Below are 68,172 nucleotides of genomic sequence, written 5' to 3'. Positions count from 1 at the left end.
CGGCAAGTCACCAGCAGACCAGGACTAGCCTGGCTTCCTCGGTGCCTCCTGACTTACAGGTTGGGGGCTGACACTGTAATACCCACCTATGGAGGGGTTCACAGTCCTGCCTTTGAGGTCAGGAAGGCATGGTGGATCCTGGCCAGGATGTCGCCAGTGGGGAACACAGGCAAGTGGCTTGGAAACCTGGATCTCTCCCCCAACAGCAGAGCCCCTCGCAAGGTTCTGGGTGGGCTGCATGGGGGCCACCCGGCCCCAGTGTGGTGGGCGCGGGCCTGGCGCACAGGGCTGCTCAGTTAGTTCTTTTCCTGCTGCTGCGGCCGCTGCTCAAGGTGCAGATGGGGCTCCAGGAGTACTGGCTCATTCTTGCTCCGAAACCACGTGGGTGGGGCGAGGGGCGATGCTGGGATGGGAAAGGCGGCTTCAGGGAGACCTCTCCCCTTCACTCCCCACCCTGCAGGCAGCCACTATTATCCAGGTCTCCCGAGTTTGCCTGGCTGTAGGCACTACCTGCAAAACTAGAGAGAGTGCAGGCACCTGATCCCCAGCCCTGCACATTTCCATCCAGTGGATCTGGGTGGGGGCCAGGAGTCTGTATTTGCAAAGCATTCTTGGGCGGGGGCAGTCCCAGGGGCTCGCAGGTTTGGGAGACACTGGCCACCCCCATATTTATGGCTTTTGTAATGGGGACAGTCGTGTATGCTGGAGTGGGCGGGGCCTGGCTCTGGTGGCCCAGACTGTGTGGGGGAGTGCCCCCCCCCCCCCGGCTCAGGGTGGTGGGGGACAAGTGACTAGAGAGGGACAGGGTGAGGACAAGGGAGCGCTGGCCTGGCAGAGTCGCAGAGCAGCGGCGGAAGCAGCAGCAGCAAGAGCACCAGGCTGCAGCAACCCTGTAGCCACACAGGTGATGCGCTCCAGGTCTCACACTGGGCAGACACAGGTGAGTGTGAAGAAGGAGTGGGAGGGGGAGCAGATAGTCCTCTGGGTTCGGAAGTTCTTCTGCCAGAGCCCATGGGACTGATTTGGGGCGAGAGCATCAGAGTCAGGGGACCTCCGATGGCGCCAGACTCCCCCCGCGACCCCAGTGCTGGAAGAGCCAACATGCAGAGCCCAGGAGGTCGGGGAGCCTTATATAATGGGGGGTTCTCTGACTTCCCCTGCCTGGGCTGAGCCCTGAAGCTCCCTGCAGATCCCTGAGGAGCATCATCCAGATTCCGTGAGCCTACTGTCACTGTCACCAGAAGGCCTGCCCAGCCACAGGCTGTGTCCTTGCGCCTGTGGTGGTCAGGTCAGGCCATGTAGCAAGGACACAGATGGGTGGCGTAAACAATACAAGTTTAGGGTCTCGCAGTCTGGAGGCTAGAAGTCCAAGACCAAGGTGTCCGCAGGGCTGGTTTCTCCTGAGGCCTAGCTCCTTGACATGCAGACAGCTGTCCCCTCCCCATGTCCTCATGGGGTCATCTCTGTTTGTGTGTCTGTGTCCTAGCCTCCGTACTGGGACACCAGTCATGGTGCATTAGGCCCCACCCTAGTGACCTTTGCTTCACTTAATCCCCTTTTCAAAGACCCCCTCTGCAAACACAGTCACATTCTGAGGCGCTTAGGACTTCGATGTGGGGGGACACAGCTCAGCCCATGACAAGGCCTAAACAAGACCTGCAGTGACCACAAGGCCATCGGCATCTGACAACAGCTTGGTTGTGGCTGTAACCAGACCCGACAGGACCCTGACACCCAGCTCCTGGTGCGATGGCGTGCCAGGCTGTGCAAAGGAAAAGGCGCCCTCCAAGGACCCGGGGGGAGCAGGAAGCTCGGAGACTCTCAGTTCCCCAAGTCTCAGGCCTTGGCCCCGTGCAGAGATCGTTTTTACCACCCACACAGGGCACCCCACATTTTCTCCAGACAAGCATTAACTGGCAGGAGTGGGGGGCCTTCCTGTTGAAGGGGGGGTACATGGGGTGAGAGGGAGCCTCCTTCCTCCTTCAGACAGGGGCCACACGCAGAGTGGTGAAAAAGACACAAGAAGTGTGTGTGTGTGTGTGTGCGCGCGCGCATGTGTGTGCCAGCACATGCACACAGCTTCACTGTGTGTTGAACAGCGATCACTTTGGAAATTTTTTTCTCATGTGTTCTGCCTTCCAGGCGTCCCCTTTCTCCCGGGAGGAGTGTGGGCGCCAGCCACCCTGAGGGCTGTCTGCTGGGCTCCGTCAGCGTCCCCCATGCCCCCGCCTCCAGTCCCCAGGAGGGGGCCCTTCCCGCGGCCTGACCACACTGGCGGTGCCCATCCAGCCAGTGTCTGCTGGCTTCCACACCTGGAGGCCACCTCTGGCTGCCCACCTCACCCTCTCTGTGGTTGCTGTGCAGGTGTCAGGGCCTCCCCACCCCACCCAGGCTGCAGGCCCCCAGCCTCATCTCCTCCCCACCTTGGGGTGCCTGGGCAAACAGTGAGAAGGACTCCGGCTCCTGGCGGCGGAGGCTCAGCTCTGGTCTCCACAAGCACCTGAAGACCCCTGAGCCTATTTCACGGAGGGGGAGGCAGCGTAGGGGGTGCCTCCCACACAGGGAGCCAGGGCATGGTGTCACATAGAGGTGGGCACGCTCTGACCACGCTGGAATGCCGAGTCTCATCCCTCAGGATGGGGCAAGAGCCTTACAGGGCACTCCCGAGGGCATCTGGAGAGAAGGCCCGCAGAGGGTGGCTGGGCCCAGGAGGTTGAGACCCTGCCTGTCAACTGGTTCCTGGTTCCCGAGAGAGCTGGAGAAGGGGGCCTGGCGTTCTCCCTTCCACTTCCCCGGCCCCTTCCCTCATCCCCGCTGGTGCTGAGAAGCCTCTCCCTCCTGTGAAGCTGGGTCGAGGGACCAATCCAGTCACTTAGAGACGGAGCAGGACCAGGCGGCCCCCTGTGCCTTCTCCACCACTCTCCATGCTGCCCCCAGGGAGAGAGCAGGGCCACCAGACAGCAAGTTGCTTGTGTCACCTGCTCTTTATTGACTGCCACGTCATGGGCTGCAAGGTCACGGGTGGCCAGACGCCCCAAGAGCATAGAAGAGACAGGAAGGAGGAGGGAGGGTGGTCTGAGGGAAGCAGGCTGCTGAGGGCCTGAGCGCATGGGGCCTCCGGTGGATGGACCTCAGGGCCCCGGGAGTGGTGGGCAGGCACGCGGCTCGGTCCTGGCACAGGTTCCCACTGCCATGGGTCAGAGGCACTGAGTGGAGAGTCACTCAGAGATGACTCAGCAGTGGTGTTCTCCTTCTGCCCTTTCAGCCAGCCAGACAGGCCTGTGTCCCCCGAGAGGGCGGGGCTGCTGTCTAAAACAGGTGGGACAGCTGTCACTCCCACCAAGTGGCTGGTGTTGGGGTCCAGATCACCCCGAGGTCATGGCATCTCAGGCCAAGGCCCCAAGCTCTCCAAGCTACTCTCGCAAACCCTCCTTCCCTCGGAGAAGAGGAAAAGAAAACAAAAAGAGGAAAGAGAAGGAAGACAAACGCCCACTTTCTAGGGTACCCCAATGGATGGGAATGGGGGCAGCAGCAGGCGGGGCCGAGGCTGAGGCCGAGCTTAGGAGGAGGGTGCAGAGCTGGGCTTCTCCTCCCTGGACACGGGGATGGCTCGCTCGCTGTGACCGCCGTCCAAGCCAGACGGCACCTTGGGGCCAGAGAAGGTCAGCATGCCGTCGGCGGACAGGGAGCAGGAGAGAGCCGACTGGTCCACGTTGGAAGGCAGGCGGTAGCGGCGGTGGAACTCGCGAGAGATATAGCCATGGTCGTCCTGGGTGGGGTGGGGGGAAGCACCATCAGAGATGCCGACCCAGTGGAGAAGGGCCTCCTGGACAGCACGAGGCTCTCCCAGGGCAGGTGGCACGGGCAGGGCTGGGCTCCTGCTGAGGGTCAACTGTGAGCCTCCCACACAGAAGTCCTGGCCTGCCAGGGGCCCATCGCTGCCATGGAGTCAGCTCTTCAGGCCGGCACTCGGCATTTCCTGGGGTCCTTCCTCATCCCACCCCATCATGCTGGTGATCAGGACGGAGCCAGGGACAGTCCCAGACATTCACCCAGCTGCTGGGGGCTCAGGAGTGACCCCCCATCCCTGCGAGGCAGCTATGCTTAGGTGGACGTGGAGAAGCTCCTGGGGCTGGAGTCCTAGCGTCCCCCTCTCACCGGGTTCGAGGGCACAGGGAGGGCTGTGAGCTCACCTGCCTCTCGTTGTGCTTGCCGTGGATCTCCACGAAGTCCTCCTGCACCTTCACCGTGAGGTCCTCGGGAGAGAAGTGCTTCACATCCAGGAAGATGACGAACTTGTCCCGGTCAGACCGGACCTGAAACCCAACCGCCACTCATGTGGGTCTGCCTGGGGCCGAGGCTCGGGGAGGGAGCTTGCTCTGGTCCCTGCCCGGCGGGCCAGAGGGCCCTTGGGGAGTGGCCGGTGGCTCCATCCCAGTTATCAGAACAGAAACTGCAGGTCAGAGCTCCAGCTCTCCTGACGCTCTCCCAGGGGACCAGAGTCCCAAGGAGTCCTGACTAGGGACTGTGTGGCTACTCAGCTGACAACCAGAAACTGGGGGTTCGAGGCGCTGGTGTCTGTGGATGCCTGCCTGGTTACGGCTGGGCAGCTGTTGCGGGTTGGCTGGCCGGCTGGCTGGTTGGATAAGGCTGGCTGGCCAGCTGGGTGGACCTGGCACTAGGACTAAGGCCGCTGCCCAGGCATCCCCTCGTCTCTCCATCAACAGCGGGGGGCCCTGTCCTTTCACATTGACTGGTCCCACCTCACAGCCCACAAGGTGGCGCCCACGGCACTCTCACGCACCCTGTGCCTCACTCACTGGGGTTTGTTTGGGCTCTTTGAGCCCCCAGAGTGGGTTGGTGTGGTGTCAGCTCCGGGCGGGCCTGTGTTTAGACTGTGGGTGAGAGAAGCCAGCACCTCCAGCACTCTGGACCTGGGGTCAATCTCGGCTCAGGGAGGGAAGGCCCACGGCTCTCGTGGCCTCCCCTTGGGCCTGGCCTTGGGCACCTGAGCAGATGTGGGATGAGCCCACTCTCTACATCTCTGCTGGCCACAGAAGGCTTCAGGGAGGAGGAGACCCTTGGCTCGGGACCTTGGGCAGCTCACTCCCCACCCAGGCTCCCTGCTGAAAGGGGAGCGGGACAGCTGCTGAACACACAGCTCACATCTGCCGTGGAACTTGCCTTGGTGGGGTTGCTCTTGGGGCCTCCAGCCTGTGGTTGGTGCATTACAAACCACATATGGCTCATGAGCTGATGGAGGAAAAGACAGCAGTCGGGTTCAGGCGGGCTCCCCTCCCGCCCCCTCCCCGGAGGCACCGGGGGCTCTGCTGTGGTGGGGGCTCTGCTGTGGGGGCCCCACCCAGCCTCTGCGTGTTGGGAGGAATTGGGTTAGGGAAGAGGAAAGTGGCCCTGCGGCTGTCACCATCCACTCCATGAAACAAGACGAGGACTCAGGAGCTTGGCGCCCCCTGCGCCAGGGCCGGCCTCAGAAACCCCGGCTGCTCCTCCAGCCACGCCCCGGCCCCAGCCCGGACTGGCCGGCCCTACCTCGGAGACGCCGGAGTCCAGCGCGGTGCGGAAGAGGGACTGGCGGTAGTAGGGGCTGATGGTGGACGACAGGAAGGGCAGCAGGTCGTACTCAAAGAGGCCCTCGCCGAAAAACTGGTCGAACAGCCGGCTGGGGTAGAAGGGGCCCAGCGCGCGTTTGAACCAGGGGTGCTGGATGGCGATGTCCATGTTGAGCGTCGGCACTGCGGGGACCCGGGCGTCAGGGACTCGGGCAGGGGCCTCTGGGCAGCGGAGTGGGGAGCCGGGGACCGGGCTCTCACTATATATGCTGGGGACACAATGCAGGCATTAGGGGGATCTGTCTGGAAAGCGTGAGCTCATGCGGGAGGCTGTCCACTCAGCAGAAATGTGGCCCTGGCTGGGCGCCCACCACTCCCAGCCCTGGGCCCTGCCCAGCATGAATCGCTGGACGCCAGGGGACGGCACCCCCTGGGAGAGCCCCTCAGTGCAGCTCTCTAGGGGGCAGCGAAGACTCATCTCCTGTTACTGGGCGGGGGACCGCTGTCTGCTAAGTGGTCCTGCATGACCCCATGGCCACCCCACCTGTGGGTGCTCATACTCCTGCGTCACAGACGAGGAAACTAAGGCACAGAGGCTAGACCAGCGGCACCCAAGCCCCACAGCCATCAGGCGAGGGCACATCGTCATTCAAACCAGAATCGCCTCCACTACTTCTTCCTGCTAACAACAATTCTGCGTGCTTGCAAAAACCTCAGGAAAGACAGGAAACTCCCAGCAGCAAAAAGCCCCTGTCGTCTGGCACCGGGGCCTGCGTGCACCCAGACAGGCAGGCGCGCTCACGTCTACAGACACGGGGCCCGCCCCCAGGCTCCCCGCCACGCGTCACCCCCCGCTGTTGACCCTGCCAGCGTGTCCCCTCCTGGGCATGGCGTCCCGTCAACCAGGCACCCGTCATGCCAGCGCCTCGTCCCTGCTGTCACTGCTCTGGGCCTGGCTCCTGTCAGCTTCTCTCTCTGTGGTCCTGCCCACCTATTGCTCAGGATGGTCCCCGGAAGGCACCTGCCACTAGTCAGTTTTAAGGCTTTTGATGTTTTCAGTAGCTTGACCTCTGGGGAGCATCATGCTAATGTACAGCCTCCCGAGGGGAAGGAAAGAGCGGAACTTCTCTTCACTAGCTTCGTGATGGCCAGACCAGACGGCGAGAAGTTGCTTGTTCATCCTTGTGCCTCCCCTGTTCCAGCCACGTCTGTGCCACAGCTGCACCCTTGAAGCACCAGGGGTCCTTTCAAACTCGTCTCTCACCGCGGCCTGGCCCAGAAAGAGCGGACTTACCCGGGATTCAAGCGGGACTGTGCCCAAAACATCGAAGACGGAATCGGCGTTTACAGTGGGATTTCAGAGCATCCCTGGCAAGTCTCCTGTCTAGGCAGCCACGCCCCGTACCAAACCCTTCCTCCTGCACTTCCAAGCACCAGCCTGGTGGTGGAGGGCCCTGAAACACCTGGAAATGCCATCTTTGCCCTGGAAGTCTATTATTTCAGGGAGTCGTTCCCCAGGGTGCCAGGCAACAAGGGCCAAGTCAGGGTGCAGATAGTCAGTGCAGCAGGTGTGAGGCCACCTCCCCTGGCCCAGGCCCGTGATGGGCCACGCTGACGGTGACCCGGAGGGTCACACTATGTGGCAGGTAAGTCCCAACGTCCTCCACTTCACAAACCAGGAAAGTGGGGCGAGGCAGTTTAACCCCAATGCCCAGGCCCCGTGGCCTGGAGGAGAAGAGGGGCTTTCAGTGCAGAGCCCCCACCCAGTCTGGGGTCAGCGTGGCAGGAAGTCAGGGGTACGGACAGGGTGGTGGACAGCCCCACACAGAGCCCTCCTGGGCACAGGGAAGTGGAAGGAAGGGGCACTAGCGTCCAGCTGGCTGGGTCTTCTGTGGAGAGGGTCCCGCAGGGCCGGGCAGGTAGCCAATGTCAGGCAGAGCCGTCCCAGAGCTGAGACAGAGGACAGCTCAGTAGTGCCGATCCTGTCTTTACATAAAGTTCTGATATTTTGTCCATTGTGCATTTTTCACATTCATTTTGATGTTTTCGAACATTGCATGAAGAGGTGATTTGTGCCGATGACAGGTTTTCCATGTCCCCTGATGTCTGGCCCTGAGGGGAGACCTCACTCCCCTCGCCCTACAACCAACCCCTCTGTGTCATCGTTCAAACAGGCTGGGACTGCCGGCGGGGATCAAGTCTGAGGTGCCAAGCTCGTCCTGGGGGCTCCACAGCTCCAGGTGGCCGAGGGTCCGCAGAGGTCCTGCAGGCCCCCGGAGTTGCCCCGGCCCCCACTCCCAGCCCTGACACCCACCTCCAGGCAGGGAGCCACGTGTGCGGCAGGCCAGCAGGAGCAGAGGCCTCCGTGGGGCCCGGTGGTGCCAGCTGCACAGTTGGCTGAGCACAGCCTGCAGAGTGAGCTGGCACTGAGGCAGCGGGGATGAGGGGCAATGGGGGACATGCCGTTTCTGACACGTGTGTGTGGGTTCATTCTCACCTCGAACCCCTCCACCACCACCTTGGCTCAGCCCAACAAGACCCTCGGCTCTGGGCCTGGGCTCCTCCTTGGACTCACGCTGGAGATGCCACTTCAGAACCAGGACCTGTCAAAGGTGGAAGAAGGAGCTTGGCCACATGCTAAGGGGGTGCAGTGTCTGTGAAGATTTTAAACAGTCATAAAACCAACTCGAGGTCCATGTATTTTTTCATTACCCCCAGGTGCTGTCGGCTCTAAACTACCCCTCCAAACTACCCCTCCTCTCTTATTAGTCTAAGTTCCAAGGAATCGACACACAGGCAATATAAGCAATTCTCCCTGTTCTCGGTAGCTACTGCGCTCTACGAAGTTGCTGTGGACTGAATTAGGAAATACTGAGCCGTTAGGCTCCTGCGAGCCACTGGTCACAACCGTTTTGTCAACCGATCAATAGATGACCTTGTGTGTTTCCGTTCAAAGGCACCTGATTTAACAGATGTCGTTGATTCATTAACATTGAACTCATAGCCAACGGCACATTACTCGTGCCTGAAGGAAGCTTCTCTGACACAGGCGTTTCCTCCTGGGGCACTCACAGCCGTCGGTCTGGTGCCAAGGATGCGAGGGGCCCTTCCACACTACGTTGGGGGCCGTTGGAAGCGCTGGAGCCCCCACCAGCACACACACAGACGTGCACCCTGGGAATCACACTTGCGCACAGGGCGGCCAGAGGCGGAGGGCGGCCTTTTCCAGCTCAGCTGCATGTGCCTGTGGGGTGTTGGGGACTCGGGTCGCCCGTCTCTGCCACTGTGGTCAATGAATGATCGCAAAAGGGCCAAGTAATGCTTTGGGGATCACAAGACATTGTAGAGAGCAGGTGTTAAGGACTGAATTGTGGCCCCCAAAATTCATGTTGTCATCCTGACCCCCTGTACCCCAGGACGCAACTGTACTTGGAGATAGGCCCCATCGGGAAGTGGGACTGGGCGCCTCTGAGCTGTGCCTTCCTCCCTGGGGACTGTGTGAGCACGCCACCCTTGGCCCCATGTCCCACCTCCACTCACCACCTCTGGCCTCTCTCCACAGCTCCCCAACCCCAGCTTCCTGGAGAGTGGCCATCCCCTCCACCTGTGCGCCAGATGGAGGCTCCAGAGAGAGTGTAGCTGGCCCCCACCAGCCCCTCCCTGACCCCCTGGCCACCTTGGCCTGAGAGGCAGGTAAGCTGTCCTGAGGTGGAGAGAGGCCTGCAAAGCCAGGTGCATCCAGCCAAGAGGCGCTCGGGCCCCCATACGTCAGAGGGACCGGCTGCTTTCGTGGACCCTGTGTCCCGGGGACTCGGGCCATCACAGCATGTGAGCCTGAGACAGAGAGGGGAGGGCTCCCCCCAAGAGGCTCAACAAGCTGAGGGGTGAAGGGGACTTGTGCTTGAGTGTGGGCTCAGGGACCTGGGTGGAGGGCGACTTGCTGAAGGGACCAGGGGAGCAGAGGACAAGTGTGGGGTGCCATGGCTGTCAGGACAGGTCCCCTGGCTGTGTGTGTGTGTGTAAGTGTGTGTGTGTAGGTGGGAAGGCTGATGCGCCTGTGTGTCCCTGCGTGTGGTGTGTCTCTGTGTGCGGTGTGTGTTTGGGGAGCATGAGCCACAGACCCCGAGATCATCTTTCTGCACTATCTAAGCAAATCAGGACCGGTCAGGAATTTTTGTCAAACCCTTGCAAAGCCCTCCGCAGGCAGGAAATGCTGCTTAAGGACGACCCGCCCAGACGTGCTGTCCCCTCTCTCATTGTTTCCGGCTGCCGGCTTAAGCCTGCCCTCAGCAATTTGGCATTCTGCTGCCCCGGAGCTGACCGGGTCCTCCTCACACAAAGGCCAGCATTTGCTTTGTCTGCAGGATTCCTGTAATGCCGGCACTCTGCCAGCCCGGCACAAAGCCAGCACCCCGATCCTCCGCTCCGGGGCCCAGCGGGACTTGCCCGCATATCCGCACTGTGTATGCGACGGGCATTGCTGTGGGTCAGCGGGAATGAGGCCGCAGAGGTCCTCAGCCGGAATCTCTGTGAGGTCGGCACACTGCCCGGACAGCCCACCACCAGCCCGACCACAGTCCTCGGGAAGGAGCGAGGGGCCAGCCGTGCCTCACCAGCCCCTTCCAGGACGATCGTTTAGCCTAATTTAGCCACCTTTCTATCGATCTGCCCATCTATGATCTACCTATCATCTGTCTCTTTATCACTTACCTATTCAACTGCCATCTACCTACCTGTCTTTCTAGCATCTAACCTTCTTTGCTGAGAAACTCAGTCTTTGTTTGTAAGGCCTTCAGCTGATTGGATGCGGCCCACCCACATTCCGATGAGCGATCTGCTTTACATGTTACTCTCAGCTCCGGACACCTTCGCGGCAGCAGGTGTCTGACACACAGCCAGGCCCCACCGCCCAATCGAGTTGGCACACAACATTAACCATCACTCCTGGAGGCACCTTCTTGCTGTTCTCAAAGCCACGGGGAAGTGAGCGCCGGAGCCGAGGGCAGATCCCCCTGCATTACCGCAGCAAATGAGTCACAACGGCCGTGCAAAGCGGAAACAGGCGGTTTACAGAGTCAGCATCGATCTGCGCCAGCTGGGGAAATGGTACGGAGACTCGAGTGTGAGGACCAGGAACACAAGTGGCCGTTGGCGTCTGGAACCGACCTGGCCCTCATGGCCAGGCCATGTGGGCCGCCTTTGGGACATAACCTCCCAGACACCAAGCCCAGACAAGGCAGCTCTAGACTGTGATGGAATGAGGTGAAGCGGGGCCACTGGTAATTGTGTCCAAGCCCAGAAGCAAGGTCGTCGTGCACCGCCAAATCCCAACCACCTCCTCTCTCACTAAGGATGAGTAAGACTTCTGCTTCACCCAGGCAGAGACTCGCCTGGCTTCTGACCGCCTCCAGTGCAGCACCAACCCCGCTGCCTTCGACCCACCTCACGTCACAGGTGCCCAATACCTGTGATGACGGATTCTTTCTCACACCCTCTCACTGAGATGCCCCCGGCTCCCCTTGACAAGGAGCCACAGACCCAACCTGTTCACCTTCAGGTGTGTCCCTGCGGTCCCTGGGGAGGGCCTTCTCAGTGGTCAGTGAGAAGTAACTAAACACCAAGTGAGCTTGAGCCAATCCCATGCTGCTCTCTGGGGACCTTTGTCAAATGGGACTCAGCCTTTGTCCTCAGATCCCAGAGAAGTGGGGGTGCCGGGGACTCCAATAGCCCCCAGTCAGGCCCTGCAGCCATGACTCCCCCAAAACTCCTCTGCACACGGCTAAGTTCCGCAGTCTGTCCTTGGGCCCTTCCTGGTGGGGCCCCTGTGCAGGCAACTAGCTGGCCACGCCCCCTTCTCCATTGGGCTTCTTGAACCCAGTGCCCTGCTCCTCCCCCCACCTCACAGCCATGCTCCTCAGGCACGCACAGCACAGCACTCCAGCCCCACCCCTCCGCCTTGAGCCATGGATGCCTGTCCTCGAACCCACAGCAAAGCATGGAGTAGGCAGAGGGGCGTGGCCATCCCCACCCCTGCAGGGCTCCCCACAGCACAGAGCTTGGCCCCACTGCTACCCGAGCACCCAGGTGGCTTTCCGAAATTAGCAAGGGGGGGCTCCAGGTGGGGTGGTGGCTCAGCTGCGTGCCCTGTGGGTGGGCAGCACACCTGTGGGGCTCTGGCTGACAGTAATGGGGGCCAGGGGCCACCAGGCAGGCAGGCAAGGTGACGAGGTGCCCTAGCTGAGGGTGGGAGAGAGAGGTGCAGCTGCAGTGATGTCATGCCAACATGCAAACCTGCCTGAAGACCTACACTGGGCGCTGGTTCACTTGACTGCCAGGGAGTCCTAGGAAGGGGGAGTGGAGAAGCCCATTCATCCTGGGGCGAGATGGAGCATGACTGCCTGGGACCCACGAAGGAGGTGGTATGGTGGGTGGGCGAGCTGCCTGGGGGGATGGGGCTGGGTGCCAGGGCAGAAGGGTCGTCCCTCAAAGCACAGCCCTGGAGCCCCACTGGGTAGGACCCTCGGTGCCCTCACCGTAGCCCAATCTCTTGGCCGATCAGCCCGACTCAGCTCTGCACCAGCATCCCTCCTGCTGGCCCCCTCCCAGCACCTCCCAACACTGAAAAACTGGGTGCCCTGGACACAGCCCTGCACTTGTATTGTGGGGACAGCCTGCACAGGCAGGGAAACCCACACAGGGACCCCACTGACAGGCAGAGGAAGGGCCTGGACCCGCCTCTCCCGCAGCCTCCCTGCAAGGCCACAGCCCCCAGCAGACACCTCCACCACGTAGCTCTGAGCTGGAGCCTGTCTCTGCACCCGGGGCAGCTGGCCAGGCCCAGAGCCAAAAGCTGCTGTACCAAAGCCGGGCGGGGCAGGTGGCGAGGCCATCAACAGACTAGCATAAGGAGACATGTGCTCAGCAGCAGGGCCACTGAGAACTGAAATGTGCCATCATCTGTTTAAAAGAAACTACAAGTAGCAACCTTTGGGCCCTGTCTCCCTGGGGCCAGTACCCGGTGCCCCAGGAGAGGCCGTGGGCAAAGAACAGGCTCTGGACTGGACGTGGTAAGGAATCCCCGGGTCCCCAGGTCGGTTTCCATCTCCCATACTTGCTCTCGATCCAAAATCTGGACAGCAAATCCTTCAGGAAACGCCGAGATTTTTTTTCCATTTGAGAATCACTTGCATGGTGGCAGAAGTGGAGAACTGGCCAGCACCATCTCTGCCCAAAAGTGGGACAATTGTGCCCCCTAGTGTCTACCGCCCAGCAAGCAGACGCTTCTGCTTCCAGTTGCTTTGACTGTTTCGTCAAAGATGCAGCCCCAAGTGCAGCAAAAGTGTGAAGTTTGCTAAGTCCAACTCACCCCAACACCATAGCCCGCAGATCTGGCTTGTCTGGAACCAGCTGTCAACAGCTGTCCCCCAAAAGGGATCTAACAACACGAGCTCACTGGACTACAGGAGCACCCTCTGTTCGAGGCAGAGATTCCACCTGTGGACGCGTGTCCTGCAAACCTAGGGCCACGCGGGTGTGGGGTCGTAGTGCCTGGGCTCGCTCAGGGCAGCCGTGCGTGGGACCGCAGAAAACAGGCACTAGCTGAAGGGGCGCCGAAGAGGGCACGGTACCAACTCCCACGGCGTGGAACATTCTGCTGTGGTCTAGATGAGGAGCAAGCGTGCACACCCGTGTTCGTGGCAGCATGGCTCACAGCAGCCACCATGGGGGCAGCCCCAATGTCCATCCACAGATGAGCAGGTGAGAAAGACATGGAACACCTCTCAGCTTCGAAAAGGAAGGGCACACGGCACCGAGGGAGGGGACCTGGAGGGCGTGGCGCTGGGTGAAGAGAGCCAGGCGTGAAAGGACAGATTCTGTGTGGTTCCTGTGAGAGCAGGTCCCTGGAGTCTGGGAGACAGAAAGTAGACGGTGGCGCCAGGGGCTGGGGAGGGGGTGGAGGAGTGTTTAGTGGGGACAGGGTTTCGTTTTGGGAGGATGAGAAAGGTCTGGAGAGGGACGGTGGTGATGGTTGGACACAGTGTGGATGGGCTTAATGCCGCGGATCGGGGCACTGGAAAGGGTTAAAGTGGTAAATAGTATGATGTGCATCTTTAACACAATTTTGAAAATGAGGCCTCTTCTAATGAAGTATGTCGAAGCTGTTACCAAAAAGTCAGGTGGAAAACGACGTGTATTGTACGCTAACGTTCACGCCAACACAGGAAATACGCATATAGCTGCTTGTAGCGGCAAGGACCGACGACCTGCACAGACAGGCGGCCTCCAGGACCCGCAGGGAGCTGGCTGCTCTAGGTGAGGGCAGGGAGGGGCCTGGGCACAGCAAGCGGGGGCTTCTCAGCTTGGCATTTTGAAACATGAGGATGTATTGCCACACAGAAAGTCATTAATTCCAGTAAACATGCCAGAGCAAAAACGCAGAGCACGTTGTGGGAAACTGTGTGTGCGCTGACCGCCTTCACTCTGCTGGAAGCAAAAGTGCCCCAAGGGTCCCAGGCCGCGAGCCCCCTATGGGTTTAATTACGTGGTCTGATTGACTAGACCTGCTCATGAAAGAAAACGCCAATTCAGTTCCTCTCGTTAAAACCAGGTTGGCTGGTTCCCCTTGAGAGAGAGCTTACCGAAACCAGTCACGTGTCGCTAGATCTGAAGTGGCAGGGCCCGGGCTGGTGCGGCTCAGGTGGCTGGACGTCGTCCCATAAACAGGGAGGTCTCCAGTTCAATGCCCAGTCAGGGCCCACGCCTAGGTCGTGGGTTCAGTCCCTGGTCGTGCCACATGCAAGAGGCAACCAATCGATGTTTCTGTCCCTCTCTTTCTCCCTCCCCCTGCCCCTCTCTCTAGAATCAATCACCATGTCCTCGGGTGGCGTGACCATCCCTGGGGAGTGAGATGACGGCTTTTCTCAGACCACGGCAGTGTGTTCTGTGTCACACAATCACAGAATTAGGGTCTGAGGAGGGACCTCGGGAGTCAACAAGTCCAGGGCAGGCCAGGAAACCAAGGCGCAGATGGAGGAAGCGACTTTTTCAGAAGTGCCCCTTCTCGCTCTCAAATGCCCAGGCCTGGGCTCGGGACTTCATTGACTCAATCATCCAGTCCCGACAAAACCCTAAGAGGTAGGTACAGATACTGTCTCCGCTTCACCAGTGGGGACACTCACCTGAGCGACTGACCGTCTAGTCCAAGGTCGTAAAGTCTTTCTATGGAGGAGTCAGGATTAAGCCCAGGGTCAGGTGCAGGGGTGGGGGTGGGGGGTGTCCAGAGACAAGAACAAGCCCCAAGCAGATGCTCGTTTGATTCTTCTCGCAGACGCCCAGCCCACTAGCCTCACCGGGTGAGAAAGGGCAGCAGGACACATGCCGCGGCCCGCATCCCACTGTTTAGCGCTGCCACTCAGGCCCAAGCCTCTTTCTTTCATACCCTTGCCCGCCACATACAACCCACCAGCAAGGCCTGGCACCTCCATCCCCCAAAGTTCCCCGAATTATCCAGCTCACCCCACCTCCAAGCCTCCACCCTGGTCCAAACTGCATCACCTGCCAGGGTTGGCTCCCCAACCCGTCTCCCCCTGCTGCCTCACCCCCAACACTCCAGCATTACTTAAAAAAAAAAAAAACGGCTTTATTGAGATATGATCCACGCACCATAAAGTTCACTCTTTCAGAGTATACAATTTAGCTATTTCAAGCGTAGTCACAGAATTGTATATCTGTCTCCACTATAACTTCCAGAACATTTCCATCAACCCGAACAGAGACCTCACACCCATCAGCAGTCACTCACCCTCCTCCCCTCCCCCCAGCCCTGCGCCCTGCTAGTCCCCTTCCTGTCTCCCCGGATTTGCCAGTTCTGAACACTTCATAGACACGGAATCACACAACACGCGGTCCTTGGCGTCCGGCCTCTGTCACTCAGCCTCGTGTTTGCAAGGTCCCTCCGTGCCGTGGCGTGCATCAGAGCTCCCTCCTTCTTGTGGCTTCTCCGTTCATCTGTTGCTGGACTTTGGGCCCTTCCCACCTTTGGCTACTGTGAGTGAGTCTGCTGTGAGTATCCATATACAAGTTTATGTGAGATTGGATGTCATTCTAAACTCAGTAGGTGTCACTGACACATTCCACTTCAGAAACGCAATCAGCCCTGGCCGGTGTGGCTCAGCTGGCAGCAGCATCGACCCGTAAACCAAAGTCGCAGGTTCGATCCTCGGGCAGGTCACATGCCTATGTTTTAGGGTCAGTCCTCAGTCGGGACGCATGTGAGAGGCAACCAAACGATGTTTCTCTCTCTCCTCTACCCCTCTCTAAAATCAATAAACATGTCTGTGGGTGAGGATTAAAAATTTTTTAATTTTTTTTAAAAACATAAATCAGGTGTCAATTCCCATCTTGTTCGAACTCCCCAGTGGCACCTACTGATCTCAGAACAACAGTCGATCTCGCTGCTGCAGGCCTTGGACCGGCGGGGGCACCTGTGCACACTCAGCCGGCCTCACCTGGCCCTCTGCTCCATCCTTGCATCCAGCTCACACCTACCCCTGCTCCCTCCCCCCGCCACACTCTGCCCCTCCAGACTGTGAAGTCCCTGTCCCCTCCACCTGGATGGCCCGCTCCCCACTCTACATCTGTGACGTCTCAGTGAGAATACCATGACCCTCAGTGTCCTTCCCTGGTCCTCAGCGGGTCCCCAGTGGTGCGGGCCACCAGCTCTCAGGAATCTGTAACACCTGGTCCACCTCTGCTGCGTCCACTTCCCAAAGTGTCCGCCTCCGGCTCTGGCCCACTGATATGCACTGTGGCTTTACCCCCTTGACAATCCGGAGAGGTGGCTATGGGGCAGTTGGGGCCAAGGACCCAGGACTAGATGCCAGGCCCTGGGTAGACTGCCATCCTCAGTGGAACTAGGGTTCACCTCTGTCTGAGAAGCCTCCCAGGGCAAAGATTTGTGTCAGTTATCCATGGTCACAGTCAATGCTGCATCACATCCCCCCCAAACAACCACCCTTCCATCAGCTCATGATTCTGGGGACCGGCCATGGACGCTGGCCCAGCTGGGGCTTGTCCCCTCTCAGCTGGGCGCCGATGCTGCCCCCGGAAGGAACACAGTGCTCTTGTAGGTCCCATCTCAGCTAACTGAAAGCTCCAGACCCCTCCTCCGTCAGAGAAATCTCGCATCAAGTTCTCTGTATCTCTCTACACACCCCCATTCCTATCCCCAGGTTGGCTCCCCATTTTCCCTCATCCAGGGGGCTGGTGGTAATATGAAGGCTGCTACGTGACCACCACTCCCCAGGAACAGCCAGTGATCTAAGGCAGGGGTTCCCAACTTCTGGGCCACGGACGGGTACCGGTCCGGGCCTGTTTAGCAGCCGGGCTGCACAGCAGGACATGAGCTTGAATGTAATGCGCTTGAATCACCCCGAAACCATCCCCTCACCCCTGTCCGTGGAAAAACTGTCTTCCACGAAACCGGTCCCTGGTGCCAAAAGGGTGCGGACCGCTGGTCTAAGGGGTCTCAGGGAGGCTGCACTTGAAGACGCTGGAAAAGGGGACGATTCACGTCCCCGGTGGGACAGGGCAGGATGGCTCGTGATTTCTTCATGCTACTCAGAATGGTGCACAATTTAAAACTTATGAATTGTTTCCTTCTGGAACTTTCCATTTGATATTTTTGAATCGTTATTGGCTACAGGTAACTGAAGCCACAGAAAGCAAAGCCACAGGTAAGGGAGGACGACTGTACTTTTCAAAAGACATTCAGAAGGGAACATGTGGAGCAGCTGTGCGGAAATAACACCTTAGTTTTCTTCCCATCCGGGCTATCTACAGCGGATTCCTGAAAGGGTTTGTCAGACCAGGCAAAAACCATTTCTGGGGTTACCAGCATATGTTCGTTTGCATAATAGGGCACAGGGACATGCCATATGCCAGTCGCACCTGTGACTTCTGGTCACGGCCAGGCTCGTCCTGACTCAGCCTGTGCTCCGTATTCCGAAACCCTGCCTGCACACTCCTCAGTCACTCCGATGCCTTTCTAGAAATGGAGCGCAGGGCCGGCTGCCTCGTCAGCGCTGGAGACTGGTTCCCACTAAGGTTTTCACCTATCTGATCTGAACGAACCCAACAGTACAGTCTTCACATATTTTCTGATGGGAAGTTTTTCCTCTGCTTGTATTCAGATTCTTTTACAACACAACACTTCCTAAATTTCCACAGTCAATCTTCCAAATATTCATGCTCCCCTTCAAGGATCAGTCCTTCCTGCTGCATCCGAGCTGTTTCACGACCTGCAAACCACTGCTTCGCGTCTGTTGGCATCTTGGCTGCCAGCTTCGTTCGATCCACCCCTGGTCAACATCTCCTTCTCCGGCCGGCCTCACGCAGTGTTTTCCACTTTCCAGCGGTTCTTGGTCATCACAGATACTGTACAACTTCAACTGCTTGTCCTCTGGCTTCCTAAGTCATGTGTCACGGTGGTTCCCAAATCCACCGACTTTCCATATCAACAAGGACAGCGTTTTTGTTTCTCTCGCACAGCAAGGGAAACGATGGGGCGTCTTTAACTCTTTACGATGCATGCACAGGGCAATAGAACCCAAAGTCACAAAAGGACAAACAAATTTAAGATGCGCGCTTTGTCGGCAGCCAGTAGAGGCGCCTGACCATGGGGAGCACTAGGGCCCTGCAGCAGCTCAGGCCAGGCCTGATTTTGCAGCAGCTTAAATCTTGGCACCCAATTCATAGGGGAAAAAAAAAAAAAAAAAAGACTTTCAGTTTTCAGAATTTTTGCATTTCAGAATTGCAGATAAGGGACTGTGGGTCTTTTCTACCAGGAAATCGAGCAAAAGATAGAACCGGGGCCTTCAAAGAGCCCACAGTCTAGTAAGAGAGAGATGGCAACATCCAATCAGACACAGTTCAGCGATGAAAGTAGCTATTGTTTAGTGAGCACCTACTAAGTGCCAAGCTCTGTACCACTGTCCACGTAGGTGTTCCTGAACCCATGAATAAATGGAAGGTAAGTCCAGAGGCGTTCATAGCCAAATGCTATGGACTGAATGTTTACCTCCTCCCAAAATCCATTTGTTAAATTCTCACCCCCAGTGTAGTGGTATTGGAGGTGCGGCCTTTGGGAGGTGAGTAGGTCATGAGGGCAGAGGCCTCATGAATGAGGTTAGTGCCTTTGTAACGGAGACCCCCGATGGTTCCTTAGCCTCCTCTTCTTCCACGTGGGGTCTCAGAGAGAAGCCGGCCTCCTGGGAACCAGGGAGCAGGCCCCCACCAGAGTTCGAGTCTGCCGGTGCCTTGATCGGGGACTTCAGCCTCCAGGACTGTGAGAAATAAACGTCTGATGTCTGAGCCCCGAGCCCGTGGTGTTTTGTTAGTGCAGCCTGAGCTAGGACCGCCGCCTAGGCGCTGCTGCAGTGAGGCAGCGCGCCCAGCGTGGCCGGGAAGAGAGCGAGTGCAGAGAGGCCAAGGGACTGGAACGCACGTGAGAGGATGGGAGTCGGAAACCCAGAAGCAGCCCACGGGAGCCTAAGGAGCAGAGGATTGACGTCCACTCAGCTGAGGCAGGACGTCCTCGTTCTACGTCTGTTGTCAGTTGATAAGCAGTCAGCAGCCCAGCTGCGGAGGGGCCCCACGGGGGACTTGCTGATAAGAACAAGTGGAGAAGCAACCATGGCAAGGGGACATGGAGACTGCAAATGGGGAAGTTTCGGGTTGGGCGAGGAGACTCTCCACTAACCTAAACACTCTCCTAAGAGCCTCGGGGCACCCCTCCGGTCTTGGTGGGGCATTCCTCCTGGACAGGAGCCCCTTTGAAAGAGATCGGCCTGCCTACCAACACTGACGTCTGTGTTCCCTAGCAACGTGCTTTGCCAACAGGGCACCGAGACTTTCGCACTGGCAGCTGGAAATCAGCCCTTTGGTCGTTCGCCTCCTGGCATAAAAAGGTACATGTCACATGAAGTTTGGACTTTATTCCTTCGTCTCCCCTTGCCTGGAACGATAGTCCAATCAATCTGTCACTTGTTCGGAGTACGTCATTGCTTCAGAGTCACTTCTTCATTTTGCTCGATAAGAGACAGTGCCCTGCGTGCTATTGGCTTGTGACATTCCCACAGGGAGCCTGTGCTAACTAAATTGCTGGCTAAAAAACAGACTCGGTTTCTGAGCATGACTTGTACAGCCTCCCAAAACAAAACCAAAACCAAACGGAGCTCTTAACTACCAGGCACCATCCAGGACCCTCGAGGGCCCAGGGCAGCCTGCTACCCTTGGAGGCTAAGATCCCTTTGGGAACCTGACAAAATACGGACTGTATTTTCCCCCAGAAAAACACATACTAAAATCTTGTATGCATGTGCAGGGGCCCACATACTTATGTATGTTAATCTATACTTATTAATGAGCGAGTCCCAGATATGCCACTTGCCTGGGCCTCTCCCCTGGACTTTAGATGCCTCAATCCGGTAGCCATATGTGGCCACTTAAGTTTAAGTCTAAATTAATTAAAATATAACTTAAACTTCAGTACCTTCCTCACACTAGCCACATTTCAAGTGCTCAAGAGCCATGTGGGTCTGTGGCCATCATATCACAGAGCAGCACAGGTACAGAGTATATCTGTCATCACAGAACATTCTATCAGACAGAGATATGCAGGGTGGGCAAAAGGAGGTTTACCGTTGTATGCAAAACACAATTTATTTTTGTACTATTGCTGTATTTTTGCATCACAACTGCAAATCTAACCCTAACCCTAACCCTAACCCTAACCCTAACCCTAACCCCACCCCATGTACAAAGGGTTGCTGGTCATTTCTACTGGAAATCCTGGCAGGCCATTCACATCCATGCCGTATTAGTCAGCACAGCTACAGTGACGACCCTGAAATTTACCTGGCTTACAAACAAGTATCTTCCCAGCTCCCTTGCCTGCCGGGCTGATTCGGGCCGCAGCCTGTCTGCTCCGGCCTGCTCCCTGCACTTCTCATTCAGGCCTGGACTGCAGGGGAGCAGACACTCGGGACCTGCTATTTCAGAAGTGGCTCACATTGTGTTCCCTCGAATTCCACAGGCAAAGCAAGGTGTAGGGCCAACCCCAAGCAGTGGATGGGTGATGACATGTCCTCTCTCCGTGGGGACCCAGGAGCAGGAAGTTAAGGTTGTGAAACAATAACACGTTCTCGCATTGCACTGAGGCCGGAACTACACCCAGATCAGTTCCTCCTCAGCCATTTCCTGCCTTAGTAGGCGCTGACTCCCTCCCTTGGCCGCTCAAGCAGCAGTCTAGAAGCACAGGCCATGACCTTGCCAGTACACTCACCGCCCTCCCAGGAACACGGAGGCAGCAACAGTGAGGTCCCACTCAGTTAGGTGGGCGGGGGGCAGTAGCAACATGGAGTCCCAGGTGTCGCTGGGGGAATGAAGGGGGTCAGGATGCAAGCAGCAGGACTGTACCCCAGACCAGTGCAGTGGGGTGATCTCAGACTCAGTGCCGCAGCCCTCACGGTGATTTCCTTCTGAGGGGACCAAAGTTTTGCCACCTGAAGCTGCATTTGGGGGATATTGATTTTAAGCCATTTATTAAGAAACAAGACTCAGAGGGAGGCTTTTGCCCTCCCCACTTTTCCTGCCCAAGAGATTCAGAGAAACCTGCTTCAGGAAAAGGATATTAGGATGCTGCCTTGGTCTGGTTTGAATTAAATGTGGTAAATAAGAAGGCTTCAGGGAGGTGCCTATTAGCTAGATGCCCCGTGTACCATTGTTTCTCGGGTGCCTCTCAAGGATTTTCCTGCCCTGTGTGTCCCTGCTCTTCAACTCCTGGTAAATCACCCATTCTCCTTTCTGAAATCTAATACCATAGCCGGGTCCACCCTCCTTTCTCCTTTGTCCAAAAAATGCCTTACATGCCCAATGTTGCCTCACTGTCTTTGGAATTTTCGTGCCTATGTGAATTCCCCATGCTCATGGGTATTAAACTTTGATTTTTCTCTTGTTAATCTGTCCGTTAATTTGGTTATTAGCCTAACCTATCAGAACTTTAAAGGTGGGAGGAAAAGTGTTAATATTTTTCTAGACCCCACAATTTTAAAACCCTTTTAACAGAAATACATTCCTTCACAGTGCTGGAGACCTGAAGTCTGAGATCAAGAGTCTCCGGATTGGATCAAGGTGTCTCTTTGGCTTGTTGGATTCCTCATGTTGTCCTGTAGTCCTAATCTCGTCTCAAAATGACACCAATCCGATTTGATTAGGACCCACTCTAACAGCCTCATTTAAACCAAATCACCTCTGTAAAGACCTGCTTCCAACTATAGTCACAGTCTGAGGTGCTAGGAGTCAGGGCTTCAACATCTGGATGGGGGCGGGGGGGACACGGTCACAGTAGTCATCACCGTAGTTCGTGGTGGTCCGTTTGTGTCCGTAGCCTGCCTCCGGTACTCAGCGCTACACCTGCCGCGCTCGCCCCGACAGGCCCAGTCATTTCTCACCAACAAAGCTGTTCCTCTAATCGCCACCTCCTCTCCGGTCTTGTTCCCCTCAAATCCAAGCAGGACTCTAGTGATGTCCCCCCCAAGATTCGTCCCCTGATTGTTCGATCACACACTAAGTACTGCCAGGAAGAGACTCTCCAGATCACCTTAAAATAGGGGCATTATCCCGGATCTTCCAGGTGGGCCCAGCCTAGGAACTGGAGCCGTTAAAAGGGCCGAGCCCCCGCGCGCGCTCCTCCCAAGACCAGCGGGGGCAGCCAGGGGCACCCCTTCTCCATTCCTTGCCTACGAGGGCAGTGGAGGAGGGGTCTTCACCGAGGAAAGGTTCGAAAGGCCGTGCGGGTCACGCTGGGAAGGTGCGGCGAGGGAGGCACACCTACGCCTCTCCTATCTCCGCGGACCCAGCCCCAGGCGACTGCGTGGAGAAGCCCCTCGCCCACCGCCTTCTTCTCCCGGCCGTGATTTGCACATTAGGCGTCCCGAGGCCGCGGTTAGGGTTGGGGGCGCGGGGGTCGGAACACGCCGGCAGGAGGCGCCAGCGAGCAACACGCGAGGTCTGGGGCTGAGAAGATAGTGCCTCCCGCGCGCCCCAAGCTCCGCCCAGGCGCAGGCAGCGTATCACCCGATTGGGCAGCGCCCCCATGGGGGCGGGGCGAGCGTCGTCGCGTCCGGGTGACGTCTCCCGCGGGCGTCGTGCAGGGTCGGCCGTGTCGGCAGCGGTGTCGGCTCCTGCGGGTGGGAAATGGCGGAGTATTTGGCCTCCATCTTCGGGACCGAGAAAGACAAGTGAGTAATACCCGCCCGCTCGGGCTCCGGGCTGGGGAGGCGGGCGGGCACGGTGGCGGGCCCTGGGCGGTGGTGGGCGGCCCGGGCGGGTGGGGGAGGGGCGCGTCGGTCTTTCCGGCCTCGGGAACCGCGCGCCGCCGCCGCCTCGTGGACGCTCGGGCGGGTGGGCCGGCTGTGGGAGCGCGGGCTGGCAGCGGCCTTCCGCCCGGGCGGCGCGGCCTTCCCCGCGCGGCGCTTCTCTGCGGCCCGCCTCTGCGGCCCGCTGGGCTGCGCGGCTTTCGGAAGCCGTGTCGAGTTGTGCTGAAGTTGTCAGTGCTGAACAATTCCCCCCAACTTTCAGTCTCTAACGTGTCGGGAGAGCCCTACTACGCATCTCGCCTGCGTTTATCGTCAGATAACGTAGGGTCCTAATTGTTGAGGTTTTAAAATGCTTGAAGACGCAATTCCAATATAAGAAAAAAGGTGGGGTGTTAACCCCCCCTTTTTTTAAGGTTGAATGCCTTCTGTAATCGTTAAGTTAAAAGTTAAAAATTCTGACTCTTAAGTGCCACCTTTGTACGTACTGAAATTTAGACATGGTCCATCTTCAGACGTTCAGAGAATAATTCTTATTTTTAAAACTTAAAGACTAAATGTCTGGTATAATCTACTCTTTTGATAAGTAATTACTATTTGGGATTTTTCAGAGCTATATAAGGCTTATGCAAATGTATGATTTTAATGGTAAACCTCTAAGTTTGTCCTAGATAATGTTTTAATACCACTTTTTTCACACTGTTTAAACTTTCTATTTTCCAGGATACAGCTTGTAAAAATGTCTTCTTTTACACATGATAGAATCCTCTTGTGTTGTTTGGGTTATATTTTTTCCTAACAAAAAAATCACAAGACAGGATCATCGTTTGTAGTCACTTGGGTGTCAACCCAAATACAATCTCTGGAGACTCAAAGATGGATAAAATTTGGATGTTGTTCTCCAAGAGGGGGCACATGCATGTAAAGGATAATTAAAGTAAAAGGCATCAAAAAGTGTTAAATGCTGTGGAAGAGATGTGCACCCTGAATGCTTTGGGCTCACAGAGGAGTAACATGGGGAACTTGCCTTTAAACGTAATTGATTGAATGGACCAGCCCTGCTGGAAAAAGGCTTCTGTGAGTGGAGGATAAGAACATGCATCATTAATTTCACTCTTTGGCTTACATTAGTATGGGCCATGACTTATATCTGATGCTTTTTATTTCCTCCTTGGGGTTTTAAAAAAACCCATCAGGTGGTATCTTCACTATTACTCCCCAAAACTCTTACTACACCGTTTTATTGCAATAACCACCTCTCTGAGCTTCGTTGTAAAAGCCATGGTTTTAATTCAGGAAACTTGGTTGATTAATCTAAGTTATTCCTGTTCTCATTGCAGAGAGATAGGGTGGGGTAGTTAAACTGGACATCAACAAATGAAAGCCGTCTCTGGAAGTGTAGGGACAAGGACTGTTCTGATTGTGGGATGGTTGGATGTTGGTGGTTCGGACAGGGTTTTGCCCATTCTGAGATATTTTTTTTTTAATAAGCTCTTCATTTTTAGGGGACTCTGAAGATAAAAGGTTATATCCTCCAGTTAGGTAATCTAAAGTAAGACCTACACGGTTAGTTTGCAAACATGTGTAGTAGTGCGGTCATTTTCCTCCCCTGGTAAGTTCAGGCCTTCCCCACTTTATTGCTACCTAATAACAAATCAGGGGCTAGTCAGTCTTCATGGTCCCTCAGAGTTCATTGAGGTCCTTCTGTCTTTACTCTGGGTTGGCTGTCTAACCTTCTCACCTCTGCAAATCTATATTTGAATGGGATTCATCTAGTAAGACTCCATGGTTCACCACAGATCTAAGCCACATGGCACTGCTGTCACTGGCTGGATTGCTAGTTGGGATTTGATCTGGGTCATCCAATGTTTGACCAGCATTAATGGGGGGGGGGGCTTTGCAGTAGAGACAGAGGTGCAGGTTGGGTTCCCTGGTAGTTTGTTTTTAATATATTGAAACCAGAAGGATTATTTACTTCAGACCTGTTTGTGGAAATTTCCTATTGGTCTGGTTTCGTGGTGAGAGACCCTGGACTTTGTTTTCTGTTTTATTTAGATAGTGATTGCATTGAATGAGCACTGTGCGTGATGCACACCTACGTGACAGCTGATTCTCGGAACAGTGCTGGGTTGGCATTTTCCTTACTTTACAGATGGCCCCTGAGACCCTGGGAGGGGGGTGACTTTCCCGAGCCCGGGCCGCTAGTGGCAGAGCAGGATCTGGACCCTCACTATGCTGCGTTGGTGTCTGCAGGAGAAATCGTGATCATGGAGGACTAAAGAGCAGATACATTTTAAGTTCAATTTAGTTTTAGACTAATACTTCACTTATAAGAAAACAATAGAGCAGAAGAAGTCAAAAGTGGAGGGATTTGAATAAGGAGGAATTGGGTGTGAGTGCTCTTCACTGAAACAGTTCACAGAGGGGCAGATGCGAAGCTAAGGAGTCCTAAGATATTGCTAGGAAGGGGGAGGGGTATCTGCTGCCAATCGAAAAACAATGTGCCTGTATTTTTGCGAAACCGTTTGGTAGCATGAATCATGTCGATGACATATTTTCATGTTTGGTGTCTTCCCAGCAAAATAATTCATTCTTATTTTCCCTTACAGAGTCAACTGTTCATTTTATTTCAAAATTGGAGCATGTCGTCATGGAGACAGATGCTCTCGGTTGCACAATAAACCGACCTTTAGCCAGGTTTGTTTTTATTTTTTCTGTATTTTCTTTTTTCAAATAAATTATCAAAACTTGATGTACTTTACAGAGCCAGTTAATGATGTCCGTATATAAGTGGGGCCTTTATTTGTCTGGTTGGTTTATTTTCCATTTGTGTTCATAATGAGTATCATTGAGGACGAGGCTGGTGAGCCACCCCAGTGGAAGGTCTGAGAGCACCACTCACTGTCTTTACCGCTAGAGGAACCTGCTGAAACAGAGTTCTAGTGTGTGTGTGTTGACAGTGATTGGTCCTTGCTGCCTTGCCACCCTCCCTGCCCTCTCACAGACATGGGCCCCGGGGCAGCCATGCCAGCCTTGACTTAGCCTCTTCCGGGCATGGGAGACCCAGAGCGGGCCTTCTGCTCTTCGCTCTCCAAGCCGTAGAGGTGAACAGAGCTACCCTCTAGGAGAGGCAGGGTGACTGCCAGCAGACCCATTGTGCCCTGCACTCAGGCCTCGGGCCCTGCAGGGTGTGTCCCCCACTTCAGACCACTAGTCAAGGAGACAGCAAGTTGCATCACAGTGTAGAAACATTAAAGAAGAAACTCAACATTGGAAGGTGGGCATTCCCAGCACTTATTTGTAGCCAGTCTGTTCACTAAATTGAGAGATGCTTGTTACCTTGGGTTTAGGTCCGCTCTGATTTGGTTTAGTCAAGAATTATGATTTTTTGATATTTTTGGTTAATTGAAGAAGAGGCAAGAGTTTGTACCCTGTAAGTGCTCACTGATGTAATAAAGGGAGAGAGCACCTCTAATCTAACAGAAAACTTATGCCCATGTGTGCTAGAACATTGGGAATTTGAAGAATGTGTACTGCAGTCTTTGTAGACTGAGGGCTGTTGAGCTCCTTCTGACCACCCACGAAGTCTGAACGTACAGCCTCTGAACCGTTGGGTAACTGTGGTGTCTACCCCTGGAAGCTGCCAGACTCGGCTTGGAGCTCACATCTGTCTCTTCACATGTTGAAGTGTTTAGGGAAGGCAGCCAGTTGGTGTAAGAAAGAGACATTAGTATTTTCTAATTTAAGCCCGTAGGAAACCCCACAGTTTAATTTGTTTTTTAAAGGGGCGGGGGGTGGCTTCCTTTCCCCCATTATTCTTGATTACCAAATGGTTAGTATAATACAAATCTATGTTTTAATAGCTTTGAACATGTCTCAATTTTCAGAATATTGAAAAATTTGCTTTAAATTTTCTGTTCTAATTTTTAAGTGCTTTGGTATATAACTAAATCTCGCCACTAAACTAATGGCCATAGATTGGGCACTTACCAAGCATCTTCAGTGTCCACTGAGTTCTTTGATTTTGGAGGGTTACTTACAGATGCATTAAGTGTTGGGCTGAAAGAGAAATTGCCCCATTACAGTTTTCTTTTCCCAGAGACACCTGGTTTGTTTTCTTTCTTAATCATTGATTACCTGAAATGTCAATGTCAAGTCAGTTTGAGCCCTTGGGATCAACACAAGGCAATGGTGCCATTGAAGTTTGTGGGGTTGGTTGTATGTGTTAACTTGAACGTCTCGTTTTGATTTGGTTGGTTGATGTTGGGTAACCTTAACCACCCCCGATTTCAATGAAACTGCATTGCCCTCTTTAGGTGACAGTTCTTTCACTAAACAGCCAGCACTGCCAGGTTGCCTGGGCAAAACCTAAAAGGCATTTATCTGGTGAATAATTGGGCTCAGTATAGCTTTCTGTCAGAGTTGTCATGGGTTAATTCCCGTTGGAAACACTAAGTCAGCTTTGGGACACGTCCGAGGCCCGAGATGAGTCGACTCAGGGCAGTGCTCCACGGCTCGGGGAGATGCCAGGCCCTGCGTGGAGGGTCTACCTGCTGCGCGTGTGCAGCTGGCTGTAGGGAGTCCTCTGCGGTGGTTTCCCCAGCAGCAGCAGCAGCAGACCTTTGGTGGGGGTGTTTACACACCCCTCCCCTTTCAAGGTAGCTAGGACTAGAACTGGTTGGTTCTGTGAGACCACTTAAATAACTGCTTTGGATACATGTTGCTGAAACTGAACGTTTGTTTTTCTAAATCGTGTGTTATATTGGTTCAGCTTGTAAATACCTAGCATAATTCAGTGTGGGTTTCTTTTTAAGCTTCTTACAGTGATGTGGACATTAAGATTCGTGTAATATATTAGTCTACTAACTTAAACATGGTTTGTTTTTTCAGACAACTTGATTTTAAGAAGAACGGTACAATGTAAGGTTTCAAGTCTGCCTGATCCAGTTTAAAGCAGAAGGGCTAAAAGGATTTTTTTCCCTTAAAAGAAGGATCGGAAAAGAGCAAATGTTTTAAACTATTGTATTATGTAAACAGAGATCCTACCAAGAACATGTAAATCTGATAGGTGTCCGTGAGAGTTAGGAAGCCCATTTGGTGTGCCTGTTTCCTACGAGACCAGAGGACTGGGTAGACTGCATATAGTTGGATTATGCATTTGGTTCGTTGGTTGTTTTTAAGAATTTTGTATGGGGAATATGATTATAATGTAAATTTTTCAACATCTTAGTGTCTCCAGCTTAAAGTATAGGAAAATGCTAATGTTCATTTCTCGTGCATTAAAACACTTCCAATGTGGGACCACTCAAAGTGACGAGTACAGTGTCTTCTTGGTTGCTGGCTGACTTGGGCTAAGTCACTGCTCAAACTCTGTTTTCATAATATGATGGTTTGGGTGTTCTCTCACGAAGACAATTGTCTGACTTGTGGGAAGCAAAGAAGCATTGAGCCATTTGCAAGCAAGTTGTCTCTTTGCAATTGTCTAATATATGCACAGCAGCCAGTAGAATTCCCCTTTTTATTTTTTTTTCCCCGCAGACCATCTTGATTCAAAACATCTATCGTAATCCCCAAAACAGTGCACAGACGGCTGACGGCTCACACTGTAAGTCCCACAGTTGGAGAAATTTTTTTAAAACAATGGTGTTAAAGAGCCCACTCTTAATTGAGACATAATGTTGGCTTCTGAGCTGCTGACATAGAGCTGTTGCAAACAGGACAAGGTGGTGGAAGTCCTTGGTGTGTACAGCAAGAACTTGATACTTGACTGCGTTCAAGAGGCTGTCCTAGGGAAGGTCGCTGGCCAAGTCCCTTCCCTTGATTGACATTTGTTAACGAGGGGGGTCTGTCTGTGCGACATTTGAACATTATCAGCCGGTCATTGGTCTTTACAGTGACTGAACCCCTGGCATTTATTAAGTTCTTTCTGTAAAGTTAATACTCTTAGGAATATTTAGGAATCATTAAGGTAAGTTGCCCAATAAGCGTGGGTTTTATTTCAACATTATGATTTTTCCTCTAGGCAATGGAGATTTCATGATACGTAATTATTGCATTTCTCCAATACAGTAATTATGTCATCAGTTCATATGGGCACTTTTTCTTTCTCAGTTGTCCATTAAAAGTTTCTCTAAGAATGTTCTGATAGTAGCTCGCCGAGTTACTTGCACTCTTACTTGGCTTGGAAGGTTGAAACGGAGAGTGTGTACGCGCTGTGCATGGAAATGCAATACTGGCGTATCATGGGATCTCTGTCACTGCAGTGCTAGGGCGCTCCGAGACCGCCATCAGCTAAGAAAGCATCTCTGCCTCGAAAGAAATAACTTGCTTTTTTTCAGCACTGAGTCTTGACTGAAACGATCACCACAGGAAACCGGTTAAGTGTTTACATTTAATTTTCCATAATATAAAGTTGTTGCGTTTTGTATTTCAGACCATTGCCCTCTTGAACATTTACCGTAACCCTCAAAACTCTTCCCAGTCTGCTGACGGTTTGCGCTGTAAGTTCATACAAGTTCCTTCCCTGGTTCCCTGGGCTTGCGTGTCAGAGCTCAGCGTCCACTCCACCTGGTCTGCCGCTCTAGTGTCAAGGACCGCCTCCACTGGAAGTGCTGGGGGCTTTTGTCCCGCCGACCCCACGGAAGCCTTGGTTAGCGATCTGAGCCCCTGCCCACTGACCTGAGAAGGAGAGTGATGGCTGCAAAGAGCACCCTTTACAGCTGCTTGGAGCTGCTGCTCCTGCTCCCTTTACCTTGACCATCATCCCCGGGAGAATAGCCGTGGAGTTAAATGTGGAGTTGAGTTCTTCCCTCTGAGAGCAACAGTCCTTGAAAGTTTCTCTCACTTAAAAAAAAAATTATCCTGGAATTACATTTCAGATTTTATTTCTTCTTGGACTTTTTTCCCCTTAAACTCCATTCTGGAGCTCATGCTTTAATTGTGAGAACGTTGTGCTGAGAATGTTTCCCAAGTGAGAGTCCTCCGAGTTTCCCTCAGCACCAGCCCTGTGCTCGTTCAGTCTTGAGCCAGAGTACTTTATGTAGCTGCCTCCAACCTCAGGAATTAATTCACTGCATTTGGAAAATACGGGGTGCTTGGTGGGGAAATCGATCTAAACTGGGCATTTAGTAGACATTGTTTCTTCTTGTATTGGTAAACATTTAAATTATAAATGTTGTATTTACCGAGGGGTGGAGAACAAGATACTAGTATCATTGGATAGCCCAAAAAGAAAACTGAAATTGAAATGAAACTGTCAGGCTGTAGAGTCAACATAGTCATCTGTGGATAAATTGGGATGAACATTCTGGACTTCTGTTACAACCGAGGGGTTTGAGCTACAGGGCGGGTGCTTCTCATTCACCAGTTGGTTTGAAAGCTGTAAACATTAACAGGAGATGCTGTCAAAGGTGACCGGGTAGCACAGACCTAAATCCAGTGCAGCCTTGGCCCAGAGCCCCTCCGTTTACGGGTGACCTGCACTGGGGGGAAGGTCCCAGCAGCCACCACCTCCTCTTCCCAGCCGCACACTGGAGGTCTCCCAGTAACACGCAGGAGCGCCCGGGTCTGCAGGGTGGGTTTTCCTGCCCAAACACTAAACGCTTTTAGTTGCTAATAACGCTGCCCTGATAGTGGAGAAGTCTTTCCGCAAATCTGATGGCAACAGATTGACTTGGTAGCCCTTGGGTTAAAGTGCCTGGTTTTTGTTTGGTTCCTTTGTTTTTTAAGAAGTAAGCTCGATTAGATGGAGGAAAATGTTTATATATGGACTTAATTAAAATAAACTGAATGAAAAGTAGATAACGGAGTAACAACAATTCATAATTCTTTGCCCTGCTTGTTTACCTGGGGACTGGGGGTTCTTTATTGGCAAAAGAGTGTCGCGTTAGTGTTCTGGTGTCTCTATTTGAGATTCGTAGCACGCTCGTTCTGTGTGCGCTACAAAATAAGTTTAGCTACTATACAAATGTTCTAGTTCTGGGTCCAGACTGTACAAATCAAATGTAATTCTGACTGCAATTTAAAGAGAAAATCAGTTTAAGTTGATAAACCTGAAATATTTAGCATCAGACCCTTCCAATAAAATTTCAACCATTGGGTTCATCAGTTTTCCTGAAAGTAATGATTCTTTCGAATATACCCTTTCGTCCGTAGAAGCATGAGTTTTCTGTGCTTGTGTTAAACTTAATCGTGAGTCCCAGTTTAAGAATGTTTCTGTAAGAAAACTGGGTGTTTTCAGATTGTATTACTTAAAGTATATTGAGGTCTGTAAATTATTTTTTATCTGGTTAGTTTTTAATCGCTCATCTCTGCCTTTCAATTCATTTTGATTGACCCAAAAATTTTAGGTAGAGTATAGAAGATAAAATATGCCCACTTTCAAGCATTTTCAAGCACACCTGTCCAGAAGTTGACGGAATACAACATTCCGTGCTCTGTAGAACAGAACAGGAGTGTCCCAACAGCTGGTGTTAGAACCCCCCCAGACTGCCCACACCTTGAGCACGTAGAGACCGTTTCCTTCTGTTCTCCCTTTTCTCAGTGTGGAAGGGCGTGAATTTAAACACTCTGACCTGCCCTTTGGAATGGGCTCGTCTGCCTAACTATGGTTGGAGCTTGGCCTCTACTCAGGGAGGAGACGTATTCCTGACAGCCTTCCGGTGGGACGGGCTGTCAAGGGTAGTTGCTGCCTGTGTTCAGTGGGTTTGGGTTCTAAGGTGAGTTGGATTCCATAAATACAAGAAAACTAACATGCAGGGAGGCTAAGTATTAGGAGGCAGATTTAAGTCACTCTCAGAATCAAAAGATTGAAGTTCTTATCCTTAAAGGTAAAAAGGTTTTCAAGACAGGGAACTGCTGAAAGGCAGCAGTCGGGACAGAGCCCTGCACCACAGCTCAGAGACCCTCGATGAGTCTCGCCAGGTGGGGTCGCCCGTCCAGGAGGAGCCTGGCCCCTCAGGTAGCAATTGAAGCCTCAGCTGGCCTGGCCCAGGCACCTCTCGGCCTTCCTAGGCTCCCGATCCAGCTGTTGGGAAAGCGGTATTGCCACGCCAGCTTTGTGACTTCCCGGGTTTAGGCTAAGAGAACTCTAAAATTGGGTAAAAGATGGTAACGGAGATAGAATATAAATCTGCAAAATACACCCACAGAATGGACATGATTTCACTTAATGCCTGTGAGTTAACAGAGAAGGAAAAAATGAGGAAAATAGAAAATAAAAATGCTTTCTTCAACAAAGTATTGTGACTTTCCCTTTACTCAAAGGACATTCAAAATACTGTAAATAAACTTGGTAACTACTCTACTGGGTGTTTATGGTCACTCGGGTTTTAATCGCATTAGGAAGAATTTCATAGCGTTCTGTGTGTCTGACGACCTGTGAAAAGAAATGAGTCGGGAACATAAGCTTTTACTCATTTACCCTGATTCATTTCAGCTTTCATGTTAACCTAATAAAGGGGGAAATGTGATTACTCAGCCTCTATTTTTTAAATCTTAAAGACATTTTTCAAAAATTTTTTGAGGGTCAACTTTTTCCTCCTACTTTCTGAAAATGCCCTTTGATGCTGATTAAAACTTGTGGTTTTAATGGCCAGTGCGGAGACTGTCATGGGCATTGGGAAGTCTCAGCACGCGGTGGCATTTTTAACGGCTGGCTGTGTGGCGCAGTCCCGCCCGTGCTCCCGTAGAGCGCGGCACTGGCGGGCGCTCTCTAGATACCCCAGTGCGTGTCACTGTAGCAGGCTGATGTAAGCTCAAGTTCCCTTGGGCCCAGTCCCTGCTCTAACCAGCAAGATTTCTGTTGTTTGCAGGTGCTGTGAGTGATGTTGAGATGCAGGAACACTATGATGAGTTTTTTGAGGTAAGATACTGGCTCTTGGCATCAGTCTGGAGGGAATTTAAACTTTTTTCCATTACTGGAAATACTTGCACATGAGTGTGTTGAGTTGGTGTTTCATCTGTAACATATGGTGACTGGTACACACCGTTGTTCCTGCAGGAGGTTTTTACGGAAATGGAGGAGAAGTACGGGGAGGTGGAGGAGATGAACGTCTGCGATAACCTCGGGGACCACCTCGTTGGAAACGTGTATGTGAAGGTAGGCGGGGCGTGACGTGTGGGAGTGTCATCTCTCGGGGCTGCGCCTATTTCAGCCATTAGCCTTGGGGTTCTGAGCACTCGGTACTGTGGGTGGGGCGCATGCCCGTGCAGGTGCCGGTCCGTTCAGGGGCGAGCACCTCCATAGCTGTTCGAGGCTGTTTGAGTGGGGGGGAGTTGGTTGGTGTGTTTGGTTTCCTTTTCCTTTTTTTTAAATGAAACTTTAATTGTCTACAGAATCATTACATTTGCTCATTTAACCAACTGAATTGGAAAACCAAGACCACATATTTGGCATGATCTTGGACCGTCACAAGAGTAAATAATCTCATTGTGAATAGAAGGTTGTCTGCTACATTATTCCACCTTAACTACTTGACCTGTGTGAGCTCACGACAAGTACTTGAACCAGTAATTGAAAATGTGTTATTAAAGTGTGGTGGCAAGCATTTTTGTTTGGTCTTTTCAGTTTCGCCGTGAAGAAGACGCAGAGAAGGCTGTGATTGACTTGAACAACCGCTGGTTCAACGGGCAACCCATCCACGCCGAGCTCTCCCCGGTGACCGACTTCCGGGAAGCCTGCTGCCGCCAGTATGAAATGGGGTAGGTGTGGACAGCCTGCCTGCTGGGGAGGTAGAGGCCGGGCTTGCATACGCGGTGTGCATGTGGGCTCTGACGGTCTCTGGTTCCCTCCCCCAGAGAGTGTACACGAGGTGGCTTCTGCAACTTCATGCACCTGAAGCCCATTTCCAGAGAGCTGCGGCGGGAGCTGTACGGACGCCGGCGCAAGAAGTGAGTGTGGTCCAGGTGGCCCTGGTGTCACTTAGCTTTGGGGTTTGTGTGTGGGTGGCGGTTTTCTCCCTTCTGTCCTTTTTTTTTTTTTTTTTTTTTTTAATAAGTAAAGCTTGGCTAAATGCCATTTCTGTTCCACGTCTTAGAACGCAGTGCACACTTTAAAATAATAGAACGTGCTCTTTGAAGGGTGCTCTGCGTGCGGACCCCCTATTTGTGGTCGAGCCTCGGTGGCTGAGGAAGCGGTCAGAGGGAAACAGCCGAAGTTCCTGCACGTGTCTGCTGGGATGTCCTGGGTGTTGTGGGCCTGGCAGCTTTCTTGGTACTGCCCCTGCAGACCACAGGCAGAAGTGAGCACAGTCCTGTTGGCCCGGTCCTGGTCTTTAAATGCAGGCGGTCACGTGACAAAGCAGAGGACCCAGGTGTCAGAGGGCACACAGAGACGCTTTCCCTGTACAGACTGAGTTTGCACCTGTCCCATTAAACCCGTGTTGGGAAGTGCAGGTGTGTCCGTGACTCTGTCCCCTTGTCAGCAAAAGTAGCACAGGCGAAAAGAGCCCTGCCCAGAGATCAGCCCAACGGACCCTTTGCCTCGGTTCTGAGACGCTCTTTTCCCGGACACTTTAACACCTGAAATTAGGGCTCAGAGTCGCGGCTTGCAGTTAAGTGGGCAGCATTCTTCTTATCTGTGAACGTCTTCAATTTGATAGGGTGTGGTATTTGGAAGTGTTAGTCACTATGGCTTTATGTTGCGTGTTCAGGTGCCAAGGTTTTGTTTCTTTTCCTTGTTTGCAGGCATCGATCGAGGTCCCGGTCCCGGGAGCGTCGTTCTCGGTCTAGAGACCGTGGTCGTGGCGGAGGCGGCGGAGGCGGCGGGGGACGGGAGCGTGACAGGAGGCGGTCAAGAGATCGGGAGCGATCCGGGCGATTCTGAGCCAGGCCATTTTTACCGTATGTCTGCTAGGAAGTGCTGTAGTTGATTGACCAGCCCAGTTCATAATGGGAATTTTTTTTTTAAAAAAAACAATTAAAAAAAACAAAGATGGGTTTCTGAATAAAATTTGTAGTGATACAGTATTCTTGGTTTAACTTTTTCTTGTGGAAAGTCCACTTTAAATCTTCTCCCTTTGCAAACCCACTCATCACCAGCCCTTGAAGTGAAGATTAATATCCGTCAGTCACTTTGGGTAGAAATGAAAGCATGGGGGGAGCGGATCTTTTGGAGTTTTTTTTTTTTTTTTTTAACTTAGGTTCTGAAATAAAACACCTACCAGTTGAGATAAAATTCACATAGGAAAAAGTCAAACCTCTTTCTCGTTATCTACATACTAACAGGTAATCCAGAGTTGCTCTTCTGAGACTGAGTAGACTGGTACGGGAACCTGTGAGGTCCCTTTACTTACTACTTGTAAATAGGTGCTCAGATGTAATTCTCTGTAGACTGCACTGGTGTTTGTAGGGAAGCTAAGCTGGGGTGAAATGCAGTCAGCGTTACCTTCTTCTTTATTCATGAGTTTCCTGGAGTTGCTTTGAGAGCCCCCATGCGCCCCTAAAGCGTGGGCGTGCACAAAACGTGGCACATTTCTGTATCCTCACACTGCCGGGTTTGGTGGGCTCGGAAGCCCGGTGGTGCAGATCTGTCCTCCTCCCAGATGTTGGCATGCGTGTATGTGTGTGTGTGCACGCGTGCCAGAAGTGAGCAAAGGGGATAAATGCCTTGTTAGCACCTGGAATAGTCCAGCTGGCACTTAAGGACTGAAGTAAGGCCTGTCACCTTGAGAAATGGGTTTGGAAGTGACTGCATTGACTGGGCCCTGGAGTTTGGGTTCCCTTGCTGGTCCACACGGACAGTGGGACTTGAGCAGACTTGGAGCAAAGCAGGAATGAAAAGAACCTCATGGGGTCAGGTTCTTCATCCCAGTTATCCATGTGGCCTTGTGACAAAGAAGAAGAAACAGCCTTGGAAATAGCAAGTCCATGGACTGGGCTGTGGCCATGCTGGTAACAGGAGATGCAGGGAAGTCGTTTCGGCAACAATGATTAAAGATGTATTAACTATGTAACTAAAAGTGTCCACACAGCGAAGTGTCCCCTCACACTGGTTGGAATGACTGTCACCAACCAACCAAACAAGTGTTGACAATGTGGAAGAGAGGGAACCCTCATGCACTGTTCATGGGATTGCCAAATAATGTAGAGGTTCCTCAAAAATGTTGAAAATAGAGATGCCATTGGACCCAGCAGTAAGTCACTCCTGAGTGTCTGTCCAGAGAAAGCGAAAACGTTAATTCGAAGGCATGTACGCGCTCCTGTGCTCATGCAGCCTGGCTTACAGCAGCCGGGATGCGGGAGGAGCGCACACCTAGGCGTCCGTGTCCAGAGGGATGGCAAAGACACGTGTACACAGTGGGGGATGGGCCAGCCGCAAAGAAGAATGGCATCTTCCCATTTGTGACGACATGGATGGACCTAGAGGGCATTGTGCCGAGTGAAAGGTGCCAGAGAAAGACAAATGCTGTGTGGTCTCACTCACGTGTGGGATCTAATAAGACCTGAATAAACACAACCATAGGTACATTGGGTTGGCCAAAAAGTTCCTTTGGTTTTTTCCGTAAGGTGGCTCTGGTAGCACTGAGTTGTCTTTAACTTCATCTGAAACAAATTTGTTAGTGTGACAGCTGTCATATCAGCATGCATTTAAAATAACCAAAGTTGGTGAATTTTTTGTAGCTATTTTAATATTGAAGATGGAAAGAAATAGGCACCATTTTTGGCATATGCTTTATCATTTCAAAAAAGGTGAAAATGCAACTGAAACAAAAGACTTGTGCAGTGTGTAGAGAAGGTGTTGTCACTGATCAAGTGTGTAAACAGTGGTTTGCAAAGTCTCATGCTGGAGACTTCTCACTGGATGGTGGTGCTCCATGGTCGGGTAGGCCAGTTGAAGTTTATAGCGATCCAATTGAGACATTAATCGAGAACAATCAATGTTACACCACACAGGAGAGAGCCGGCATACTTCAAAATATCCAAATCAATAGAAGTTAATGGTGAAAATGAAAAACGTGTCTTATTTTATGGATAAAACTGTACGGGCTTTTTGGCCAGTCCAATAGAGGACAAACATGGTTGCCAAAGGGGAGAGGGGCGAGGCGACAGAGTGAAATCAAATAGAGAAAAAGATGAGTTCGGTTTCAGACAAATTTAGCTGAGATGCATGTGAAAAGTAGCTTATAGCGGTACTAGCTACGTCCTAAGAGTAAATGCACTTACAGTTTGTACTGGAAAGAAGTGGACCCGTGCTCAAGGGTCACCCGTACCTAACCCCAGTCTGGTGTAAAGCAGAGAGAAGGGCAACCTCCCAGGGAGTGCTGCAAGTTGGGGGGCAGCTGCCAGCGCCCAGACCAGCCCTCCGGCACCATACGGAGCTCTCCCCCTGCCCCGCAGGAAACCAGTCTCAGCGTCTGTGATCATCTGTTCCTGTTTGGTTTTAAGATCTACATAGACTTCACTCAACAGTGGTTTTGCCTGTGTTTGAGTACTATGTAGCTGGAATCTTTGTGTTACTTTGTCTTGCCTTTGCTCAGCTGGTTTGCAACATTCAGGGTGGTGTTTGACACAGCCGACTTGAAAGGCCGCAGCTTAAGGTATAGCAGTGGGGTGAGCTAGGGGTAGACAGGCACTGCCGACTGCCCCGCAAAACAGGAGGAAGGAGGCAGAGCGCCCTCCAGGGCGGGGAGCAGTGGAGGCAAACTACAAGGCCAGAATGAGCTGGGGGGAGCGTGGTCAGGGTAGGTTGGCCCTAGGGTGTGCTGTGGAGACGAGGTGCCGACCCTGGGGCTGGTGGGGCAGCTTCTCCTGGGTGTGCAGCCTCCCCTGCCCACTGGGGCCTTGAGAAAAGAAGCCCTGGCTGGCTCTTCATGCCTCTGATCAGAAAGATGTGTGGACTTCCTGCCACACTTGATCGGTCAAAGCAAGTGACAGGGCTGCCTAGGACTGGTCAGAGGACCAGAGGAAGGGGCGCCAACAGCTTCTTTCAGAGCGCACTCAAGGTGCAACCACCAGAGAGAGAGATGTTTTAAAGGGCCTGGTGGGCTTGGGCAGGACCCAGAGTTTTATCCTGAGCTGGAAGGTTTGAGCAGGAGAGGGAGGAGTTGTGATTTTTTTTTAAATTTATTGTTCAGTCACAGTTGTCCCACCTTTCTCCCCACTTCTCTCCCGCACTCCATCCCCACCCATGCCCACAGTCAATCCCCCACACTGATTTCTGTTTTTAAAGTAGCATCTCCCTGCAGTGTGGAGACTAAAGACAGGTAATGGGGGAAGAGGGCACCCTGGAAGCTGTTGCTATGGTCTGAGCCACAGATGAGGGGGATGGGCCAGCTGTTGGGTCTGGGATAGACTACCTCCTTTTTGTTTCTTCAGCCCTTTGGGGTGGGGGTGGGGTGCAGGGACAGGTCTCTCTGGTTTTACTTTGTGTGTCCCTGATGAATTAATGAAGTTGGGCACCTGCAGGCTATGGCCATTTGCATATCTATGAAGCACCTCTTCAAGTCTTTGCCCATTTTTTTAAAATTGAATAATTTGTCTTTTTCTTACTTCTAGGAGTTCTTTACATAGGCTGGAGATGAGTCCTCTGTTGCCCATGTTGCAAACATTTACCCCAGTCTGTGGCTTGAGGAATGAATGCATGTCCTTAAACTTAGCCTGGTCCTATTTACCTCTCTTCCCCTTAAAGGACAGAGCCTTCTGGGTCCTGTTTTCAGCAGACAGGACGCTCAAGGCTGCCCCCACAGGCTTTAACATCAGTAGATTTTTTTTCCCCCTCTATCAACTTTATTACTGATAAAGCTGATTGGAGAACATGAATTTGGATTTCTTTTTTTAAGACTTTATTTTTAGGGACAGGGGAAAGGAGGGAGAAAGGGAGAAAAACGTGGATGTGAGAGAAAAACCTCAGTTGCCTCTCGTACAGGCCCCGACAGGGTCCAATCCCGCAACCCAGGCACGTGCCCTGGCTGGGAACCGAACTGGCAACACTTCGCTTTGTGGGATGACACCCAACCAACCGTGCCATACCGGCCAGTGCATGGATTTGGATTTTAAGGCCTAAACACTAGTGATGCTCCTCCATCCATGGTTTGACCTTGGGACAGCCCATCGGAAGGACAGCCTGGGTCTGTAGAGCAACACGGCCACCAGGATGGCCACCTCGTACCAGACTGAGGACAGGACGGAAGAGAGGAAGTCCCCAGAGTTTGCACTTCCGAACAAATCAGTGTCCTGCAGTCAGGAAGAATGGACAAATCAGGGTCAGAGCCTGGTCACTTACCCGTCGGGCACTGCACACCTCTCCTGGGGAAAAGCAGGACACAACCAGGAGAGGGGACAGGCGTCTGTGGCAGAGGTCGCTTCCTCTTGGAAGCACAATCCTGGACTTGAAGGAAAGTCACTCCCCACCCCAGTATCCCTCGTGTTCTCTCTCATGGTGGCCCTGAGTGGGCTGGGGAGGGGACCAACTCTCGTCAAGGCTGTTCCGCCCCCTCCACAGCTCCTCTGTGGCTCCTCCTGGTTCCACAGCAGGCTGCTGGCTTCCACCCAAGAAGGTTTTGAACAGGTGAGAACTGTGCAGTTACTCCCTAAAGCGCCGCCTTACAGCCCAGGCTGAAACCTCGTGCTCCTCCCTCCCATCTCCCAGGATGCTCTGCCTCGCTGTCCAGGGAGGCTCCCTGGCAGCTGCGCAGGGGATCAAATGGGAATAAAGCCAGTGGTGTAACAGAGCTAGACTTGGGAAAATAGAACTGTCCTCCCAAGTCTAATTCCTGGGACAGAACACGATCCTCTCTAAAGTTCAAGGTCTCTTTCCCCCTGCACCTCTTATGTAATGGAAGCTTCTCAATCAAACAGTCCTCAGGCCAACCAGGTGGCCACCTTCCCTTGTTCCTGTTCCAGGAGCAGCCGGACAGGCCACTGTAGTCCACGTGGCCCTTCCGCAGAGGTTCCCCGCCCAGACATCTGTCAGCCAGCGGGTGAGATCACCCACTCAGTGCCTGTCCCTGGTGGTGGGCTCTGTCCAGCTGGGTAACTCACGTAGATGGCGCAGCGTGGCTCTTAGGGAGGGGACCTACCCTTTGTCCCCCTTGGGACTTACTGTCACAGCAAGCGCAAGAGCTCTCCCCCCTCCCCCCACCTCACCCCCCGCTGTGGGCCCCCATCTCAGGACAGACTGCAGCCTTTTGCTCAGAAGATGCCACACACACCCAGGCGCACTCAGCTCACCCACAGCTGAGTGTCCTTGGGGAGCATGTTCAAACCGCACAGGGCAGAACCTTCAAAAACCCCCACCTGGATCTGGGGACAAATGTTCAGGCACCTGCTTCAAATCTCAGGTTGTTTTATTTGTTTTTAACAAGTCGAATCACATGAAATTGCCTTTTTTTTTTTTTTGTAGGTCACAAAAGATCAAACATCAGCAATTTCACGTGGTTCAATCTAATCTACCCCAGGGTTGGGCTGGCTCACTGCCGGGAGGCAAGAAGGTCAGAGGCGGGAGTGGAATCCTGGGTCTGAGTCCCAGCTCTGCTCTTCACTAGCTACAGACCCACTCTCTGTGCCTCGTTGCAAAGTCAGGATTAAATAGCACCCACCCCTTTGATTGTTACGAGGCACCATTAGTTAAAACAAGTCAGGCTTTCAGAACAGTGCCTGGCACGTGCATAGTGAGAGCTCAGTAACCGTTAGTCGGGGTTGGCGGTTACAGTACCTGAAGGTGGGGGGTGGGCCAGCGGAGGAGTACATAGCCTCCCCAGTAGTCTGTCTTACAAAGAACAGTTGACAGATGGTGTAAAACGTTGCATATAAAACGTGCACTCTAAAAGTGACAAAGCATTGTTGGAAAAAGTAAAGTGGACCTAAATAGACACCCCACGTTCATGGACTGGAAGTCTTACTCCCCAAATCCAGAAGAATATACTTAGGAATAAATTCAACCAAGAGAGTGCAAGGTTTGTACACTGAGCATCACAAAGCACTGCCAGAAGACATGAAAGACCTAGGCAACCGAATGGCTTCCCGAGTTCTCGACTGGGAGACCCACCACCGTGAAGGGGGCGATTCTCCCCAGAGCAGCCTGCACATTCGATGCAGCCTCTGTCACAATCCTGGCAGCCCTCCTGCAGAAACAGAGACGGTGGCCCTGAAATTCATACAGCCCTTCTTCTTGAAAGAGAAGAAAACATTTGGACAAGTTCACTCCCTGATTTCAAGCCTCAGTGCAAAGTTAGAGCAATGCAAGCACAGGACAGTGTCACTGGCATGAGACTCGGGAGTGGAGGGGAGGGTCCAGCAAGAAGCGATTACACCCACGGCCATTGGGTTTTTGACAAGGGCCCCAAACCAGCCAATGGGGAAAGAACAGCGGCTTCAGCTAATGGTGCTGGGCCAGTGGGTTATTTACATGTGAAAGAATGAAATGGGATTCTTACCTCACACCACACACAAAACAGGAACTCACAACTCAAAAGGGATCAAAACCTAAATATAAGAAATAAAACTCATTGAAGGAAACATGGGGGTAAATCTTGATGACCTTGGATTTGGTAATGGTTTCTTAGGTATGATACCAAAAGCACAAACAACAAAAGAAACAGATAAACAGAAGTTCATTAAAACTGAAAGATTTAGCATCAAAGACACTGTCAAGAAAGTAAATGACCCCCACGGAATGAGAGAACACATTTGCAGTCGTGTCCGATCAGGGTCTAGTGTCCAGAATACACAAAGGAGCCCTCCAGCTCAGCAACAAAAGGACAAACGACCCAATTTAAAAGTGGACAAAGGACCAGAATCGACATTCCTCCAGAGGAGATACGCAAAGGACGGACAAGCACAAGAAACACAGCCAATGGCATTTGTCACCAGGGAAATGCAAGCACAACCACAGTTGGGTCCCACTTCACCGCCGCGGGGACAGCTCTGAGCCAGACAAGGACAGCCAGTGCTGGCGAGCCAGCGGACACTCGGAAGTCCCCTGCACTCCCAGAGCGCAGGTAAATGGCGTCCCTGCCGTGGACAACAGTCCAGCAGCAGCTCCTAAGGGCGAACACAGAATCGCCGTGTGACCCAGCAGTTCCAGTCCTCGGCGTGGACCCAGGAGGAAGGAACATATGTCCGCCCCTAATCGTGCATATGCGTGCTCAGTCGCAGCAAGGTTAACCATCGCAGCCTAGAGGAACGTTCCTCAGCGGGTGAATGGATAAATAAAATGCGCTGTCTCACGCAATAACATTTCATTTGACAGTAAAAAGATGTGAAGGGCAGACACATGTGACAACATGGATGGACCTGAAAACATGCCAAGTGAAGGATGCCTGTCACAACGGACCGTATATGACAGGATTTCATCGCATGAAGTGTCCAGCACAGGCAACTCTAGAGAGACAGGAAGTAGACTGGCGGCGGTCTGGGGTTGGAGGGTGGGGTGGAAAAACTGAGGTGGGGGGCAATGGCTCAGGGGTGTGGAATTTCCATGGTGATGCAAACGTTCTACAATTGGTTTGGTGATGGCTGCACAGCTCTGTGGATGTACTGAAAGCTACCGAGTATACACTTTAATGGGCGAATTGTATGCAGCTGTGAATTGTATCAATAAAACTTACAAATAAAAAGGTATTGAAACAAACTAGGTCTATTTTATGGTATCAAACAGGTATTGTTTAAAGGTCGCAAATCAGGAAAGAGAAATACAGAATGCCGTCTGCGTTCCGAAGATGAACACCCCGAGAACAGAGAGTGAAACTGCCCAGAGATTGCCTCTGAGACCTGCAACTGGGGCGGGGCGGGGGCGGGGGGCACAGGGAGGCCAGGGCTGCTCTTGGCCACCGCTTTTGTTATCCTGTGGATGCAGAAATGTTTCCCCCCACTGTCCTGTACCTGGGAGACCCAGCCACCCGCCCCATCCCACATCTGCCAAGCTCACCCCCTTATCTGCCCAACTATGTGCCAATTCCTGAGCTGCAAACCCCCCTGGTGGCCCTCAGGGGACTCAGTGCAGGGGCAGCCAACTTCTCCACAGCAGAAATGTATTTCCTCACAGTCCGGAAGCTGGGAGTCAGAGACCCAGGTGTGGGCCGGGCTGGTCTCTCCCGAGGCTGCTCTCCTGGGCTCTCAGATGACCGCTTTCTCCGTGTGCTCACGTGGTGTTCGGTCCGTGCATCTCTGGTATCTTCTTATAAGAACACTAGTCACGCTGGGTTTGATCTGGCTATGGACAGAGTGTTTGTGCCTCCCACTAACACAGACAGACACACACACACACATTTTGTATGTTGAAGTCCTCACCCCCCAGTGTGATGGTTTTTGGAGGTGGGGCCTTTGAGAGGTGAGTAGATCAGGAGGGTGGGGCCCTCAGGATGAATTAGTGCCCTATAAGAAGAGACAGGAGAGAGTGTGTCCTCCCCCCACCCTGCTCAGTTGTCTGTGAGCCTGGAAAGAGAGCAGTCACCTTGATCTTGGATTTCCAGCTGCCAGGGCTGTGAGAAATACATGTCTGTTGTTTAAGCCAGGGCCCCACTGTTGTATAAGAAAAACTTATTACAATACTTGTAGAGGAGAGAGATGGGGCTCCCTCTAAATACAATGAAGACAGCTGGGGGTTGATAGCCCAGGAGCAGAGTGGGGTGTCAAGTCCTTGCTAAACTGACCTGATAGGATGCTTTCCAAAGGCAGGCTTAGGGCGAGGCAGGCCCAAGATAAGGTGGTGCATGGACGCCTGGTGGAGAAGAGGGAGGGCTCAGAGCAGCCAGACCAAAATTGGTCCAGGAGAGCCTTGGTCACCCTAATGGCCTCACAGTCACCTAGTCTCCTCTTTAAAGACATTACTTATAAGCACAGTTACCTTCGTAGGTAGGGGGTTGGGACTTCAACATATGACGTTGGGGAGGACAGAGTTCAGCCCGTTACAAGGACACACTGCAGAATGTCCGCTCCTGAGACTGGGGTGCAGAAAATCAAGAGGAGTCTCAAACACCTCGTGGTGCCCCAAATAGGAGGTGCTCAAAGGATGATGGGAAAATGACAAAAAGACACAGGATCCAGCTTAAGCCCCGACCTGGGGCCATTTTAGCATCAAAAGAATGGTAGTTAAAGATTATAACCTATTTTGCCCTGGCTGGCATGGCTCAGTGGATTGAGCACCAGCCTGCAAACCAAGAAGTCTCCAGTTCGATTCCCAGTCAGGTCACATGTCTGGGTTGTGGGCCAGGTCCCCAGTAGGCGGTGCACGAGAGGCAACCATACATTGATGTTTCTCTCCCTCTCTTTCTCCCTCCCTTCCTCTCTCTCTAAAAATAAATAAGTAAAATCTCTGAAAATCAAACAGTATGACCTACTTCATAAGGTGAAACTCCATGGATCCACCTGACATGAATAGGATAAAGGAGTGGTTTACCTACAGCTGCCAGACCACAAGGGGATGCGGAGGGACTGCCGATAGACACAGGGTTTCTTTTTGGAGTGGCAAAAAGGTTCAAGTTAAATTGTGGTGGTGATTGCACAACTCTGAATACTAAATATTATTTGTATACTAAACACCATTGGATTATGCACTTTCAATGGTAAAATGTATGCTCTTAAAATGGTCTGTGAATCCACACTGGTATAAATAGGTCACTAGAGCAATGAATCAAGGAGAAGAAAAACTCTCCTGGTGGAATGCCCAATAATAAATGTAGAAAGAATGATGGAATTAGGAAAGTCACCCCTTGACCACCATTTTAATGGAAATTGATTCAGAAACACACAAATCATCAATGGAAGCTACAACTGGAGAGTGAGCTTGGGAAGGGTGTTTACATAGTTTCAAAGTATCTGCCCACATAACACTTGTCAATTACAGAGTTAAAATTGTAACTTTACAGCGGAGAAAGCAAATGTTCAAAGTTAACAGTGCCTGCCAGAGACAAGACACTCTGATGGACAGGTCGCAGGCACAAACTCAGCATGGCTGTCATGGGAGTCAGCGACAGGGCACCCCCTGGGTTCTGTCACGCCGGAACATGACACAAAGACCCGGCCTGGACACTTCAAAAATGGCAGTGCCTTATCGCAAAGAATGACTAAGGAGACCTGGCCACTGCATGCGGCCCGTGGTCGGGGATTTGCTATAAAGGACACCATGGGGATGACGGGCAAACTCAACGTAGGCTCTGTTGTTTAGATCGTAGTTTTGAAATGATGTTAATTTTTTGTGTGTTTTTTAAAAGACTTTTTAAAGAGCAGTTTTAGCTTAGCGTCTTGATTTTGACAGTTGTATTGTCTATTGTAATTTATTTTATGGAAAACAATGTTTCATTTTTAGGAAATACATGCTTAAGTGTTTAGGAATAAAGAGACATCACGTCTGCAACTTACGTTCAGCTGTGTAGGAAAAAAAAAGCAGATAGAGCTCTGGCTGGTGTGGCTCAGTTGGTTGGGCTCTGTCCCACAAACCAAAGGGTATTGGTTCGATTCCCAGTCAGGGTACATGCCTGGGTTTGCAGGTTCAGTCCCCTGGGGTGCTTATGGAAGGCAACTGATCACATCACTGCTTCTTTCCCTCTTTTTCTTCCCCCTGCCCCTTTCTCTAAAATCAAAAATAAAGTAAAATATATTTTAAAAAATAAACAGGCAGACCATAAACAGATGATAGATACTTAGATTCATATAATACGCACACCAACACATACAGAGAGATAGAGGAAGAGAGAAAAAACCTGTAAAGCAAATGTAATAAAAATGGAACATTTGGAAGGGCCTCTGGGAATTCTTTGTATTATTCTTACCACTTTTCTGGCAGTCTGAAATTGTGTCAAAAATCTTTCAAAATTTTAGTACATGGGCTGCCATTACAACTACCACAAACTTCTGGAGTCTAGAAGTCCAAAGCCAAGGCAGAGCCTTGCTGCCCCTGAGCACTGAGGGCTGGGTGGGGGCTTCTTCCAGCCTCTTCCAGCTCCTGGTACCACCACATCCTTGTCTTGGGCCAGCTGACTCCAATCTCTGCCTCTGTGGTCACAAGTCCTTCTCCTCTCTGTGTCTGTGTCCAAATTTCCCTCTTTTTATGAGGACTCCAGTCTGATGTCACCTTAACTTTATTATATCCTCAAAGACCCTAGTTTTAAATAAGGTAACACGCACAGATTTCAGGGATTAGAAAAAGTTTAACATTTGGGAAGCTGGGTGAGTATCTGGGAATCTGGGTGAGTATCTGGGAATTCTTTGCCACTTTTGTGACAGTCCGAAATTATGCCAAGATAAAATGATATAGAGCATGATCAAAAACTACCTCAAGACCTGGTCGGTGTGGCTCAGTGGTCTGGGTGTTGTCCCACAAACCAAAAGGTTGCCAGTTCAATTCTTGGTCAGGGCACATGCCTGGGTTGCAGGTTCAGTCTGGTCAGGGCGCATACGAGAAGACAAATAACTAATCGATGTTTCTGTCTCACATCGATGCACTGATGTTTCTCTCCCTCTCTTTCTCCCTAACCTTCCCCTCTCAATTGCAAAGAAACAAACAAACAAAAAAATTCCCTACCCCCAAGGGCCCCATGTCATTGAGGCTGAAGTCCAGATCCTGGCCTACAGTGCTCAGGCCCCGCCCCCTCCCACCCTCTCAGGCCGCTCCTGCTCCTCACTGCAGGGACCCCTCTGACCCAGGACTGAGTTGGTTCCTGCCCAGGCATTGGCAATGCCTAGAACATTCCTCCCCCAGAACAAGGTGTGGCTCCTGAGGTCTCCGCTTAAAGTCACCTATTAGGAGAGACTTTTCCTGAGCCCCTGACCTAAGACTAGCTCACCTTTCCGTCCCCCTCCCACATTTCTGGCTCTGTGGCTCTTTATGCCAGTTCTCACTAGCGGACGTTTCATTCCCAAATGCTCTCTGGCTGAGCCCCTTCTCCCAGATCGGTGCTGTCCAGCCTTTCTCATCTCATGGCACACACAAACTAATTACTCAAGTTCTGCGGCACTCCAAAAAGTACAGTTTTTCCTGATCTGGCAAAAATATTACAATTTTTATTGATTTACTACTACCAATAATAGTAGTTACCTACCTTTCTTGCTCCAAAGTGACTTTAAAAAAGTCAGGTGCCTATGCTTGTATGTACGGATTTCTGGCAGCGAGAACTGATTAGGCGCAACCTTATTATGCGACGAGACCAGTAAGATGCAGCTCTATGATATGGCCTGTATGTTTATGGTTCGGGACAGGTCATTCCCACCGAATGGCTGTTGCCATTATTTAATTTGACAATCGGAGGGAAAAGAGGTCAGTATCCCTGAGTAAATAGTCAGGTACTGCACGCTTTAAAACCCCTTGTGGCACACCGGTTGAAAATGGCGAGCCTAGATAGTTTAGAAACAACGCAAGGGAAGAAGCCCCTGGTACTCTCAGTTGGGCTCTATATCCAGGGCCTGGGACAAGCGTGGGCAGGTGGCAGGGGCTTGCTAAATAAATCTGGACGGAACCTAGGCACCCGGTGCTCAGCAGAGCGACTCAATGTGCCGACCATCTGTGTCCAAACCAGGAGGCACCGCCCTTGACTAGTCAGGTGCTAGAGACTCAGGCGGAGGGGTCCTCCCTTCAGACCTGGAGGACTCCAGGGCACACACGTTTGGAATACTGCTGTTAGGTTTGGCCTTCCAGTGGTCCGCAGACCCCTCCAGACCGGCAGCCCCAGCGTCCATTGATGGGGACCACCTGCGTGACATCTGATTTAAGGGGCTTTTGTGACTTCTGACCTAGTCTCAGTGAGCTCGGGTCCCTTCTCTGACCAGTGAGAGTCCGCTCGCTGGGCGGACGAGGGCGCCCGGCGGGCGAAGCTTGTGTGTCTCGGCACTGGGACAGAAAAAATCCCGGTAAGACCCCCGCCGCCGTCGGTGCAGCGCCGAGGTGCCGAGCGCTCGCTGTGAGCGGGTCGCGCCGCCGCCGCCTCCGGCCCCTGCGGTCCCGAGACCCTAGGGCAGGAGCGCGTAGGCCCCAGGCCGCGGGTACAGGGGCCGCGAGGGCGGGATATTTGCCGAGGCTCATCCTTCCAAGTCCTTCTCCTCTCCGGACGGCACGTTTTCATTCACACAAATGCTTATTTCGCCGCGCAGAGCGAGCAGTTACCCAAGCAGTGAAGCGGCACCGGGACACCGAGTGTGGAGCGCACACACAGCCCCGGGCCGCGGGGTCCGGGGAGGAGCGGGTCCCCCACCCGAGGCTGCTCCGGCGGGGAGGGGGTGGGGGCGGGGAGGCGTGGGTCCGGCCCGCGCCTGCACTTTCGGGGGGTGGGGTGGGAGCAGGGCCCTGGGCATGGGCGGGGTCTGGGGGCGGCCGGGTCCCGACCCGCCGGGCGGCGGCGGGGGCAGGATGGGGGGAGCTGGGCTCCCCGACAGGTAGTGTGGTTGGCGGAGGAAAGACGGGGGGCGGGGCGGCGCGGGGGCGCGCGGGCGTGGCGGCGGCCTGGAGCTTAGCACCTCGGGATTGGTCGAGAGCTGGCCTTCCGCCCCCGCCTCTCAGCCAATCGTCTTCTAGCCACCCTCGGACGCAGGATCGCTCCGAGGCCCGCCAGCCCCGGCTCGAGGCCTTGGGTCGCAGGTGTCCGGCCGCCGCTCGCCGCGCCTGGACGTGCCCCACACGCCCCCTTCCCGCGTTTGGTCCAGGTGAGCACCGCTGGGCCCAGACCCGTCCCAGACCTGGGCCGAGGGGTCGTCTGGGTCCCGGGGCGCCCATCCCCCGCCGGAGTTGCATCATCTGCAGCCGCACGAGGCGGAGCTGGGCTGGCGACCCCTCCTGGCTCTGGGGACCCGCTCTCCCGCAATCCAGGCCGTCCTGAAGCCGCGGGTTCAGAGCTCGTGGGCCCGGGACCCCACCCCAACTGCGGGCTGCAGAGGACTCGGGGTCGCGAGCCTGGGACCGCCACGCTGGGACCTGGGAGGGAATTACGGGGAGGTGAGCTGTAATGGTGCCCATCATTGATTTTTCTCCGCATTCTCGATGGGAAATGGCTGTTTCGCACATTTTTCCTTTCTGCCAGTTGCATAGGGTGGGGATAAATGTCAATGTAGCTGCGTGAGCGGCAGTCGAGTTGCGTGCCCGTGAAGGGTAGGGAGCATGGGGCTCGCAGAGCCCTGCTGGGGCACGGCGTCAGGGGTGGGAGCGGGGCGGGTACGATCTGGCTTCACGATTATGACCCGACCGTGTCCAGATTCAGTGGAGTGCCTCCATCTCCCACCTGGAAATTCTTACTTCAAAAGAAGAGTTTACTACGGCCCTCACCCTTGGCCCTAACCGTACCCCTTCTGGCTGACCAGTGCGCTAGTGCGGGGTGCCGTTGCAAGCACCATGACCTCAGGAGGGTCTTGTGGAAAGAGCGCTAGTCAGCCTGTTGTAGCCGCTGGCAGCTGAGCCAGGTAATGCGGGCCAGAGCCTGTGAGTTCGGACCCGGTAGCCAAGCAGCGTGCCTTTGGGTTCTGCCGACCAGATCGATTTCGATCTGTGTTCCCAGCAGCTCCTTACCTTTCTGGAGGTTGCCCCAGGGTGAGGCAAGGCGCCAAGAAGGAGAGGCCTGCACCTTGCTGGGGCCGAGTCTCCATGGGATTGTGGCCAGTCCAGCGACCCAGTGAGCACCCACTGGTCAGGGCAATGCCAGGCTGTTCACCTCTAGACAGTAGGGGTGGGGTGGGGAAGGAGGTCTACGACTTGGGGTGGGGGCTTCTGCAAGATGGAAGAATCACCTCCCTGCAGACCGGCAATGACAGAGGGAAGGCTCTGTTCCACTTACCAGCTGGGTTTGGCCAAATAACATTCAGGTATGGATGTCGCACATTTTGAACGAGCATATCCATTCATTCATTAATGGACACTTGCTTTGTCTGCCCATTTTGACTGCTGCGAATAGTGCTATTATGAATGCGGTGTGCAAATATGTTTCTGTTTTTTGAATAGATGCCTAGGAGTAGAGTTGTGGGGGTCACCTGGTAGGCAGCTCTGTGGTTAACCTTTTGAGAAACCGCCAGACTTGTCCAGAGCACTGGGGGCCTGGATCTATGCCTGGTCTTGCTGAGCTGTGGGAATGAGTGCAGCCCCACGCCCAGAGGTGGCGGATGAGAGGCCAGGCCCAGCAGCCGCAGCGCAGGCTCTTCTGCAGCATTTGAGAGTGGCCTCAGCAGGTGACTTCTCTTCCCCATCCCTCCAATAGGTCGCAGCATGCCTTCTGAGACACCCCAAGCCGAAGAGGGGGCGGCAGGGTGTCCCCACATGTCAGGGGCACACTCAGCGAAAGGGAGCCCAGAGCAGGGGCCTCCGAAGGACAAGGACAGCAAGGACCGCCTGTGGATCCGGCCAGACACCCCCAGCAGGTGCTCCTGGAAGCTGGGCAGGCCCATCACTGAGTCCCCTCATCACCACACTGCCTTGTAAGTCCCTGTTTACGGTCACGTGGTGGTTCCTCTGTTACCTGGAGGGGAGGAGACTGCACCCCCCCCCACTCGTAATCACTGTGATGGCCGGTGAGCTGCAGGATGGGGGCGCTTTGTATATGAGGCCACCAAGGCTCAGAGAGGCCAAGGCTCGTTTGCACTGCAGCCCAGCACCTAAGTCAGTGCCCAGTGAGAGTAGAGGCTGAATACATAAATGGAGGTGCCCTAGCCACGCGCCGGGAGTGCGGGTAGAGGGAAGTTTCTAACCCAGGTCCGTGGGCGGCACACTCACTGGGTTAAATTATTAACCCAGTGCATAATTGCAGCAATTAGGGTTAGCACCTTTCTACTGAACTCTAAGTCACACGCATTTCTCCTGGTCGTGGACTAGTTTTCGACAGCGGGCTCTTTTCGAAGCTGGACAGAGACTGTTGGAGGAATAAACCATAATTTTTTAAGCCCTCCAGTGGGATTTCGAGGAAGCAGTTATCTCGTTCTGAATAACTGCGGTAGAAACCACGACACGTTCGTGCAGTCAGTACATCTGTGTGAAGCACCTACTACATTTTGTGCCCTGCTCTAGGTGCCTGAGATCTGTCAGGGGTGAAGCGGAAAGAAAGACAGCGTCCCCACCCCATTGTGAAACTTGAATCGAGCTCACTAAATTTTAGGATTATCTTTATTTTCACAGTATAATCCCCCAGAGTCAAAGACTATGCCTTTTAGATGTTTGATTCTCATTCTGTATAAACTCCTACACCGACATTCATGATTATTGATTTTAAAATCAGAACTGGGGGGTGGAGAGAAGGCTGCGCTTGTCTCTGGGGGTCAATAGGTGGGAATGGAAATTTACAAACCCAGAAGCTGCACGCATTAAACATATCTCAGTGCTGAGCGCTTTGGAGGCCAAGGTGGCTGCTGGCCAGACAGGATGAACTCTCGTGCCAAAACAAACCAAGCCAGAAAATAACAAAACAAACTAAACCGAACCGAGCAGTGGGTGAAAGCTGGGGTGAGGCAGGGGTGTGGCTGCCGGGGGTTGGCAGGCGAGAGGGACCTGGGCTCCCGAGGGCTGGGTGACCTAACCCTGAGTCTTGGGGCGGAAAGGACTCTGTCCTCTCCAGATGGTGAGGCAGCATTACCCCTGCACCTCACATCCGGGCCTGCTTACCCCGCGGTAAGAACACTGAAGGGGTTGCTGTCCCGTCCTGAAGCTCAGAACCCTGCACCGCTGGTCCCAGTTCATGTCCCGGCTGTGAGGGAGCTGGGCTCGGTCTCTCTATTAGGAGGACACTGGACCATGGTTCTTGGCCTGCCCACTACCCCCTGCCTGGTGGGGGGTGGGCCTCAGCCTCCTCTGGCCGCTGCCACAATCCCCTCGGGTCCAGTGTGACTCAGCCACCCCCCCTGCCCTCCAGTCCCTCTCCCATGTGACCATGCAGGTGTTTACCTCTGTCCAGCCTACACTTTAACTAATGAATGAATCAACTCCCAGCGTGGCCCGAAGAACCTGGCCTCCCAAATGGGGTCAGGAGCCCTTTGCCCCCGGCCCAGGTTCTCCCTTCACCCTGACACCCTGCCTCTGGCGTGACCGTTCCTTCCAGCTCCCTGCCACAGTGGAAGGAAGCAGTTGGATGTGAGCTTGCTGCCTGTTTGGGCCCCCAGGGGGTGAGGGGAATGCAGCATCTGTCACCTGTCTCAGGACCCCTGCAGAGCTGGGCCACCCCCTGGGGGGTGGGGCCAGGAGTCTTGGTGTTTAATGGGCTCCGAGCTGGTGATGAGGGCTCACAGCAGCCTGAGGACCTCGGAGGGGACATTAGAAACCCCAGGGTGTAGGAAGCTATTTCATTTCTTGAAACCCAGGCCATTGTGCATGTGCCTGGCTGGGTATTGGGTGAGCACCAGTCCCCGATGGCGAGGAGGAAACGTGGCCACAGGAAGTGCCCGTGTCCTGGTTCGCACACACCCGAATGCTGTCTCCCCCGCCGGCTTGGCAGGTGGAGACCGTCTGGGGACAGGGCCAGTCTTGGGCACATGAAGGCAGACAGGTGGTCCGTGAGAAGGAAATCCCACACGGGCTGGAGGTCCACCTGGGAGTTGGTCCTGACCCTGATCCGAGGACAGAGTGACCGGCCCGAGGTCTTTGTTCTCTTGTCCCGAGCACCATGCCTCACAGCACCTGTGCCCGACACTTTCTGAGTGATGCCAGGGGCTCCTCAGTCACTGTCGCTGCCTGGTCGACCACCGGGCAGTCTGAGGGGCTCCGCTCTGGGGTCACAGCGGTTTTCTGATCAAAGAGAAGAAAAGGAGGTGGGGGGCGGAGGGGGAGGTGCGTGGTCAGATGTAGAAACAGGAAAGGAATTGAAGGTCCCTGGGGAAGACTTTTGGAAAGGGTGGGCTTGGACCTATTGTTGCAAAGTCAACTTTTGTTGACTTGGAAACAATAACTTTTGTACTTGGAAATGATTTAACAGTGGCATGTCCTATGTCCCCTTCACCTAGCTGCCCATCGGTGGCATCTTACATTACTATAGTGCTTTGTCTTTCTCTCTGTCTCTCTCTTTCTTTCGCATTTTCCCCCAAAGGAAAGCTTTGTTGACAAAACTCACTATCTACTTGAAGGCAAAGACTAATCAGTTAGCAGCCCTGCCTCCTGCCTGCTCACCACACCGGGTCCCTCTGGAGAAAGAACAGGAGGGAGCCCGGGCCGCAGTCCCCCGGGGCGCCCCAAGTTCTGCAGTGTACTGTCAAACCTGGGCAGTGACGTCGGTGCAGCTGACTGTTCACTAAGATGGACATAGTGCATCTCATAGGTTTTTAGGGATGTGTCGGGGATGGAGGGACAGTGACCTTTTGTCCTGTGTGCAGATTTGTGTCGCCACCGCCCAGGTCCCTCATTAAAGCCAGTTCTTTGAATTATTTTAAAGAGTGTGCTGGAATGCTAAGGCTGGTACCGTTTTGTTTTTCTGAGTAATCATGGACTCCTCTGTTTTAGGGCAAAACCCCCCAAAATCTTGCCAGATGTCCTGAAGAAAATTGGAGATACCCCCATGGTGAGAATCAATAAGATCGGGAAGAACTTCGGCCTGAAGTGTGAGCTCCGTGAGTACCTGCTTCCTCTGTCCCACGCTCCAACGGCGGCGGCTCCCTGGGCTGGGGTGCCGGATGGGCCCCTTAGACCCCCGTGGGGTTAATGAATGACTGACACTGGGTCGGGTAAGATCGGGAAGAATGTGCTAGAGGGTGACCAGGTGGGCTGCTCTGGAGCTGGTGTCAGAGAGGAGGGGACCTGTGAGCTGAGGCCTGAGGGTGATGGAGGGAGCGTGTGGAGCCCCGGGAGGCCAGCTCGGGCAGGCGTCACGGGTAGACCTGAGCTGGGAAGGAGACTGTGCACCCTGGACAGTGCAGGAGGGGGCCCGAGCCCAGGAGCAGAGTTCGGTCTTCAATTTTTCTGTGGAGGGGTAGGAACCTGCTGATGGGGCAGTGTGACTCCGGGGATGGTTTTTGTGACGAGGGTCTCAGTCCTCACCTGGGCAGGGAGTGGTTATCTCAGCGTTCGGCTGGTTTTGTAGGGACAGACCGTTTGTCTGTCACTTATAAGACAAGAGTGGGAATGTGGGGGCTGTGTCTGGCCTCGCCCTATGCAAACAAGGGGGTCCTCCCCGAGTCTCATCTGTCGTTTGGGAAAGGGGCCGCTCGGCAGGAGGGGGTTTGTAGGTGCACAGGGGCTGGGGGGTCTCTGTCACTGTCTGCAGGGCAGCAGCCCAGGTGGAGCTGGCGCTCTGTCACAGAGCAAACAGCAGATGCATATACCCTCGAGGGGGACCAGGCACCCTGGGGTGGGGTGAGCCTGAGGGGCAGGTGGCATCAAGGGGGAAGCAGGCCTTGAGGAAGGGGCCCCACCCAGGGGAGGACCAAGGCTGTGTGGCTGACACAGGAGGGCGTCACCAACTGAGCCCCCTGCTCCCCTCTGGGGAAGGAATTCTCTAAGAAGCAAAGGGCGGCCCTGCAGACCCCACAGCCCAGGCCGCTCTGCGCTCTTTCCTCAGGTAAGGGGCTGGGGGCCCGCTGCACCCAAGCTTGGCGGCAGCCCCAGAGTGGGTTTCAGTGTGCCCGTGTCACACGTGGACAAGCCGGGGAGGCTGTCAGCTGCCCGCTCTGATCCCTCCTCTGGTGCTGGCCTTCCCTCAGGCTAGTTGGAGTGACCTAACGCGATGGTTCAAGTGTAAGACCTAGGAGGGTCCCAGGGCACGGGACTGCTCAGCAGTTAGGCTTCTGGGGGCCCCCCTACCACATGCCCATGCACACACATGCACACACACCATCACACACACACACACACACACACACACACACACACATATATCCACACATGGTCCCAGCAGGGGCCTCCCCTGGCTCTAGGGGACGACATCCACACAGAGGTGGGATTTCAGAAACCGGGACACGCTAGGTCAGAGGTTGCGCTGCGAGTGTTGTAGGCTGGCGCAGGGTCTTCAGGTGCCGTTTGGTGCGGCATCTCCCTCTTTTATGAACAGTATATACTTTTAGGAGATGGGAGGGAGTGGTCTTAAGGAAAGAGCCGAGCAGAGGTCTCGGCACTGGAAGGACAGCGTGTTCGCTGGGCAGCGAGAACAGTGGAGAGCCTGTGGCGCTGGGCAAGGGTGTCTCCAGGGGCAGGTGATGAGAGGTGGGCGTGGCGGGTTTTGGGTCCTGGTTGGGAGTGTGACCGGAGGCTGTGGCTTCGGGGCATCAGGTTGTCCAGCAGGGGCCGCAGGGCAAGGCCAGGCCTTCTGGGATACGAGGGGCTCAAATCAGCTGACTGCTGCACACCCAGCAAGCTCCTGTTGGGACTGTGAGCCATCCACCCGGCTGGGGCTCCTTCCCTCGGGGTTGCTGTTGGTCTCTGGCAGGTGGGAAGAATGCCTGCAGCTTTGGTGGTGGTGGGCGTGGAGAGGGGCCAGTTTACACATCGGGTCAGGTAGTGGAGGCAGCGGGGGAGGGCAGGCAGACAGCAGGGATCAGGTAGGGGTCAGGGGCCTATTCCCGTCTCACGACTCGTCTCTGGCTCCTAGTGGCCAAGTGCGAGTTCTTCAACGCGGGTGGGAGCGTGAAGGACCGCATCAGCCTGCGCATGGTTGAGGAGGCCGAGCGGGCTGGGACCCTGAAGCCCGGGGACACCATCATCGAGCCGACGTCCGGGAACACAGGTGCGTGCTGGGACAAGCCAGGGTTGCCTGGCCAGGGTGACCGCAGCTGTGTGTGCCGGCCTGGCCGGTGGCCTCTTCCCCCGCAGTTCACTGAGCACACATGCGCGCCGCACCTGTGATAGTTCCTGCTTCCTCTGATGCCTTACAGTCCGGCCCGCCTTGCTGATGTCTGATGCTCAGGGGAGCAGCTGCGCCTGCGAGTAAAGACCCACCTTCGTTTCCTGTAGCTGCCATAGCAAATGCCACAGGCAGGCGGCTTAATCAACACGCGTGTTCCCTCCAGCCCTGGCGACTGCACTCCGCCCTCAGCCTTCCCTGGGCTGGGCCTCCTGAGGCCTGGCTCCTTGGCACGTGGACGGCTGTCCTCCCCCTGTGTCTTCACACGGGCGTCCCCTCTCTGTGCGTCTGTGCCCTCATCTCCTCTTCTTAGGACACCAGTCACATGGGATTAGGGGCCACCCAGCGACCTCGTTTAGCCGTCCTGACCCCTTCAAAGACCCATCTCCAAATGCCGTCACTCTCTGAGACGAGGGGTTGGGACTTCAACATGGGGATTTTGGAGGACACAGTGCAGCCCGTGACACTCTGCCGTCTGGCCCCCAAACCCCATGTCCTTCTCACGTGCAAAACATGTTCACTGCATCCCAGCAGCCCCAGTGGGTCTGGACTCCCTCCAGCACCCACTCTGCAGTCCAGGGTCTCATCTAAGTCAGATGTGACTCGAGGCAGATTCGTCCTGAGGCAGGTTGCTTTCCAGCTTCGAATGTGTGAAACCAGATGGGGGTGTGCTTCCAGAATACAGTGGTGGGCCAGGAACTGGACAGACTTCCCCCCTTGCAAAGGGAGAAACAGGAAAGAGGGAGGGGTGGCAGGTCCCTAGCAAGTCTGAAACCTAGCTTGGCAAATGCTGTTGGGTCTTTTTATTATTATTTTTTAAAGGTTTTATTTATTTATTAGAGAGAGGGGAATGGTAGGGAGAAAGAGAAGGAGAGAAACATTGATTGGTTGCCTCATGCACACCCCCAACTGGGGGCCTTGGCCCACAGCCCAGGCATGTGCCCTGACTGGGAATCGAACCGGGAACCCTTTGGTTTAGAGGCAGGCGCTCAGTCCACTAAGCCACACCAGCCAGGGCCCATTGGGTCTTAAGACTCAACGGTAATCCTCTTTGGCTTGATGTTCTGTCCTCTGGACAGTGGCCCTGGCCCCTCTGGAACCAGGAAAGAGGCCGCCCTGCTGACCTCTGCCTGCCTTCCGGGCCACTCTGCCTTTCCCTGAAGGACCACGTGCATGCACGGCCAGCCCACAACGCTTGCTCTCCCTGCTGCTGCCCTGAGTGCCCGGGACATGGTGTTGGCACCCAGCAAAAGCTGAGGGATTGGAGCTTGTGTTTGTGCCCCAGCTTTTCTCCCCGTGAGCACACTTGCCTTGTACTTCATCTCTCTCTTGTCCCTGATGGCAGAGAGGGACCATGCAGGGCTTTTGGGAGTCCACAGTACCCTCTCCTTGGGCTTTTGGGGCTTGTCTCTGGCCTCCCAGGCGGGGGCTGCAGGTGCACGGCAGGGCCTCACCGGGCGCCTGTGTGCTGTCCGCAGGGATCGGGCTGGCCCTGGCCGCCGCAGTGAAGGGCTATCGCTGCATCATCGTGATGCCAGAGAAGATGAGCTCAGAGAAGGTAGGCCGGCGGCGGGCTGTCTCCCAGGCCCCCTGCCCCAGTTTGGGAGGCCTGGCAGGTGGGGAAAGGCTCTTTTTCTTTGCAGGTGGACGTGCTGCGGGCCCTGGGGGCTGAGATTGTGAGGACGCCCACCAGTGCCAGGTTCGACTCCCCCGAGTCACATGTGGGGGTGGCATGGAGGCTGAAGAACGAGATCCCCAATTCTCACATCCTGGACCAGGTGAGGTTCGGGGCTGGGGTGGTGTGCACTCCGAGCGTGGACTCCTCGAGGTGGGGCACGCCTGGGGGCATCTGTATGGGGGTGGTGCCACGTGTGCAGCAGGAGTGGGGGCTGCAGAGGCTGACACAGTGAGTGGCACGTGGTTGCTGACTTCCGGCCGGGCAGGGCCTCCAGTGTGGCCCAGCCTTTGGCTCTGTGTTAGGCTCAGCTCGTCACACTGGGTGGCAGTGCCCTTCGTGTTTTATGCCTGGATGCTCTCTGCAGGCATAAAACACATAAATACGTTTTTTACTGGAAGCTCTTCTGCCTCACTGATTTTGCTCCTGGGTTAATTCAGAAGCCGCATCTTGTAAAGGGCTGGGTTTGATGTTTTCTGTCTGCCGGGGCCCCTAAAACTGCCTGTGCCGTCGGCCCCTCTTCCCTGAGCTGCTGGAGCCCCCTCTGGCTTGCACTGAGCTTATTTGCCTGTTTGCCGGATGCCCTGTGGCTGCTGCCACTTCAGTGTCCTTGCCCTGCCCTCACAGCCCCTTTGCTGTCCCCCCGCACAGTACCGCAACGCCAACAACCCCGTGGCCCACTATGACAGCACGGCCGAGGAGATCCTGCAGCAGTGCGACGGTGCGTACTTCCACCCCGACCCCTCCGTGCATTTCACTGCCCCTCCCTGGTTGCCTGGGAGTATGCACGTCACCCACCCCTCCTTGGTGAGCTCCTGTTCATCCTTCTAAACCCAGATCAAATGCCACCTCTCTCTGAAATGTGCACTTCTCTACAGCTGTTCCCCTCCTTCTGGCGTGCTGTCTTGGACTTTGTGTGTGCCTCTCCTAAACACCAAATAGATCACACAGTGGCATTTGTCTACCCAGCAATCTGTCCTCCAGAGCTGCAGAAGCTCCTGCATGTGGGGAGCAAACGTGTCCTGGGCTGGTGCTGGGCTCACAACTGGGGCTTCACATTGCCGAATGGCACTGGGCATCAAGCCCTGACTTGGGCATTGAATTCCATACTCAGGCTTTCTCATGTCCAGAGCCTGGGTGCGGATGTCAGCGATTAGCTTCCGGACGTCTATACGGACGTGAGGCTCTCGGAACATTTCCTGTTTAGAGTCTGGGCTTGGCACTGGCTTAAGTGCAGCCTCGTTCCATGCCCGGGAGCCAGGCAGCGAGGTGCAGGCCTGTGCTCACCCAGGTTTTATGTGTGAGAATGCTCTCATTTGGCAAACGGAGCCCCTGCCTTGGCGCGGAGCCTGCACAAACCTGTCTGCGGGATGCCTGGGCCAGCGCGGGGCAGCGGCAGAGCCCAGGGGGTTTCCGAGCTGAGCCGGAGCGATGGGGTCTGTCCTTCGTCAGCCAGTTCACTTGTTCGCAGTGCCCAAAACCAAACAGCGTAGGAAGGTACCTCGTGAGGAGCCCCCCTGTGTCCCGTCCCCCTGGCAGCCACCATGTCTGTCCTTCCCGCACTTCCAGACAGGCTTTACACCAAACAGAGATTCAGGGGCCGAGTGTCCTTTAGCAAAGACCCGAGCGAAGCTCACTGTGCCCCAGTGGCAGCGCGCTTCCTAAAGATAGTGGTGATGGGAAGCTGTGGCAACTGGAGAGTGGTTTTTCTTTTGACCTTTTTCGATACCGCGCCTTCATTTGGGTCGAGTGTGTTTTCACTTATTTTTAGAATGTTCTTCCTGACGTGGCTTCTCCCCCATCAGGGAAGCTGGACATGCTGGTGGCTTCAGCGGGCACAGGGGGCACCATCACGGGCATCGCCAGGAAGCTAAAGGAGAAGTGCCCTGGATGCAAAGTGAGCGACCCGGGGCTGCTGGGGCAGGGGAGGGGAGGGGAGGAGAGGGAGGTTTCTGGCCTTGCCGGTTACACAGAGGAACCCAACAATCCAGTGAGCTGGGGGTGGGAGTCAGTTTGGGTGCCGCCAGGGACCACTAAGAAGCTCTGAGCTCTCAGGTTCAGGTCCTGCGTCCGCCCCATCTGGGCTCTGAGAGGCAGGGAGGGCACGGGGTTTGGAGTTGAGTGGACTGTGGCGGGGCTCACAGAAATACCTGCTGGTGGTGCTGAGCCCCCTTCCTCCCTCCATCCGCCCCCCTCTCCCTGCTGGCCAGGAAGCTGTCAGTGCCCAGCACTGCCCCTTGTTCTCAAGGCTGTGGCTGTCCCCTGCGGCAATGTGTCGGGGCTGTCCCAGGACGTTCTGTGCAGGAGGAGCTTCTTAGAAACCACTCCCCCCCCCCACCCCCCGCCGCTGTCCCCTTGAGTTAGGATTATCACAACCCTGAGGCTTCTGGGTTCTGAGCCGGGAGCAGGGAACGAGACCCGAAACCCACTGGCAGATTGTTAGTGGGCACCCGCCCGTTAGTCCGGTCTTGACCATCGGTGATAGCTGGGCTCATCCAGATGAGACTTGCTGGACATGGGCCCTAATGCTGCCCCCTCTGTAGATCATTGGGGTGGATCCCGAAGGCTCCATCCTCGCGGAGCCCGAGGAGCTGAACCGGACGGAGGTGACAGCCTACGAGGTGGAAGGGATCGGCTATGACTTCATCCCCACGGTGCTGGACCGGTCGGTAGGTGGGGCCCTGGTGACCGGTTCCAGCCCTCAGGGCTTGCCCTTTAACCAGCTTGCGCGTCTGCACGCCTGGCTGACCACAGGCTCCCGGCCTGGCTTTCCTGCTGAGGGAGGGGCAGAAACACGACTGCATGTAGCAGGTAGAAGAGATGTAGTCTCGAAGGTCAATAGCAGATAGCATCCTGCACATATCCAAGTACTTGATGTGACCTTGCTGGGCAAAGACTCCAGAAGGTTTGGCTTTGACCCACGTGCACAGATGAGGCCCCTGCCAAGGGAGGGGGTTCGCGCGGGTAAGCAAGGAGAACATGGGTGAGGTAAGGACCCCAGAACAGGCTCGTTCTAAGGACCCAATAAGGGGCTTCAGTTGGGTGGTGTAGAGCCCAGCCTGCAGGACATATGGCCGTTCGGCCAGAGCCAGCAGGCGGTTTTCACTGCCACGTGCAGAATGCATTGCCCCAGGGAAAGGTAGAAAGTTCCAGGTCTGTAGACAGGAGTCTCAGACCCCAGAGCAGGGGCCAGGCTATGTCTGTTGAGGGTCGCAGCCACCTGGACTGAGGCTGTCTGAAGTTGCCAACACAGCTGTGGGCTCCCCGCCCCCCACCGTGCACTGCCTGAGCGCCCCCTAGAGCAGGCGGTCTGGGCCCTGCCTGCAGGTGGTGGACAAGTGGTTCAAGTGCAACGACCAGGAGTCCTTCGCCTTCGCCCGCATGCTGATCGCGCAGGAGGGGCTGCTGTGTGGTGAGTGGGGCGGCAGCGGGGTGCGAAGGACTGGTGGGCACTAGCCTCTGCCAGCTTCCAGTCCACACGGTAAAGGCCACCCTCCTTCCGAGGCTGCGAAGCTTCCCCGCATGCCATCCGTCTGCCCTGGACCTTTAGGAGGTCCGCTGGCCTGTCCTCCAGATTGACGGCCACTTCACAGGGAGGCAGGAGCGCCCTTCCACAGGGCGGCCGTGGCTCTGGGTCAATGTTCCCGGGCCCCTGCTCTGTTTTCTTTGTGTAACGACCTCGCTGAGGCTGGGGCGTGGCATGAAACCCTGAGAAGGGAATGGGGACACAGCTTGACACAAAAGCAGCAGCTGTTGGCTTTGCGCTCTTGGGGAAAAGTCAGCAGTGGGGACCAGCATGTGGCCCCTAAGTGGTGACCTGGCAGCGCTGGCATTGGTGCACATGTGTTTCAGGGCCAGCGAGCTCGGGACGCAGGGTTTTCAGTCAAGACCAGCATTGCCCTTGGGGTGGGGGCTCCCCATCAGTGGGGTCCCAAGCTGGGGCCATCAGTGGGGCTGGGAGAAGCTGGAGGGTGTGCATCACGAGGGCCTCCACGGCCAGGCAATGGGACAAGGCTCCTGCCTGCTCACTTCCCCCTGACACTGGCAGATCTGACGCCAGCCCTCTTGGCAGGTGGCAGTTCTGGCAGTGCCATGGCGGTGGCCGTGAAGGTGGCCCAGGAGCTGCGGGAGGGCCAGCGCTGTGTGGTGATTCTGCCTGACTCCGTCCGGAACTACATGTAAGAAGCTCCCCCCACAAGTCCTGTCCTTCCCCGGCCCCCTTCCCCACTCGGGGCTGCAGCCGTTGCTCTGTGGCATCTCCGGAGATCTGACAGCAGGGCTGGGATCGAGGGGCCCTGCAGGCTCTGCTCCGGCCCTCCTGGGCCACGGCTCCCCTCTGCATCTCAGGGGCCCATGTTTCCCCTGCCTGCCGTGTCCACATCTGGGGTCTTCTGGATGCGTTTAAACACAATGCAGGACCGTGGTGGCAGTGCCCACGAGCCTGGCAGGACCCCGCACCGGCAGTGCCCCCATAGCCCCATTGCTCATGTGAGACCTCTGGGCCTGATGCACCAGCTGAGGGAGGGCAAGGACGCAGCACCCTAAGAAGGCCTCTGCCCCACTGCTCTGCAACCCACATGTGAGCCCTGACCCAGGAATCCAACCGGCGACCTTTGGCTTTGCGGGATGACGTTCAACCCACTGAGCCATGTGGCCAGGGCAGTACTGGGCTTTCTGTGGGAACTGTGCCCCTTGGTGTGAGCGCAGACAGTGGTGAGACCCTCCGCCCGGCCCTGCTGACCTCCTGACGCCTGCAGGTCCAAGTTCCTGAGCGACAAGTGGATGCTGCAGAAGCGCTTCCTGAAGGAGGAGGACATCTCAGTGAAGAAGCCCTGGTGAGGACGCTTCTGAGCGGGACCGCACCCTGGGACCACCTGCGGAGCACCGTCCCTGCGACCTGGGGCGCTTGGGCTGTCCCACACCTGGCTGGTCGTCCCCACGGTCTCCCTGTGTCCCCTAGACACGCCATTGTGTCCGAGTGTCCTTGACTCCCACCTGCCCCGCTCCCTTCCCTCAGGTGGTGGCACCTCACAGTTCAGGAGCTGAGCCTGTCCGCGCCACTGACAGTGCTGCCCACGGTCACCTGTGAGCACACCATCGAGATCCTGCGAGAGAAGGGCTTCGACCAGGCACCTGTGGTGGATGAGTCGGGGTCAGTCTCAGCCACACTCCCGGACAGGGCTGACCTTAGTCACTTTGCAGAGGAATGTCCAGAGCATCAGACCACACCCACTGGACATCATGTCCCCGAGCACTGGCCGGGGCGGGGGGCTGGCTGTGTTGACCCTCGTGTCCCACCACACTGCGCACAGTATGAGCACAGGAGGCAGCGGGCGGTCCCTGGCCTCGCTCTGAGGAGAGGTCTCAGTGGAGGGGCTGGACGCCCCAGTGACCAACTGTCCCGGTTCTCCTGGGACTGTCCCAGTTCTAGCACTAGAAGTCCCATGTCCCAGAACACTGTGACACGGTCAGATGGAGGTCCCCCAAGGACTTGTTGGTGTACTGTCTGCCCGCATTGGATGGGCAGGTCCAGGGCAGGGCATCTGGTCACCACTGTCTTCCTGCCACGTGTGTGCTCTCCGCAAATAGGTGTTGAATTCTAGGGGGAATCCCACAATCGGCCAGAGACCACACTGCCGAGAGAGGGCGGCTGGGGGCGTGCTCTGCTGTCTCCCCTCCCCTGACCCTTCCCCCGCCTTCCCCAGGGCGATCCTGGGGATGGTGACCTTGGGGAACATGCTGTCATGCCTGCTCGCGGGGAAGGTGCAGCCGTCTGACCAAGTTCGCAAAGTCATCTACAAGCAGTTCAAACAGGTGAGCGCCGGTTCTCTGGAGCAGTGGGCGGCAAGGCCCACTTCTGTCCCTGGAGGCGGGGCGCCGTGCTATCTGCGCAAGGGGGCGTTTTCCCTTCTCCAGAATGTCTGGGAATTGGAATCCCCACGTGGGCAGCCTTTCTCACGGGCTCCTTCACAGCGATACGAACGGAATATTCCTGTGGCTTTTCCCGGCCGATGGCTCGCCCACTGTGTATTTCTGTGCGCCCTGTCGGCCTCTGAGTCCTGCGTTGTTCTACATCTGCAAAAGGCTGCAGAGGAAGCTTGTTGAGCGACACCACCTCTCCTGTTGCCTCATGCTCCTTCCTGTGGCGAGCCTGCCTGGCCCCACCCCGGTGAGCACTGACCACGGCTTCTCTTCCAGATCCGCCTGATGGACCCGCTGGGCATGCTCTCGCACATCCTGGAGTTGGACCACTTCGCCCTGGTGGTCCACGAGCAGATCCAGTGTGAGTGGGGCTGGGGGCGGGGTGGGGGCAGTGGAGCCCTGCCGGGCACTGGGCAGCGAGGCCCTGGTGCCCCACACAAGCATGTGGGAGTCAGCAGTGTGGACCTTTAGCCGCTCCCAGCCTGGGGCACGGTTCTCAGAGGGAACCCCTCTGTGGGCCAGGCCTGGGTGCCCACGAGGGTGAAGGTTGCAGAAATCATGAGAATTGGGAGTGCCCTGGAGCCTGCCCCGCCCCCACCCCCAGCTGAGGGCCATCAGGGCCTGGGTGGCCAAGTCTAACCCCTCTCCTGTCCTTGGCTCCACAGCACAGGACCAGGCCTTGGCAGGAGTGGTGGGGGGGCCTGCAGGTATGTACGCCGGCTGTCCCCCCCTCGGAAATGGCTCTGCTGTCGGGACCATGGCTCCGAGGGCAGAGGAGGGCGTCCGGGCGCCCGGGCGCCCAGACCCCAGAGCTTGGAGGGGCAGGTTCTTCCTCTTTGTCTCACATTTGTTGTAATTGAACCCCGCCCCCCCACCCCCTAATAATGTGAGTTAGTTCCAATGTCAGGGCCCACAAGTGGAGTGTCCTTGGGCACAGCTACACTGGATAGTGTGTCCTTGGCTGCCTCATGCTGTTGGCAGAGCCGCGCGGTCGTAATGGAGACCCTGGCCCTTTACAGAGGGGGCCGACCTGCTGTGCCCGAGGGTCTGGAGGGCCAGGTGGCAGGGGCTGCACACACTGCCCTCCCCTGCGGAGGCCGCGCTCCTCCTAAGTGCCACCTTGCCTAGCAGTCCCTGAAATGTGGGTAGCTGGTCTCCTCTGGGCCTCCCTTGGTTTCTCCTGAGGTGCTCTGAGGAGGCCAGCAGGGTGCCTGGCTCCTCTGTGTCTCCTGCTCCCCTAGCCTAGGGACAGATGGCCCTGGAGTCGCTGGGATGGGGTCTGGAGGGATAAAACGTGGCCTGGGCACTTCCTGCCATCCCTCAGTGCTTCCTGGCTCTTGGTGCTTCATGGCGACTGTGTCAGGGCTGTCCCGAGAAACATCCCGTGGGGTGTGTGCATGTGGAGAGATCTGTTAGAGGGACTGGCTCACGTGACTCATTTGGCAGGTGGAGTGGGCAGACTCGAGACCCTGGAAGCCCCAGTGTTTCAGTTGGAGCCCAAAGGCTGAGAAAGTCCCTTCTTCCTTGGGGAACACCAGCCTTTTTGTCCCATTGAGGCCTTCGACTGAGTGGGTGAGGCCCACCCACACCAGGGAGGGCAACCTGCTTTTCTCGGGCTACTGGGTCAGAGGTTGATCTCATCAAGAAACACCCAGAATGATGTTTGGCCAAATCTGGGCTGAGCATTCCACTCACGCTGAGCCATCTCAACCACCCCTGCTCTCCAGGGGGCTGGCATTCATCCTGAGCCCGAGAGCGCGGCACGGGTTTGAGGACAGTTAGAGGCCAGCAGTGTGAGCTGATGCAGCTCGTGGGCGTGCTTGGTGGTGCAATTTCATGCTGAGACTCGAGCCTCGGGCACCCACACAGACCCTTAGGCTGCTCTCACTCAGTGAGGCCCCTGGGCACATGGCCAGTGGGCATGGTTCAGAGAGGGCACCGCCCTGCTTTCTGCAGCCCCGCCCAGGTGGCTCCTGTCGGAGGAAGAAAGCCTCTATTGTTGGGCTTCCGTGGACGTGGCCAGGTGCTGCAGACTCTGGGGCAGGCTCCCAGCTGATTCCCGGGGCCCACATTTTGTGGTTCAGCCTCTCAGAGTGCCTGGGGCGGGCGTGGCTCCGTGCAGAGGTGCCTTTAACCACTGCCTTGTTCCCTCCTCAGACCACAGCCATGGGCAGTCCAGTAAGAGGCAGATGGTGTTCGGGGTTGTCACTGCCATTGACCTGCTGAACTTCGTGGCTGCCCGGGAGCGGGACCGGAAGACAAAGTCAGCAAGAGCCTCGGAACCCAGAGCTGGCGGGGCCGCGGCCCAGCTCTGACTCCCTGCCCGCTGCCCGCTCTTTTGCTCTCACAAATGCTAACTGACAAGCCGTGTGCCTTCCAGCCACCAGTGCTGGGCAGCGCCCCACTGCTAGGGGCAGCAAGGAGCAGGGGTAGGAGGCTCGGCCGGAGGCCAGTGGAAATGTTCATTTCCCTTTTATTAATACTTGTCCCTTGGGTGAGTAGAATGTGCTTTTCTTTAACTTTCTCTTAAAATGTTTCAACAAGGAAATCACATGAAGGGGAACTTAGCCGGGTTGATGAACCCCATGCAATGATGGGGCCAGAGTGGACTGAAGGCAGAAGGAAGTGCCTTTTCCAGAGAAGCCAGAACGGGGAGCAGCAGAGGGAGGCCCAGGAAGCGTGGATCGGTTCAGTGACCCTCTCGCGGCAGCGCTGTCTGCGTGGGGCGGGTTTGGTTAGCGGAGCTTGAGTGTTCAGGGTTTTAAATTGAGGTGAAATTCACATACCTAAAATGAACAGATTTTAAATGTACAGTTCAGGGGCGTTTATTACATTCAAGATACTGTACAGCCACCTCCTCTGTCAAGTCCCAGAACATTTTCCCATCCCCTTCAGCAGTCATTCCTCGCCCCCCTCTCCTGGCAACCACTAATCTGCCTCCTGTCTATATGGATTCACCTATTTGAGACATTTCAGATAAATGGGATCATACCGTCTGTGGCCTTGTGTCTGGCTTATTTCACTTAGCATGTTTTCAGGGTTCGTTCTGCAGCAGGTGTCAGAACTTTGTTTCTTTTTATGGCTAACACTCCACTCCCCAGTTGATGGACACTTAGGTTGCTTCTACTCGCTGGCTGTTGTGAATTGTGCTGCTGCGAACATCGATATACACACATTTGTTTGAATGACTGTTCTCAATAATTTGGGGTGTAGACCCCAGGGCTGAATTGCGGGGCCGTGTGATAATTCTGTGGTTAACGTTTACAGGAACTGCCACACTGGCCCGCAGTAGCTGTGCCATGTTATATTCCCACAAGCAGTGCACAGATGTTCCAGTTTCTCCTTGTCCTTGTCAACACTTAATTTCCTTTTTTTAAAAAATAGTTATGGTAGTGGGTGTGATGTGGCATCTCATGGTTTTGATTTGCCTTTCCCTGGTGACCAGTGATACTGGGCTTCCTTTTGTTTGTGTACCTGTTTTGGAGAAATGTCTATGCAGGTCCTTTGGCTGTTTTTAAAGTGGGTTATCTTTTGCTGCCCGGTTGTAGGGATTCCTCATATATTCTGGAACTAGACCCCTATCAGAATGCTGAGTTACAGGAATCTTCTCCCACTCTGCTGGGTGTCTTTGTCCTTTCTTGATAAAACTTTGGGGCACAACAGTTTTCCATTTTGATGATGTGTAATTTATCTATTTCTTCTTTTGTTTTTCTTTTGGAATGCTACCTAGGAACTCATTGTCCAGTCCAAGGTAATGAAAATGTGCTCTTGTTTTTTGAGTTTTATACTTTTAGCTCAAACTTAGCTCATTTTAATTTTTATACATGGTGTGAGGTAGGGGTCCAACTTCATCCTTTTACATGTGGGTATCCATTTGTATCCATTCATTGAAGAAACATTCTTTCCCCATTGACTGGTCTTGGCACTCTTGCTGAAAATCAGCTGGCCATAAATGTATGGGTTTACTTCTAGACTCTCAGTTCTATTCCACTGGTCTGTATGTTTATCTATAAGCCAGTACTACACAGTTTTCATTATTGTAGCTTTGTAATATGCTTTGAATCAGAAAGTGTGTTCTCGATCTTTGTTCATTTTCAATATTGTTTTAGAAATCATGCATTGTGATATATTTTTCATGTTTCTTGTGCTTGCAATTCTTTGAGCATCTTGGATTCTAATATCTGACTAGTGATAGGTCCAGAAAGGAAAGAGAAAACAGAGGAAATAACTCAAGAAACTGTCCCAGGCTAAAAGACATGACTTTGCAGACTGAGAGGACCTGCCCAGTTCCCAGCACAATGGATGAAGAACGAACCACACAGGGAACACAGGGAACATCACTTGGGATAAGAAGATCCAACAAAAGCTTCCAGGGGTGGGGACGCCCGGCTCACACAGTCTTGGAACATGGACGGCAGTGGACTTTGCCATCTCCAGCACCTGGAGGCTGGGAGACAAGAGGGCGGAGCCTGAAAGCATCTGAAAAGGGAAGGGATGGCAGCCAGACCCTTGCTGTGAGCACCTCCTCCCATAACAGCCGTGGCCGGTACGGATATCTCCACTGAGACAAGTGGCCTCCTTGCCCAGGAAAGCACTGGAAGGTATCCAGTGGTTTACTCCCCCACCAAAATGGGGGAGTAAAACAAGGGAGAGATAACAGGCTCCACCAGCCGAGACCATGGAGGGCACCAACAGAATGATGGGGAGGGGAGGTCCCCAGAGAGCAGGCCCTGCAGCCACAGACTGTGATAGAGACACAGAGGGCCCAGGAGTGATGCTTCAAGGGGGCGAAGGACACAGGCGATCCACACAGAGCCCCAGCCATGAGGGTGTGGGACCGGGCACCGCTTCTCACTCTCCAGTTGGGGTCTTGCCGAAGGCCCCACGGCAGGAGGAAGATGCCCAGGGCCTGGGCCTTTTTGGCATTCCTTGGCATCCAACCCTCCCTCCTTTCATAAGCTTGGCCTCCT

At 54.4% G+C, this 68,172-nt stretch overlaps 3 protein-coding genes across 10 annotated transcripts; 2 read left to right on the top strand and 1 right to left on the bottom strand.

Moving 5' to 3' along the window:
* Positions 1-2,965: 2,965 nt before the first annotated feature.
* On the bottom strand, positions 2,966-5,826 carry CRYAA (crystallin alpha A). Of its 2 annotated transcripts, XM_045194814.3 has the most exons (4): positions 5,551-5,826; positions 5,185-5,253; positions 4,194-4,316; positions 2,966-3,769 (listed from the first exon to the last, which is right to left on the bottom strand). In XM_045194814.3, the coding sequence occupies exons 1-4, from the start codon at positions 5,737-5,739 to the stop codon at positions 3,560-3,562; spliced, it is 591 nt and encodes a 196-aa protein (XP_045050749.2). In that variant the 5' UTR covers positions 5,740-5,826; the 3' UTR covers positions 2,966-3,559. The 2 variants fall into 2 exon arrangements, with proteins under 2 accessions (XP_045050749.2, XP_024415692.1); XM_024559924.4 differs by lacking the exon at positions 5,185-5,253.
* Positions 5,827-22,730: 16,904 nt separating this feature from the next.
* U2AF1 (U2 small nuclear RNA auxiliary factor 1) lies at positions 22,731-34,912 on the top strand. Of its 3 annotated transcripts, XM_071220540.1 has the most exons (9): positions 22,758-22,870; positions 25,555-25,642; positions 28,484-28,550; positions 29,379-29,445; positions 32,758-32,807; positions 32,946-33,044; positions 33,513-33,646; positions 33,743-33,835; positions 34,631-34,912. In XM_071220540.1, exons 5-9 carry the CDS (start codon positions 32,778-32,780, stop codon positions 34,767-34,769), a joined length of 495 nt encoding a protein of 164 aa, XP_071076641.1. In that variant the 5' UTR covers positions 22,758-22,870; positions 25,555-25,642; positions 28,484-28,550; positions 29,379-29,445; positions 32,758-32,777; the 3' UTR covers positions 34,770-34,912. The 3 variants fall into 3 exon arrangements, with proteins under 3 accessions (XP_053773456.1, XP_053773455.1, XP_071076641.1); XM_053917481.1 differs by lacking the exon at positions 28,484-28,550 and having other exon boundaries at positions 22,731-22,870; XM_053917480.2 differs by lacking the exon at positions 29,379-29,445 and having other exon boundaries at positions 22,731-22,870.
* A 12,551-nt stretch (positions 34,913-47,463) lies between these two features.
* Positions 47,464-66,198, top strand: CBS (cystathionine beta-synthase). Of its 5 annotated transcripts, XM_053917434.2 has the most exons (18): positions 47,465-47,728; positions 48,390-48,517; positions 50,056-50,272; positions 53,274-53,380; positions 55,354-55,488; positions 57,084-57,163; positions 57,249-57,383; positions 57,932-58,001; positions 59,086-59,177; positions 59,824-59,949; positions 60,608-60,692; positions 61,353-61,458; positions 62,038-62,115; positions 62,298-62,432; positions 62,986-63,094; positions 63,479-63,563; positions 63,868-63,909; positions 65,360-66,198. In XM_053917434.2, the coding sequence occupies exons 3-18, from the start codon at positions 50,064-50,066 to the stop codon at positions 65,515-65,517; spliced, it is 1,752 nt and encodes a 583-aa protein (XP_053773409.1). In that variant the 5' UTR covers positions 47,465-47,728; positions 48,390-48,517; positions 50,056-50,063; the 3' UTR covers positions 65,518-66,198. The 5 variants fall into 5 exon arrangements, with proteins under 5 accessions (XP_045052100.1, XP_053773409.1, XP_053773412.1 ...); XM_045196165.3 differs by lacking the exon at positions 48,390-48,517 and having other exon boundaries at positions 47,464-47,728; XM_053917437.1 differs by lacking the exon at positions 47,465-47,728 and having other exon boundaries at positions 48,375-48,517.
* Positions 66,199-68,172: the final 1,974 nt, after the last annotated feature.

Source organism: Desmodus rotundus, chromosome 2, assembly GCF_022682495.2.
Source record: "Desmodus rotundus isolate HL8 chromosome 2, HLdesRot8A.1, whole genome shotgun sequence".
NCBI lineage: Eukaryota > Metazoa > Chordata > Mammalia > Chiroptera > Phyllostomidae > Desmodus > Desmodus rotundus.
This window is presented reverse-complemented; position numbering and strand designations above follow the sequence as displayed.

What these genes read in the sequence shown, in the direction of transcription:
- CRYAA (XM_045194814.3), bottom strand. Translation starts at nt 5,739, where the DNA reads ATGGACATCGCCATCCAGCACCCCTGGTTCAAACGCGCGCTGGGCCCC. An exon ending in TGGACTCCGGCGTCTCCGAG is followed by an intron (nt 5,254 to 5,550) that starts GTAGGGCCGGCC and finishes TTCCTCCATCAG; the next exon opens with CTCATGAGCCATATGTGGTT. An exon ending in CCAAGAGCAACCCCACCAAG is followed by an intron (nt 4,317 to 5,184) that starts GCAAGTTCCACG and finishes GTTGGGTTTCAG; the next exon opens with GTCCGGTCTGACCGGGACAA.
- CBS (XM_045196165.3), top strand. Translation starts at nt 50,064, where the DNA reads ATGCCTTCTGAGACACCCCAAGCCGAAGAGGGGGCGGCAGGGTGTCCC. An exon ending in AGAAGTGCCCTGGATGCAAA is followed by an intron (nt 59,178 to 59,823) that starts GTGAGCGACCCG and finishes CCCCCTCTGTAG; the next exon opens with ATCATTGGGGTGGATCCCGA. An exon ending in CCTGTGGTGGATGAGTCGGG is followed by an intron (nt 62,433 to 62,985) that starts GTCAGTCTCAGC and finishes CGCCTTCCCCAG; the next exon opens with GGCGATCCTGGGGATGGTGA.
- U2AF1 (XM_053917481.1), top strand. Translation starts at nt 22,827, where the DNA reads ATGGCGGAGTATTTGGCCTCCATCTTCGGGACCGAGAAAGACAA. An exon ending in TTGGAAACGTGTATGTGAAG is followed by an intron (nt 33,045 to 33,512) that starts GTAGGCGGGGCG and finishes TGGTCTTTTCAG; the next exon opens with TTTCGCCGTGAAGAAGACGC. An exon ending in TACGGACGCCGGCGCAAGAA is followed by an intron (nt 33,836 to 34,630) that starts GTGAGTGTGGTC and finishes CCTTGTTTGCAG; the next exon opens with GCATCGATCGAGGTCCCGGT.